The 60,948-nt window shown below is 43.3% G+C and overlaps 3 protein-coding genes across 4 annotated transcripts; 1 reads left to right on the top strand and 2 right to left on the bottom strand.

Annotated features, from left to right (window-relative positions):
• The first annotated feature begins 2,283 nt into the window (after positions 1-2,283).
• Positions 2,284-6,359, top strand: LOC139549380 (serpin H1-like). Of its 2 annotated transcripts, XM_071359830.1 has the most exons (6): positions 2,284-2,421; positions 3,220-3,263; positions 3,928-4,547; positions 4,694-4,792; positions 4,900-5,132; positions 5,300-6,359. In XM_071359830.1, exons 3-6 carry the CDS (start codon positions 3,965-3,967, stop codon positions 5,600-5,602), a joined length of 1,218 nt encoding a protein of 405 aa, XP_071215931.1. In that variant the 5' UTR covers positions 2,284-2,421; positions 3,220-3,263; positions 3,928-3,964; the 3' UTR covers positions 5,603-6,359. The 2 variants fall into 2 exon arrangements, with proteins under 2 accessions (XP_071215931.1, XP_071215932.1); XM_071359831.1 differs by lacking the exon at positions 3,220-3,263 and having other exon boundaries at positions 2,311-2,421.
• Positions 6,360-7,162: 803 nt separating this feature from the next.
• Positions 7,163-33,806, bottom strand: LOC139549379 (retinal guanylyl cyclase 2-like). The gene is made up of 18 exons (XM_071359829.1): positions 33,059-33,806; positions 32,010-32,311; positions 30,867-31,221; positions 30,531-30,615; positions 30,294-30,390; positions 30,073-30,207; positions 29,866-29,946; positions 29,417-29,593; positions 29,120-29,276; positions 28,399-28,548; positions 27,918-28,066; positions 14,738-14,901; positions 14,328-14,520; positions 13,967-14,141; positions 12,881-12,979; positions 12,171-12,265; positions 11,988-12,073; positions 7,163-11,014 (listed from the first exon to the last, which is right to left on the bottom strand). The coding sequence occupies exons 1-18, from the start codon at positions 33,804-33,806 to the stop codon at positions 10,930-10,932; spliced, it is 3,333 nt and encodes a 1,110-aa protein (XP_071215930.1). The 3' UTR covers positions 7,163-10,929.
• A 6,127-nt stretch (positions 33,807-39,933) lies between these two features.
• On the bottom strand, positions 39,934-50,302 carry LOC139549378 (sialate:O-sulfotransferase 1-like). The gene is made up of 9 exons (XM_071359828.1): positions 49,905-50,302; positions 45,751-46,557; positions 45,404-45,518; positions 44,412-44,596; positions 43,769-43,890; positions 43,432-43,606; positions 43,033-43,197; positions 42,577-42,777; positions 39,934-42,368 (listed from the first exon to the last, which is right to left on the bottom strand). The coding sequence occupies exons 2-9, from the start codon at positions 46,184-46,186 to the stop codon at positions 42,016-42,018; spliced, it is 1,752 nt and encodes a 583-aa protein (XP_071215929.1). The 5' UTR covers positions 46,187-46,557; positions 49,905-50,302; the 3' UTR covers positions 39,934-42,015.
• Between the last annotated feature and the right edge of the window lie 10,646 nt (positions 50,303-60,948).

Genomic DNA, 60,948 nt, shown 5'->3' with positions numbered 1-60,948 from the left:
GTAAGTGATTTTCACTGTTAATTGTATCATGTGTTGCTGTAATATCATTGATTTATGTGAATTTTTTTCTATGACACTAATACTAATTACTGATAGTAATCTCTTTTGTCAAAAGGTCACTGTCCTTTCCGGCAGTATATGCCCAGCAAGTCAGCAAAGTATGGCATAGTCAGCAAAGTATGGCATCAAGATATGGGTGGTCTGTGACGCACAATCCAGCTACGTTTGGAAGATGGAAGTCTACACAGGGAAACCGACCAGTGGAGAACCAGGGGACCAGGGTTGTGCTTGATGTGACAGATGGACCACCACTCTAGTTTCTTACCTCCCAAAGAGGAACAAGAATGTGGTCCTCCTGAGCGCACTGCACAAAACGGCTGAGATCAGTGATCATGAGGACAGGAAGCCAGCCATCATCCTGGACGACAACCACAACAAAGGAGGCGTGGACAACCTGGACAAGGTGATTGGAATTTACAGCTGCAGGAGGATGACTGCCCGCTGGCCCCTGGTTATCTTCCATAACATCATTGATGTGTCCTCATAACATGCCTTCATGATATGGAACAAGATCAACCCTACCTGGATGCCTGATAAGTAGAACAAGAGGAGGGTGTTCCTGGAGCAGCTGGCAAAGGCACTTGTCACGCCACACATTCAAAGAAGGGAGCACCTCCACCGCACAGCAACCTCTGCAGCGCTTGTGAAAGCTGTTCAGGGGGCTGAATCTTGTCCTGATCCTCCTGAGGCTGCACCTGGGGCAGGCAAGAGGAGAAGATATCAATTCTGACCCCTAAAGAAGGACTGTAAAACAAATTCTATATGCTGCACATGTGAGAATACATCTTCAAAGTCCATGCACACACACTTGCATATTGTCCCACATGTTAGAGTTAATTGATTTTTGTTCTTCACGTTTTTGTTTTGTATCTATTATCTTATTTTATTCTTATTTATTGTTGTTATTTATACACCTTGTGGGTGGGGGCAATGGTTTAAAAAATGGGAGAAGACTAGTATTTTGTAGTTGAATTCCTCATTGTACGGTATATAATAATATATCACTATGTTGCCAAAAAAGTTCAAGACTGTTATTGTTTCCCTTCAATAAAATTCAAAATGACTTTCTGCACATTTCTGCTACTTCCTTAGGCTATACAAGTGCTATCTCTTGCTAAAAAGTTCATGTTTACAACTATGCAGTATCTTTAGCAATAATAATAATAATAATAATAATAAACCTTTACTTTAGTAAAGAAAACAATTATGACAGGTGTGTTGTAATAGAAACGAGTGGTATCCACTGATTAAATGCAGTCTTTCTGCATTGTGAAGAGGGAAAACCCAGATATTCACAAAGTTTGTGATGAATTACAGGTTGTTTCTTCATGCAAAATATATTTGGGGTTTAAAATTCAATTAAGCTGCTTTATTTTAGGGGTTTAGTGAAGGCGGGTAATTTTTTACAGAATGTTAAGACTACACAAGAGTTAAGACAGGGCTGCAAAAAGAGGAGGGGGAAATATGTTACATCCACAGTGGAATGATGTGATTTGGACATCGAACTGATGGCATCAGAACTACATTTCACTATACCTATTTAAGAGACGTACCACATGGTACCAGTAGAATTTCACATTGTAATTCAATAAAAGGTTACTTTTAGTTGAAATTATGTAAAAAAGTGGTTGCAGTTGCTTGTATTGAGACTGGTGAGGACGTGTTTATGTCAGAGCTTGATTTCTAGCTGGTTTACAGCACTGTTGCTATAGCTCCTGCTCCACAACCCCCATGCTGAACAAGCCTGCAATCAGCCTGGGAAGACGTGGCAGTATGGGGGAGGGGGGAGTGATGAGGAGGCTGAAACGAATTACTTTGACAAACTTCTAGTAACTACGGTTACAACTACTGTTATAAAAGTCGTGTGGAATCCCTTCCATAATCATTGCTTTTGAACAGGATTATTGAAAATACAAATCATGCATACAGTATGAGCATTGTGACCAATGTACTCATTCACAATTACAAGAGGAAGCCAAAGGGATGTCATCATCACTGACATGCACATATCCACTGTTGAAAAATACACACTATTGTACTTTACCCATATATATTGTGCTGGTGAATGAAAGTTAGAAAATGGGTGAAAGTTTTATATGATGAAAGCTGTGTGCGGGATTGATTCAGCCTGCAGCATTAGGACCATGCAGAGGACTCCAGCAAATGGATCCAGGGGGAGGTCTGATGTCTAGGCTTCCTAAGGAGAGCCAGAGGTTTTCATTTGCATACCCCATTCCCAACTTCCAGAAGTTTCTTTTCTGTGGGATATATAGGCCAGAGTAAAAAATAATAGGAACATTAATCGACAGAGGAGCTAACCCAAAGAGTGATATCTGGAAGAGTCGTGCTAAACTGTGCCAGGTAAGGACTGGTAGAATGCTCAGTTTTAACGATGTTTTGGGGGGGAAGCTGTTGTTTTGTTTTAATGGTTTAAAGTAAAAGTAGTGCATGCATTTAGGTTCTGAAACTATTTTCAACATAACTTTGTAGAATTTGGTATGTATTCTGATTCAGGCACTCTTGCAATATCTTTACGTTTAATCAAACGGCACATATTTGCTATTATCTCAACTGTTTGGTGAGAACTGGAGTAGCTGATAGGATGCCGCATTGATGTTCATGCAATTTATCTATAAAGGGTATTAGATACGGCAGTTATAACTGTATTTTGAGATAATATCGTTGCTTGATGATGCATGTTGATTATTGGGTTACAGTTATTCAATAAATGAAGAGAGAAAATTACAAATCATTGCATTAACTTCATAGAGTTGTGGGTAATTGCACATACAAACAAGCAGAATTGTTAGTTACATTGCATATATGATTTTGGGAGTGGTGGGACGTTCATAGCGGTGGGAAGTCATTTGGGGTGGGTGCTGCGAAACCCTTTTTTATTTTTATGGAGCAAAGACTTTTGCTGCGCTGCAGACGGCTATACCTATGGGTCATGCACTGACCAATGAGAAGTTTTACATGTGTGTATGCACGATATACCTAGCTATGAATCATTATTCAAGAAAATATCAAATACAAAATGTTTTCAACAATGACCCTTATATTCAAAGAAATTTTATTTAAAAAAAGCTCCATGTGGGTTTGACTAATGCTTTATCACCTGCTGTATGGAGATTACCCCATGCACCTCTTTTCTTTCAGAATGAAAAACGAAAACCTTGACATCAGTATGAAAACATTTCAAGGTATCCCAAGATGATGCAAAAATGTACAAAGTGAAAAATGCTAAATTAGGGAAAACCAGCTCTATGGCCATGTTTTTGAAGGCAGAGAAGCAATTTACAAGTAGTCGAAAATCAAAGGATTAATAAGAAGCCACTCCTTGTTGTTAGATGTATCCTGAGGCTGAACATTTGGTCCTTTTATTTGAACAAGCCTGTGCGCTTCTGTTCACGGGAAAAAAGTACCTGCATATGTTCTATGTGGAAATTCACAACAAGGTGCATTAATGATACCTCGGGGAACTTCTGAATATCATATTTTCTTTTAGAAATTGTGAATTTATACGTTTTTTGTTCTACAATGAATAAGAACACAGAGGTATCAAAATACACCTTCAGTCAGAGCCCAGCACACTAGGGTGCTGCTATAGCTCAAGTGTTCTTCAGCTGCTGACGTGGCTAGAAACATGGCTGCCTGAAATTGGAACCCATTCATTTGTGCAGCCAACCCTGCCCTCTTCTGGGTTCAACATTGTAATTTGTGGTGACTATTGTAATTTAACTGCTGAATAAGTGTCCTCCGTCTAAAACTACACTTATTTGCTACACAAACATAGACCCTTTAAAACAGTGGCCTCAAATACCAACACAAGATTTCCTACATTCTTGTATTTTTGTCTGCTTTCAGGCTTCTATAGCTGCTCAAGAACCAGAAGAAAGACAGGATGTGGGTGACCGTCGTAGCTCTGTGCCTGCTGGCCGTTGCGGCCTCCGGAGAAGATAAGAAGAAGCTGAGCAGCCACGCCACCACCATGGCTGACCAGAGCACCAACCTGGCCTTCAGACTCTACCACACGGTGGCCAAGGAGAAGGGCCTTGACAACATCCTGATATCCCCTGTGGTGGTGGCCTCCTCCCTGGGCATGGTGGCCCTCGGGGGCAAGGCTTCCACCGCCTCCCAGGTCAAGTCTGTCCTCAGCGCTGACGCCCTGAAGGATGAGCACCTGCACACAGGCCTGTCAGAGCTCCTGAATGAGGTCAGCGACCCCAAGACCCGTAACGTCACATGGAAGATCAGCAACCGCCTCTACGGCCCCAGCTTGGTCACCTTTGCCGATGACTTTGTGAAGAGCAGCAAGAAGCACTACAACTATGACCATTCAAAGATCAACCTCAGGGACAAGCGGAGCGCAGTGAACTCCATCAACGAATGGGCGGCCAAGTCAACAAACGGCAAGCTGCTTGAGATCACCAAGGATGTGCAGAATGCTGATGGAGCCATGATCGCCAATGCTATGTTCTTCAAGCGTAAGTAGAGTTCTTCAAAAACACTCTGTAGCCTAGTAGTTTGTACCTTCCACTACTGCTATTACTGTTGATATTGGGGAGTATTAAACAGTGAGCTTGTGAGATGTGAATATCTTTAGAAAACAAACATTATCCTCTGTCTACAGCTCACTGGGATGAGAAGTTCCATGAGAAGATGGTAGACAACCGTGGCTTCCTGGTGACCCGTTCATTCACAGTCTCTGTTCCCATGATGCATCGCACTGGTAGGTTTCATTAACCTTTTGAATAGAGACATACCATACTATAAGCCTTAATATAAGACATTATCAAGATCAGTTGACTAATCTATTCTCATGACTGTTTTCCACAGGTCTCTATAAGTTCCATGATGACACAGAGAACATGTTGTTTGTGCTGGACATGCCCCTGGGCCAGAAGCAGTCCAGCCTGGTGTTCATCATGCCCTACCACCTGGAGCCCCTGGACAGGCTGGAGAAGCTGCTGACCCGCAAGCAGCTGGAAACCTGGATGGGCAAGATGGAGGAGAGGGCCGTGGCCATCTCTCTGCCCAAAGTCAGTGTAGAAGTTAGCCACAACCTCCAGGTAAAGACATCATTGCGACTATATTGTTTGCAATAGATTTAAAGGTTGTTAATGACTTATCTCATAAACTACGAGTTAGCTCGCAAGCTTGACTATGAAAGAACATATTTGACCTACATATAAACCATTTCTCCATGTTTCACTCTCTATTGTACTCTTCTCTCCAGAAAACTCTTGGTGAGCTTGGTCTGACTGAAGCTGTGGACAAAACCAAGGCTGATCTGTCCAACATCTCTGGCAAGAAGGACCTGTACCTCTCCAATGTGTTCCACGCCTCTGCCATGGAGTGGGACATTGAGGGGAACCCTTTCGACACCAGCATCTTCGGAAGCGAGAAGCTGAGGAACCCCAAGTTATTCTACGCTGACCATCCCTTCATCTTCCTGGTGAAGGACAACAAGACCAACTCCATCCTCTTCATCGGCAGAATGGTGCGACCCAAAGGAGACAAGATGCGTGATGAGTTATAATAGTTAATGGATGTGAGTTACGGTTTACTGCTTGAATCATGCCAGGAAATGGTATGTGTACAGTATGTGTATTATGGTATAACTGTTACCTCAATAACACATTCCAACAGGTAACCTGTGGACTGAATAGCTAGGCCTACTAATGTATCACAGACACATTAAGCACTCCCAGGGAACAGGAGTGTATACGTTTGAATGAATGCTGTTTGGCCTTGCAATGTGCCATAATGAATAACATTGTTAGTCTGCATTTCAACACATTTCGGGAAATAGCCAAACACCATAAGTGCCTGTATAGAGTACCTGAACATTGAATAGCAGACGACCTGACAGCATGCTTATATTAATTAGCTATGATCTCTCAGATTTCTGCCTTCCATAAAATCAGACATATTCCACCATTATTTTCACCAGTATAGGTTTGGCTTCTCTCTTATTTTGAGTTTGTGATCTGTGTGGTTACTTGCATTATCTTTGTTTAAAGAGAAATATTGTTGCACAAGCAAATTTCATGACATACTATCTTCCACTTTCCAACCAGCAAAGTACATTTATCATGCTTTCAGTTGTTTTTGCTTTCCAGCTGCACTGAAACTGTTCCTCTGTACACTTTGTTTTAACTGAATTATCTATGCCATTTGCCAATCAAACTGTGACTTTAGGTTGTAGGCATTTACCACAAAACCTTGGAATGTTGCCATAATGCAATGTTGTGTCCTTTTTGACTATTTTTCAATAAAAAGAAACACAAAATTAACTTGGTTTGTGATTAACATTCAAAATTGATAAGTGTAAGAATCTGCTCAGTTTCGTCTAAGCATACTGATACATCATGATTAAGAAAAGGTTAGATTTAACTTAAGGGGCCATAATCAGGATATAAGCCTCTGAAATTAACTAAATTGTGCAGTGAGTATGCAATTGTGTATCTAACTGTCTGTGTTCAGTGAGGAAAATGATAACAATCGTTCCAGTCGGCCTGAGGGCGAACATTCCTCTGTCTCCAGAATGGAATGTGGAGATTCTTTCCTCGGGGACCTTACATAGGCTAAGTTTTAAACCTGCAAAAGGCACACGATTCCCAGGCCTTACCCACTTTTAACACATTAGTTAGTACTGCCAGAGCTTAATATAGAGATCATTAAGTTAGGAAATCCCCATTAAAACTAATCAACCTAGCTGGGTGAGGTTGTAGTGCAGGGTCAGCATGGTGAAACAGGGAGAAGATCTACTCAACAAGGAAGTAAAACGTATGACACATCTCCATTGTCAATTGAGACCTTAGACACAAAACTGATTCAGGAAATGTTCATCAACCATCCTAAATAATTATGAAAAACAGACATTTTGTAGAATATGGGGTGTTAGAAACAAAGTAGTCTTTCATCACATTCCCATGAACAAACAATTTAGAGAGTAATGGACAAAGATAACGGAGAGGACAGAAAGATCAAGAGATGTGATCTCATCGCCATCTTCTGGCGAATAGAGCAACCACTTGGATAATACTTTCCCTTTCTTTTTGTCTAGAAGAGCCATAGAAATTATTGTAACCCAGTGTCATATGCATACGTATAAATAAAACCACAGTGATTTATTTAATTAAATATATAATATTTACATGAGTCTTTGTGTCTCATAAATATCCAAGACAAATAACATATAATGAATGCATCTTTACGTTTCTGATTACGGATTACATTACTGACTACTTTATTTTTCATGTAACTGTAATCAGTAACAGATTACATTTTTCAACACTGTGCATCTTAAAAATGTATGTTGCATACTGTACATTATTTTAATTAATTGTTGTCTTAGTCTATTAAATAGATGAATTAATATACATAAGACACTAAAAGCTTACCAATATACTGTATATCATCAAACAACCATCTGCATATATCATTGCTCATGTTATTTGATAATGATCTATTCATGTTTTTCACTGCATAGGTAACCCTAAAGTATGAGCTCATAGTGCTTGTCATGGACGCTCATTCATTGTCATTCATACAAGTCATACCTTCAACCAAACAAGAGATAGTACGCTTGTCAATGAAGTCATCGACATTGGACATGACTATTCTTTACTTGTCTTGTCTATTGAGAATCACTATACTCCGTGTCTCCAAATGCCTTGCTTAAAAATGGCAAGACTTTGTTACAGAAATATTACATAGACAATCTATAACAAGCGGATACAGCATGCATATAAACATTTTTGAATTTCCAGAGGTCAATGTAACACAGAAATCCACAGTTCAAATTAAAAAGGGAATATATGTGTCTGTCCTGTCCTTTTTGTATTGTATCATTGTCCCCAAATAACACTCTTTTTTTCTCATACAAACAAAAACATGATTAATATAGGGAATTATTTATCTATATGCCAATCTACTGACAATACATTAGATATATATACACTACCGTTCAGAAGTTTGGGGTCACTTAGAAATATCCTTGATTTTGAAACAAAAGCACATTTTTTGTACGTTAAAATAACATCAAATTAATCAGAAATACAGTGGAGACATTGTTAATGTTGTAAATTACATTGTAGCTGGAAACGGCTGATTTTTTATGGAATATCTACATAGACGTACAGAGGCCCTGACACACTCGTTGATGGAATGATCGGACCAAGGTGCAGCGTGGTAGGCGAACATCATACTTTTATTAAAATGAACACCGAAAAACAACAAAATGCAAAACTAACGTAAAGTTCTGCAGGCTACACAGCAACTATACAAAATCAAGATCCCACAAACTAAAGGTAGAAAAGGCTGCCTAAATATGATCCCCAATCAGAGACAACGATAGACAGCTGCCTCTGATTGGGAACCATACCCGGCCAACAAAGAAATAGAAAAACTAGAATGTTCACCCAAATCACACCCTGACCTAACCACATAGAGAAATAAAAAGGCTCTCTAAGGTCAGGGCGTGACAGTACCCCCCCCAAAGGTGCGGACTCCGGCCGCAAAACCTGACTCTATGGGGGAGGGTCCGGGTGGGCATCTAGCCTCGGTGGCGGATCCAGTTCGGGACGTAAACCCCGCTCCGCTCGCTGATCCCTCCACTTCCGTGGAACCGGACTGTGGATCATCGCCGTAGGCTCCGGACCGTGGATCGTCGCCGGAGGAACCGGACCGTAGATCATCGCCGGAGGCTACGGACCGTGTATCGTCGCCGGAGGCTCCGGACCGTGTATCGTCGCCGGAGGTTCCGGACCGTGGATCGTCACTGGAGGCTCCGGGCCATGGATCGTCACTGGAGGCTCCGAGCCATGGATCGTCACTGGAGGCTTCGGGCCATGGATCGTCACTGGAGGCTTCGGGCCATGGATCGTCACTGGAGGCTTCGGGCCATGGATCGTCACTGGAGGCTTCGGACTGGGAACCCTCACAGGAGGCACCGGACTGCGGAGGCGCACTGGAGGCCGGGTGCGTGGAGCAGGCACAGGGCGTACCAGGCTGGAGAGACGCACTGGAAGCCGGGTGCGTGGAGCAGGCACAGGGCATACCAGGCTGGAGAGACGCACTGGAGGCCGGGTGCGTGGAGCTGGCACAGGGTATACTGGTCCGTGGAGGCGCAATGGAGGTCTGGAGCGTAGAGCTGGCACAACCCGTCCTGGCTGGATACTCACTTTAGCCCAGCAAGTGCGGGGCGCTGGCACAGGACGCACTGGGCTGTGAAGGCGCACTGAAAACACAGTGCGTAGAGCCGGCGCAGGGTATCCTGGTCCGAGGAGGCGTACTGGAGACCAGGAGCACTGAGCCGGCACAACCCGTCCTGGTTGGATGCTCATTTTCGCACGGCAAGTGCGGGGAGCTGGCACCGAGCGCACCGGGCTGTGAATGTGCACTGGAGACACAGTGCGTATCACCGCATAACATGGTGCCTGAACGGTCACACGCTCCTTAAAGCGAGTGCGAGGAGTTGGCTCTGGTCTGAAACCTGGCTCCGCCAATCACCCCGTGTGCCTCTCGTGCTGCGTCGCATGGAATAGCCTTCATTTATCAGAATAAGAATAGACTGACGAGTTTCAGAAGAAAGGTCATTTTTCTGGCCATTTTGAGCCTGTAATCGAACCCACAAATGCTGATCCTCCAGATACTCAACTAGTCTAAAGGCCAGTTTTATTGCTTCTTTAAACACCACAACAGTTTTTAGCTGTGCTAAAATATTTGCAAAAGGGTTTTCTAATGATCAATTAGCCTTTTAAAAGGATAAACTTGGATTAGCTAACACAACGTGCCATTGGAACACAGGAGTGATGGTTGCTGATAATGGGCCTCTGTACGCCTATGTAGATATTCTATAAAAAATCTGCCGTTTCCAGCTACAATAGTCATTTACAACATTAACAATGTCTACACTGTATTTCTGATCAATTTTATATTATTTTAATGGACGATAAATTGGATTTTCTTTCAAAAACAAGGACATTTCTAAGTGACCCCAAACTTTTGAACGGTGGAGTATATCCGATTTCCTCTCACAACTTTGGAATGCTAACCTTACATTCTTACAAAGGTTTTTGGCCATAACTTAAAAATGGAATTTCATATTTTCCCATAACTAACTAAAATGAACTCTCTTCAGGTGGAGATAAGTGCTCCTTTCAAAATGTTTAGAAGAGTGATGAAACAATAACAAAAATAGAAAATAATTTCCATTATGCATGTGATTAAAAGCTACAGTACAGTATGGGAGTGGAGAGATACAGTAGATCATTCTGTTGAGGTCTGGGACTTCAACTCCACTTGGCCATGTCCAGATGGGTTACAGTTTATGTCAAACTGATGTCAAAAGTTGAATGTTTAGCATTTTAGCTAACTTTAAACCTAACCCTTTTACTAACCTTAATTAAACTTAATTCTCCTAAGTTACTACATTCATTCTCCTAACTTGCTGCGTAAATTCTCCTAACCCGCTACGATAACTTAGTTTTGACATAAACTGTATACCATCTAGACAAAACCACTCCACTGACACGAAGCCACTTAGTGGCCAATGGGAGACCAGAGAAATAAGTGCATGGTTCATTAAGAAGACATGCACTATCCCTGTCGCAGGACGCTAATACAACAACCTTCATTTCATTAGTGTTCTCCCTTTCTGCTGTGCTGGCCACAAGCAGATTACAAAGACAGCAGCCAGGCAAATCCTATTAAAGGAGACCACGTAAGCCGCAGTGAGTAGGCCGGTCCATGCCCTCTGTCCTCCAGTCCTTCATCATCCTTTTCTCTTCCTCTCTCTCTCTTTGGATGTGACCTCCTCCTCTCCCCATTTTTGCCTCTCTCTCTCTCTGTCTCATCTGCTCAGATTTTAGGCTTGTCCACCTCCCGGTTGGCCTTGCGAAATATCGTCTTGATCTCATCTGTCACCATCTCTTGCCAGTTGTCCCTGAGAATGGAAGATCCAAAAACATTTCAACTCTACGTGCTTCCACTTCAAACAATAGAAGGACTATCAGATTATTGCAAACATGGCAATTGGTGAAACAAGACGAGACAAGATGACATGGCAGAAGAAGCAGAATGTTAATTGTCTTAGAGGATAGGAGGCTGGTGATTGGAGGACGGCTCATATTAATGGTTGGAATGGAGTGAATTACGTGGTATCAAACACATGGCAACCATGTATTTGATGTGCACCATTCCATTTATTCCATTCCAGCCATTACTATGAGCCCATCCACCCCACCTGTGTCTTAGAGGTGCTGCCTCAAATGAGAAGGTGAAAAGAAAGGAAGGACGGTAATGATGGTGAACCACTCGATTAACCAAAATGAATAGAGCTTTTCTGGGATGGTCAAGCTCTGCTGTGCTTTTAACGATATTGAAGGTGATAAGATTAGAAGATTAGAGAAGAGATCAGATCAAGAGACTTTGGATGGACAGTATAGGGGGTGGGGGTAGTAGAGGGGGCTCAACAAAATCCCAGAGATTGTGAAAGCCACAAACCACATGCAACAGAAGACACCACACAACAACTAGATTTTCACCATGACACAACAGAGCACGGCATGCAAATTGCTAGCTACCTCCTCGATTTTGACTCAGAGAATCAAGCTTTTTTCTCTGCTTTTTTTCTCTTGTACGCAGCTATATCCTCTGGGTTCAGTCCATGATTGTCATCCCTAAAGTAGACAACACATGTACTGTAACACCACCATAACAGCCTCAATCACATCCTGGTACTCATTGGGACTCCATTTTGCTCATGCAGTGAATGATGAGAAAATGAGTGAAATTATTACACATAAACTGCTGTATAATCAATTAACAAATATTCACTGAATGAAATGTAGACGTGTTAAGATTAACTTAGTTCTCGGCAGGGTCTCAACATAAGGTACGGTATTGTGAGGTCTTACCCTGGTTTAATCTCTGGAGGCTTCGGTAAAGGCTTTGTGAAGTTTTCTTTCCCAACCAGCCAGTATGTCTCTTCAATGCCTTTACCCTGTAGGAACACATCGTTATTCATGATTTATTTATAAACAGTTGAAAGAAATCCTACAGGTGAACACAGAGGATAATGTATTGTGAGGTGTTTATACCTTCAGCTCTGTCATGCCCCTGATGTCTATCTTGTAGCCCTCGTTGAGGGAGCGCAGGATCTTCACAGTGCTCATGTTTACATGAATTCTATAAGCTGAAAGGAAATAACACTGTCACTACAAACCATACCAGCAAAATAATGCAGACATCCTGAGCAGAAATACACTGAATGTACAAAACATTAACAATACCTGCTCTTTCTATGACATAGACTGACCAGGTGAATCCAGGTGAAAGCTATGATCCCTTATTGATGTCACTTGTTAAATCCACTTCAATCATTGTAGATGAAGGGGGAGGAGACAGATTAAAAATGATTTTTAAGCCTTGAGACAATTGAGACATGGATTGTGTATGTGTGCCATTCAGAGGCTGAATGGGCAAGACAAAAGATTGAAGTGCTTTTGAACGGGGTATGGTAGAAGGTGCCAGCCCAGGCAAACCGGTTTGTGTCAAGAACTGCAACGCTGCTGGGTTTTTCACACTCAACAGTTTCCCGTGTGTATCAAGAATGTTCCACCCAAAGGACATCCAGCCAACTTGACGCAACTGTGGGAAGCATTGGAGTCGACATGGGACAGCATCCCTGTGGAACGCTTTCGACACCTTGTAGAGTTCATGCCCTGACGAATTGAGGCTGTTCCAACTCAATATTAGGAAGGTGTTCTTAATGTTTTGTAAATCAACACCAAGAACCTCTGATACTCACGCAGCCCAGTGGATTCCATACGAGAGGCGGTGTTGACTGTGTCTCCGAAAAGGCAGTACCGAGGCATGGTCAGACCCACCACCCCAGCAACACATGACCCTGTACACACACAACACATGAGCATCACATCTCAGACATCACATTGAGAAACCAAACCCTGGCCTGCTACTGTTTCAGCCGTACTCATTATGACTGATGGATCCCCACATACAGACAGTTAGAAAAGGAAATAGAATCAAAGTGATTGATTGTGATATGAAGAGCTTATTTCCAAAACACTATATCCACACATTTTTCACATTTGTGTTTTTTCACAAAACCTTATTGCTTATGGGTAGCTTCATATTCGTGTTAAACATTTCTTTTCCAATTCATCGATTTTAAGTGTGTATTAAAATGTAGTTATTTTTTGCAAAACCCTATACAGTATATGCATTGTTTAGCTAGAATGGAATGTTCGCACACTGTATATTTGACTGTGATATGTGGTTGTCTCAACTAGCTACCTTAAGATGAATGCACTCATTGTAAGTCGCTCTGGTTAAGAACATCCGCTAAATGACTAAAATGTCAAATGTAAATGTTTTACATACAGATCTCATATAACTGTATTGATAAAACATTTTTACATTTAAATATATCACAAATGTATCATTTGTACAGTTCTTTATTAAAAATGTAGTTATTCGTTACATTTGAATGTGTAAAACCTAGCAATAGTACTTAATTCACGAAGAGTAAGGTGGATATATAGTGTTTTGCAAAAAAAACGGATTATTTGTCTCTCTGAAATGAAATGATCAAGTGATAGATTTTAAACAAATACATGTCTGTCATTGAACAAACCCATGCCATGATTGGATATTGAAAAAAACACTCCAATCTCTTTCATAAGTTCTTTAAACAATATAAGCTCATTTACCAACATTTCAGAAAATGGATATATGGTGTTTTAGAAAGAAACTCTTCATATTTATAAACACCTTACTTTGGCATACAACCATTGAGCAAGATTGATTATCTAGCTAATCAGCCTAACTTCAGAGTGTGTCTGCCAGGCAGGGACAACCCAATGCCCACTCTCACCTGAGTGTATCCCTATTCGTATCCTGACGGGCACGCTGGGCATGTGGCGCATCTGGAAGGTGCCCACAGAGCTCAGGATGTTCAGGGACATGTTGGCTATTTCCGCTGCGTGTTTGTTGCCATTCCTCTTGGGTAGACCTGATGCCACCATGTAGGCATCACCAATGGTCTCCACCTATACAATGAAAACAAGCAGGCATACAGTGAAACATTGGCACGTTGATACAAAAAAAATCATCACGTCACTTGATCTGTTGTGAAGCTCCCCTGGCACGGCACCCCAACCCGTTTCCAGCAACTATGATGCCTCGGCTCAGCTCATTTCGGTTCAACTCAGTAGTGTGAAAATAGTATAACTGACCTTGTATACGTCGTGGTTGCTGAGCACAGCGTCGAACAGCGTGTACAGGTCATTGAGCAGGTCCACCACTTCGATGGGATCACTGAGGGAAGAGATGGTGGTGAAGCCTACTATGTCACTGAAGTAGATGGTAACCTGGTCAAAATACTCTGGCTCCACCGTCGCACCCGTCTTCAGAGCCTCTGCCACAGAACTGTAATGTGACAGGGGACATTTTGTGTTAGTGGTAACGTGTTAATGGTAACGTGACACAGAGCAACAAACAATCATTCAAAGTTAAAAGTAAAGTACTATATAATGTAATAAAATGATAATACCCTTGGCATCATACAAGAAGGGTATCTTATAATAACAAGATGCCCATTGTCTTATTTAGTTGTCTCTGTGTTATAACATGATGCTTGACTCACGGAGGTAGCATCTCAGAGAGCAGTTTCTCTGTCCTCTGTTTCTCCACTTCTAGCTCCTCTGTCCTCTCTCTGATCAGGTCTTCCAGGTTAGATGAGTACTGCTCCAGCATCCGCAACATGGAGTCAATTATGTTGGTCTTCTTGCCCTTGTTGATCAGCTTGAACTGTGACACACACCATCATCATCGGTTTACCACTACATTATGTAATATCAGGTATGAGTTATGATCTCTGTAAAAATCCATAAAGCTATGAGACAAGACTTTGTCCGTGTCTTAATACCCATACTAGCGTTCTAAATAGTATGCATTTTAGGTACAGTACCAATCAAAAGGTTGGACTCACCGACTCCTTCAAGGGTTTTTCTTTATTTTTTACTCTTTTCTACATTGTAGAATAATAGTGAAGACATCAAAACTATGACATAACACACATGGAATCATGTAGTAACCAAAAAAGTGTTAAAAAAATCTATATATTTTCTATTTGAGATTCTTCAAAGTAGCCACCTTTGGCCTTGATGACAGCTTTGCACACTCTTGACATTCTCTCAACCAGCTTCATCAGGTAGTCACCTGGAATGCATTTCAATTAACAAGTGTGCCTTGTTAAAAGTTAATTTTGTCATGTTTTGTCTTTGATCATCATGTCTTGTCCCTGTGCTTCCCTCTGCTGGTCTTATTAGGTTCTTTCCCTCTTTCTATCCCTCTCCTCCTCCCTCTCTCCTTCTCCCGCTCTCTCTCTCTATCGTTCCGTTCCTGCTCCCAGCTGTTTCTCATTCTCCTAACGACCTCATTTACTCTTTCACACCTGTCCCCTATTTTGCCCTCTGATTAGAGTCCCTATTTCTCCCTCTGTTTTCCGCTTCTGTCCTTGTCGGATTCTTGTTTGATGTTTGCTGTTCTGTGTCCTTGTTCCGCCCTGTCGTGTTTTTGCCTTCTTCAGATGCTGCGTGTGAGCAGGTGTCTATGTCAGCTACGGCCTGTGCCTTCCTGAAGCGACCTGCAGTCTGTGGTCGCGTCTCCAGTCGTTCCTCTCTACTGACGAAAGGATTTCAGTTTCCTGTTTTGGATTTACCTTTGATAATATCCAGGAGAATCATTGTTTGTTTAATACTGGAATAAAGACTCGGTTTCTATTACGTCGCTTTTGGGTCCTCATTCACCAGCATAACAGAAGAATCCGACCAAGAATGGACCCAGCGACTACGGATTCTCGCAACACTGCCGTCGAGATCCAGGGAGCAATGCTCGGCAGACACGAGCAGGAATTGTCTGCTGCTCGTCATGCCGTTGAGACCCTGGCCGCTCACGTCTCCGATCTCTCAGGACAGTTTCAGAGTCTTCGTCTCGTGCCACCAGCTACTTCCTGGTCTTCCGAGTCTCCGGAACCTAGGGTTAATAACCCACCATGTTACTCTGGGCAGCCCACTGAGTGTCGCTCCTTTCTCACCCAGTGTGATATTGTGTTCTCTCTCCAGCCCAACACATACTCAAGAGAGAGAGCTCGGATCGCTTACGTCATATCACTCCTTACTGGTCGGGCTCGGGAGTGGGGCACAGCTATCTGGGAGGCAAGGGCTGAGTGTTCTAACGTTTATCAGAACTTTAAAGAGGAGATGATACGGGTTTTTGATCGTTCAGTTTTTGGGAAGGAGGCTTCCAGGGCCCTGGCTTCCCTATGTCAAGGTGATCGATCCATAACGGATTACTCTATAGAGTTTCGCACTCTTGCTGCATCCAGTGACTGGAACGAGCCGGCGTTGCTCGCTCGTTTTCTGGAGGGACTCCACGCTGAGGTTAAGGATGAGATTCTCTCCCGGGAGGTTCCTTCCAGCGTGGACTCTTTGATTGCACTCGCCATCCGCATAGAACGACGGGTAGATCTTCGTCACCGAGCTCGTGGAAGAGAGCTCGCGTTAACGGTGTTTCCCCTCTCCGCATCTCAACCATCTCCTCCCATCGGCTCAGAGACTGAGCCCATGCAGCTGGGAGGTATTCGCATCTCGACTAAGGAGAGGGAACGGAGAATCACCAACCGCCTTTGCCTCTATTGCGGTTCTGCTGGACATTTTGTCATGTCATGTCCAGTAAAAGCCAGAGCTCATCAGTAAGCGGAGGGCTACTGGTGAGCGCTACTACTCAGGTCTCTCCATCAAGATCCTGTACTACCTTGTCGGTCCATCTACGCTGGACCGGTTCGGCTGCTTCCTGCAGTGCCTTGATAGACTCTGGGGCTGAGGGTTGTTTTATGGACGAAGCATGGGCTCGGAAACATGACATTCCTCTCAGACAGTTAGGGAAGCCCACGCCCATGTTCGCCTTAGATGGTAGTCCTCTCCCCAGTATCAGATGTGAGACACTACCTTTAACCCTCACAGTATCTGGTAACCACAGTGAGACCATTTCCTTTTTGATTTTTCGTTCACCTTTTACACCTGTTGTTTTGGGTCATCCCTGGCTAGTATGTCATAATCCTTCTATTAATTGGTCTAGTAATTCTATCCTATCCTGGAACGTTTCTTGTCATGTGAAGTGTTTAATGTCTGCTATCCCTCCTGTTTCTTCTGTCCCCTCTACTCAGGAGGAACCTGGTGATTTGACAGGAGTGCCGGAGGAATATCATGATCTACGCACGGTCTTCAGTCGGTCCAGAGCCAACTCTCTTCCTCCTCACCGGTCGTATGATTGTTGTATTGATCTCCTTCCGGGGACCACTCCCCCTCGGGGTAGACTATACTCTCTGTCGGCTCCCGAACGTAAGGCTCTCGAGGATTATCTGTCTGTTTCTCTCGACGCCGGTACCGTGGTGCCTTCTTCCTCTCCCGCCGGAGCGGGGTTTTTCTTTGTTAAGAAGAAGGACGGTACTCTGCGCCCCTGCGTGGATTATCGAGGGCTGAATGACATAACGGTTAAGAATCGTTATCCGCTTCCCCTTATGTCGTCAGCCTTCGAGATTCTGCAGGGAGCCAGGTTCTTTACTAAGTTGGACCTTCGTAACGCTTACCATCTCGTACGCATCAGAGAGGGGGACGAGTGGAAAACGGCGTTTAACACTCCGTTAGGGCATTTTGAATACCGGGTTCTGCCGTTCGGTCTCGCTAATGCTCCAGCTGTCTTTCAGGCATTAGTTAATGATGTACTGAGAGACATGCTGAACATCTTTGTTTTCGTTTACCTTGACGATATCCTGATTTTTTCACCGTCACTCGAGATTCATGTTCAGCACGTTCGACGTGTACTCCAGCGCCTTTTAGAGAATTGTCTCTACGTGAAGGCTGAGAAGTGCGCCTTTCATGTCTCCTCTGTCACATTTCTCGGTTCTGTTATTTCCGCTGAAGGCATTCAGATGGATCCCGCTAAGGTCCAGGCTGTCAGCGATTGGCCCGTTCCTAAGTCACGTGTCGAGTTGCAGCGCTTTCTCGGTTTCGCTAATTTCTATCGGCGTTTCATTCGTAATTTCGGTCAAGTGGCTGCCCCTCTCACAGCTCTGACTTCTGTCAAGACTTGCTTTAAGTGGTCCGGTTCCGCCCAGGGAGCTTTTGATCTCCTCAAGAAGCGTTTTACATCCGCCCCTATCCTTGTTACTCCTGACGTCACTAAACAATTCATTGTCGAGGTTGACGCTTCAGAGGTGGGCGTGGGAGCCATTCTGTCCCAGCGCTTCCAGTCTGACGATAAGGTCCATCCTTGCGCTTACTTTTCTCATCGCCTGTCGCCATCGGAACGCAACTATGATGTGGGTAACCGCGAACTGCTCGCCATCCGCTTAGCCATAGGCGAATGGCGACAGTGGTTGGAGGGGGCGACCGTCCCTTTTGTCGTTTGGACTGACCATAAGAACCTTGAGTACATCCGTTCTGCCAAACGACTTAATGCACGTCAAGCTCGTTGGGCGTTGTTTTTCGCTCGTTTCGAGTTCGTGATTTCCTATCGCCCGGGAAATAAGAACACCAAGCCTGATGCCTTATCCCGTCTCTTTAGTTCTTCTGTGGCTTCTACCGACCCCGAGGGGATTCTCCCTGAAGGGCGTGTTGTCGGGTTGACTGTCTGGGGAATTGAGAGACAGGTAAAGCAAGCACTCACTCACACTGCGTCGCCGCGCGCTTGTCTTAGTAACCTTCTGTTCGTTCCTGTCTCTACTCGTCTGGCTGTTCTTCAGTGGGCTCATTCTGCCAAGTTAGCTGGCCACCCCGGCGTTCGGGGTACGCTTGCTTCTATTCGCCAGCGGTTTTGGTGGCCTACTCAGGAGCGGGACACGCGCCGTTTCGTGGCTGCTTGTTCGGACTGCGCGCAGACTAAGTCAGGTAACTCTCCTCCTGCCGGTCGTCTCAGACCGCTTCCCATTCCTTCTCGACCTTGGTCTCACATCGCCTTAGACTTTATTACCGGTCTGCCTTCGTCTGCGGGGAAGACTGTGATTCTTACGGTTATCGATAGGTTCTCTAAGGCGGCACATTTCATTCCCCTCGCTAAGCTTCCTTCCGCTAAGGAGACGGCACAAATCATCATTGAGAATGTGTTCAGAATTCATGGTCTCCCGTTAGACGCCGTTTCAGACAGAGGCCCGCAATTCACGTCACAGTTTTGGAGGGAGTTCTGTCGTTTGATTGGTGCTTCCGTCAGTCTCTCTTCCGGGTTTCATCCCCAGTCTAACGGTCAAGCAGAAAGGGCCAATCAGTCGATTGGTCGCATATTACGCAGCCTTTCGTTTCGAAACCCTGCGTCTTGGGCAGAACAGCTTCCCTGGGCTGAGTACGCTCACAACTCGCTTCCTTCGTCTGCTACCGGGCTATCTCCATTTCAGAGTAGTCTTGGGTACCAGCCTCCTCTGTTCTCGTCCCAGCTCGCCGAGTCCAGCGTTCCCTCCGCTCAGGCTTTTGTCCAACGTTGTGAGCGCACCTGGAGGAGGGTCAGGTCTGCACTTTGCCGTTACAGGGCGCAGACTGTGAGAGCCGCCAATAAACGTAGGATTAAGAGTCCTAGGTATTGTCGCGGTCAGAGAGTGTGGCTTTCCACTCGTAACCTTCCCCTTACGACAGCTTCTCGCAAGTTGACTCCGCGGTTCATTGGTCCGTTCCGTGTCTCTCAGGTCGTCAATCCTGTCGCTGTGCGACTGCTTCTTCCGCGACATCTTCGTCGCGTCCACCCTGTCTTCCATGTCTCTTGTGTCAAGCCTTTTCTTCGCGCCCCCGTTCGTCTTCCCTCCCCCCCCCCCGTCCTTGTCGAGGGCGCACCTATTTACAAGGTACGGAAGATCATGGACATGCGTTCTCGGGGACGTGGTCACCAGTACTTAGTGGATTGGGAGGGTTACGGTCCTGAGGAGAGGAGTTGGGTTCCATCTCGGGACGTGCTGGACCGTTCGTTGATTGATGATTTCCTTCGTTGCCGCCAGGGTTCCTCCTCGAGTGCGCCAGGAGGCGCTCGGTGAGTGGGGGGGTACTGTCATGTTTTGTCTTTGATCATCATGTCTTGTCCCTGTGCTTCCCTCTGCTGGTCTTATTAGGTTCTTTCCCTCTTTCTATCCCTCTCCTCCTCCCTCTCTCCTTCTCCCGCTCTCTCTCTCTATCGTTCCGTTCCTGCTCCCAGCTGTTTCTCATTCTCCTAACGACCTCATTTACTCTTTCACACCTGTCCCCTATTTTGCCCTCTGATTAGAGTCCCTATTTCTCCCTCTGTTTTCCGCTTCTGTCCTTGTCGGATTCTTGTTTGATGTTTGCTGTTCTGTGTCCTTGTTCCGCCCTGTCGTGTTTTTGCCTTCTTCAGATGCTGCGTGTGAGCAGGTGTCTATGTCAGCTACGGCCTGTGCCTTCCTGAAGCGACCTGCAGTCTGTGGTCGCGTCTCCAGTCGTTCCTCTCTACTGACGAGAGGATTTCAGTTTCCTGTTTTGGATTTACCTTTGATAATATCCAGGAGAATCATTGTTTGTTTAATACTGGAATAAAGACTCGGTTTCTATTACGTCGCTTTTGGGTCCTCATTCACCAGCATAACAAATTTGGGGAATTTCCTTCCTTCTTAATGCGTTTGAGCCAATCAGTTGTGTTGTGACAAGGTAGGGGTGAAAAATAGAAGATAGCCCTATTTGGTAAAAAACCAAGTCCATATTATGGCAAGAACAGCTCAAATAAGCAAAGACAAACGACAGTCCATCATTACTTTAAGACATGAAGGCCAGTCAATACGGAACATTTCTAGAACTTTTAAAGTTTCATCAAGTGCAGTGGCAAAAACCATCAAGTGCTATGATGAAACTTGCGCTCATGAGGATAAGTTCATTAGAGTTAACTGCACCTCAGATTGCAGCCCAAATAAATGCTTCACAGAATTCAAGTAACAGACACATCTCAACATCAACTGTTCAGAGGAGACTGCGTGAATCAGGCCATCTTGGTCAAATTGCTGGGAAAAAAACACTACTAAAGGACACCAATAAGAAGAAGAGAATTGCTTTGGCCAAAAAACACGAGCAATGGACATTAGACCGTTGGAAATCTGTCCTTTGGTCTGATGAGTCCAAATTTGAGATTTTTGGTTCCAACTGCCGTGTCTTCGTGAGACTCAAAGTAGGTGAAAGGATGATCACCGCATGTGTAGTTCCCACTGTGAAGCATGGAGTAGGAGGTGTGATGGTGTGGGGTTTCTTTGCTGGTGACAATGTCAGTGATTTATATGATTTATATGATATGCAACTTTTCAGGGAAGTTAGGAACCAATATACACAGGCAGTTAGGAAAGCTAAGGCTAGCTTTTTCAAACAGAAATTTGCATCCTGTAGCACAAACTCAAAAAAGTTCTGGGACACTGTAAGGTCTATGGAGAATAAGAGCACCTCCTCCCAGTTGCCCACTGCACTGAGGCTAGGAAACATTGTCACCACCGATAAATCCATTATAATTGAGAATTTCAATAAGCATTTTTCTACGGCCGGCGCCATCCTTTCCACCTGGCTACCCCTACCCCCGGTCAACTGCCCTGCACCCCCTACAGCAACTCGCCCAAGCCTCCCTCACTACTCCTTCACCCAAATCCAGATAGCTGACGTTCTGAAAGAGCTGCAAAATCTGGACCACTACAAATCATCCGGGCTAGACAATCTGGACCCTCTCTTTCTAAAATTATTTGCCGAAATTGTTGCAACCCCTATTACTAGCCTGTTCAACCTCTTTTTCGTATTGTCTGAGATTCCCAAAGATTGGAAAGCTGCCGCGATCATCCCCCTCTTCAAATGGGGAGACACTCTAGACCCAAACTGGTAGAGACCTATATCTATCCTACCCTGCCTTTCTAAGGTCTTTGAACGGCAATTTAACAAACAGATTACGGACCATTTTGAATCCCACCATACCTTCTCCGCTATGCAATCTGGTTTCAGAGCTGGTCATGGGTGCACCTCAGCCACGCTCAAGGTCCTAAACAATATCATAACCGCCATCGATAAGAGACATTACTGTGCAGCCGTATTCATCGACCTGGCCAAGGCTTTCGATTCTGTCAATCACTGCATGCTTATCGGCAGACTCAACAGTCTTGGTTTCTCAAATGACTGCCTCGCCTGGTTCACTACTTCTCTGATAGAGTTCAGTGTGTAAAATCGGAGGGCCTGTTGTCCGGATCTCTGGCAGTTTTACAACAAGTTTATCTTTAAAATGGTGTAAAATACTTGTATGTTTGAGGAATTTTAATTATGAGATTTCTGTTGTTTGAATTTGGCGCCCTGCACTTTCACTGTCTGTTGTCATGTCGATCCCGTTAACGGGATCTCAGCCATAAGAAGTTTTTAAGCATCTCCAATCCAAAATTAAATCTAGAATCAGCTTCCTATTTCGCAACAAAGGATCTTTCACTCATGCTGCCAAACATACCCTCGTAAAACTGACCATCCTACCGATCCTCGACTTCGGCGATGTCATCTACAAAATAGCCTCCAACACTCTACTCAACAAATTGGATGCAGTCTATCACAGTGGCATCTGTTTTGTCACCAAAGCCCCATATACTACCCACCACTGCGACCTGTACGCTCTCGTTGGCTGGCCCTCGCTTCATACCCGTCGCCAAACCCACTGGCTCCAGGTCATCTACAAGTCTTTGCTAGGTAAAGCCCTGCCTTATCTCAGCTCACTGGTCACCATAGCAGCACCCACCCGTAGCACGCGCTCCAGCAGGTATATCTTACTGGTCACCCCTAAAGCCAATTCCTCCTTTGGCCGCCTTTCCTTCCAGTTCTCTGCTGCCAATGACTGAAACGAACTGCAAAAATTACCAAAGCTGGAGACTCATATCTCCCTCACTAGCTTTAAGCACCAGCTGTCAGAGCAGCTCACAGATCACTGCACCTGTACATAGCTCATCTGTAAATAGCCCATCCAATCTACCTCATCCCCATAGTGTATTTATTTATTTATCTTGCTCCTCTGCACCTCAGTATCTCTACTTGCACATTCATCTTCTGCACATCTCTCACTCCAGTGTTTAATTCGTATATTGTAATTACTTCACCACCATGGCCTATTTATTGCCTTACCTCCCTTATCTTACCTCATTTGCACACACAGTAAATATACTTTTTCTGATGTACTATTGACTGTATGTTTGTTTATTCCATGTGTACTCTGTGTTGTTGTATGTGTCGAACTGCTTTGCTTTATTTTGGCCAGGTCGCAGTTGTAAATAAGAACTTGTTCTCAACTAGCCTACCTGGTTAAATAAAGGTGAAATAAATGTATTTAGAATTCAAGACACACTTAACCAGCATGGCTACCACAGCATTCTGCAGCGATACGCCATCCCATCTGGTTTGTGTAAGGGAAATTTAACCAAGAAGGAGAGTGATGGAGTGCTACATCAGATGATCTGGCCTCCACAATTACTTGACCTCAACTCAAATGAGATGGTTTGGGATGAGTTGGACCGCAGAGTGAAGGAAAAGCAGCCAACAAGTGCTCAACATATGTGGGAACTCCTTCAAAACTGTTGCAAAATCATTCCAGGTGAAGCTGGTTGAGAGAATGGCAAGAGTGTGCAAAGCTGTCATCAAGGCAAAGGGTGGCTACTTTGAAGAATCTAAAATATATTTTTGGTTACTACATGATTCCATATGTGTTATTTCATAGTTTTGATGTCTTCATTGTTATTCTACAATGTAGAAAATAGTAAAAAATAAAGAAAAACCCTTCAATGAGTAGATGTGTCCAAACTTTTGACTGGTACTATATGCGAAAAAGAACGTTTCATAGTAAGTGAAATTTCAAAACTCAAGTATGCTTTAAATTGAGCATTATTGGATGACACATTCTCAGGATGGGTGAGCCGAGTATGTTGATAGTTGTTGCGTACTGCATTTGTTTTTACTAAACTGTACGTTCTAAATAGTGTGTAATACAATTAGTACACAGTATCTCGTTTTATTAAGTAGGAGGCAAGACTGATTTCGGACCCGGCCCATGAGTGCTGACAGACCAATTTCTGCTGTCTTCAGCCTATAATTACCCAGACATATTCCCTGCATTACCCTGCTATGACACTGACAGCAGGTAACTGTAAGAATATTTACAAGATAAATACACAACGCAGAGGACGAGAGGTCAATAGAGTACAAAAGCTCAAGAGGACTAAAAGTCAATAGAGTACAAACGATCAATGGAAATAGTGTTTTTTCTGTAATAGGGAATTAATGATCAATGGGTCAGAGACATGGGAGGAATTTCAGTCTGGGACTCATAGCTACATGGCAAGTTCTCATTGGTCCAAATTGATTCCTGAAATAGGATACTTGTTATTTAGCCATTGGCCCAGTTTTATTGCAAGGAATTCCAATTGTTCAACCACAGGCTAGGGCTGGGTTCCAAAGTACATCCTGTCCCTTTGTTCTGACGAGACAATCACAGGAGAGAATCACAGGAGAGAATCACTGAAGAGAATCACTGAGGACACGGGAGAATGAACATCTACAGTTGAAGTCAGAAGTTTACATACACTTAGGTTGGAGTCATTAAAACTCGTTTTTCAACCACTCCACAAATTTCTTGTTAACAAACTATAGTTTTGGCAAGTCGGTTAGGACATCTACTTTGTGCATGACACAAGTCATTTTTCCAACAATTGTTTACAGACAGATTATTTCACTTATAATTCACTGTATCACAATTCCAGTGGGTCAGAATTTTACATACACTAAGTTGACTGTGCCTTTAAACAGCTTGGAAAATTCCAGAAAATTATGTCATGGCTTTAGACGCTTCTGATAGGCTAATTTACATAATTTGAGTCAAATGATGGATGTATTTCAAGGCCTACCTTCAAACTCAGTGCCTCTTTGCTTGACATCATGGGGAAATTTAAAAAATCAGCCAAGACCTCAGAAAAAATTTTGAACACCTCCACAAGTCTGGTTCATCCTTGGGAGCAATTTCCAAATGCCTGAAGGTACCACGTTCATCTGTACAAACAATAGTACGCAAGTATGAACACCATGGGACCACTCAGCCGACATACCACTCAGGAAGGAGACGCGTTCTGTCTCCTAGAGATGAACGTACTTTGGTGCGAAAAGTGCAAATCAATCCCAGAACAACAGTGTCATGACGTTGCCCTCTTTGGGTACAGCGAGCACCATCCCCCTCTCTCAGCCTCCTACAACCAGGCTTCTGTGGTCAGATAGGTCATAAATTCCTAGGGAAGATCCTGCCTCATGGCCACACAGTATAGAGACAGAGTGAAGTTTCATAGAGAACAAAGGAATTTCTTCCACCTCACAGAACTTGAGGTCCGAACAACATTTATGTTCCGGAGAAGGTATAAAAGATCGGTGAAGAATCCAGCTACGAACTGGTCCGTTTGGTAATCTTGGTGAAGCTCATGGGAGACGGTGCGGCCACATTACCATAACGCTGTTTATATAATAGCCTCAGATATGAGGTTTACATCTAATTGTTGTATAAAATTAATGAGTGAGGATGATACTGTTTGTAAAATTGTGTAATGTGATTTTGGACTGTTTAATGAAGGAAACTCCAATTCCCTTTTGAGTTGAACTAAATCAGAGGACCGCCCATGAGCACAGTTATGGTCGGGCATCCTGGGACAGGCCCTTTTCTGCCCTTCCGAATAAAACCCCCACTCCGGTTTTCTATCACCAGACCATGTTTCTCTCAATCACGAGAGGACAAAGGTTGCAGACCAGCTTACCTCGATAACGAGAGGGCCAAGGTTTGAGACCAGATTGCTGAATCTTTTAACCATCCCACATGGTTAAACTCTTAGACTATCGATACCGACAGAATAAGAACAAGTCTTTGATATTAATTACTAGTCTGCAGCTAGGAATTCGGTATCATTGAACGCGAAGACCGACAACCGCCGAAACACCTATCCATAACGACATGAATGAATGTCACTCTGAACTATCCATTCTAACCACGACAGAGAGAGAGAGAGAGAGAGAGAGAGAGAGAGAGAGACGGACAATTCCACAAAATAAACAAACTTTTCAACAGCGATCAAGACGACACACTGAGCGTAAATATATATATTGATTGCAATTGTTCCCGAATGCGTGAACGTTCATGTGCAAAGTATTAGCATTTCAATTGTTATAATTATCAACTCTGTAGTGACTTCTCAGCTGACCCCCACTCCCCTTTTGTCTAACAAGCCGCCATGCCAGTTTAGCCCACTAGGGCACATTCCCCTATCATTTCTTGAAACCATATTTACTTTGTTTGTTTGTGTGTGCACTTCTGTGATTGTTTAGTTAGTTAATAAATAAATGATTTAAGACAATTGATGTATGGATATAGTGAAGACTGGGTTCGTGCAGATAACCAATAATTTACGACGTTTGGAATGAGACTAACGTGAGGTAAAGTAAATAATTAATTAATTAAGAAGAGTAATTGATCAGATATGAAAATATCTGAAAAGTTATATTAAGAAAATTATAACTTTGTAATCTGAATATTTTCCTTGGTGCCCCGACTTCCTAGTTAATTAAAGTTACATGATTAATCAGTTTAATCGCGTAATAATAATTACAGAGAGTTATTTGATAAATAAGTCTTCAGTTTAATGATGCCAAAGACACAACAACAGCAAAGGACCTTGTGAAGATGCTGGAGGAAACAGGTAGAAAAGTATATATATCCACAGTAAAACAAGTCCTATATCAACATAACCTGAAAGGCCACTGCTCTAAAGCAAGGAATAAGCCACTGCTCTAAAACCGCCATAAAAAGCCAGACTACAGTTTGCAACTGCACATGGGGACAAAGATCGTACTTTTTGGAGAAATGTCCTCTGGTCTGATGAAACAAAAATAGAACTGTTTGGCCATAATGACCATTGTTATGTTAGGAGGAAAAGGGGTTAGGCTTGCAAGCCGAAGAACACCATCCCAACCGTGAAGCACGGGGGTGGCAGCATCATGTTGTGGGGGTGCTTTGCTGCAGGAGGGTTTGGTGCACTTCACAAAATAGATGGCATCATGAGGCAGGAAATGTATGTGGATATATTGAAGCAACATCTCAAGACATCAGTCAGGAAGTTAAAGCTTGGTCGCAAATGGGTCTTCGAAATGGACAATGACCTCAAGCATACTGGGACAACAAAGTCAAGGTATTGGAGTGGCCATCACAAAGCCCTGACCTCAATCCTATAGACAATGTGTGGGCAGAACTGAAAAAGCGTGTGTGAGCAAGGAGGCCTACAAACCTGACTCGGTTACACCAGCTCTGTCAGGAGGAATGGACCAAAATTCACCCAACATATTGTGGGAAGCTTGTGGAAGGCTACCCGAAACGTTTGACCCAAGTTAAACAATTTAAAGGCAATGCTACCAAATACTAATTGAGTGTATGTAAACTACTGACCCATTGGGAATGTGATGAAAGAAATAATTCTTAAAATTCTTAAATTTTCTTAAAATAAAGTGGTGATCCTAACTGACCTAAGACAGGGAATTTTTACTAGGATTAAATGTCAGGAATTGTGAAAAACTGAGTTTAAATGTATTTGGCTAAGTTGTATGTAAACTTTTGACTTCAACTGTACCTCTCAGTATAACATCTCTTCTTTGAATAAACCTATTTTTCTCCCCCTGATTTGCTTTGGGGTCTGTTTTATTGAAGAGTAACGTCAACTGCTAACATAACCATGGAGACAGATGAGTGTTGCTGACCCGGTCAAAGATCTCATCGAAGGCTGGTCTCCGGTCAGGCTGTTCGCTCCAGCACTGTTTCATCAGCTGAATACACTCCAGAGGAGCCTGATCTGGGGCCACCGTAGGCCTGCACATGGGAGGAGGCTTCTTCACCTTACGGATGATCTCTGATTGGGAGGGAGAGAGAAAGAGAGGTGAGAGGTTATATAGCAACAGCACTAGAGCATAACAACTCATTACACAGCTTATTGGCAGCTGGTACTAGACAGTTTGTCAAAGCAAAGCAGAAATGCTGTACAATATGTAGCTACATTATACACTGTAGATAGGGAAATTATTGTGATTTACAACTCTGACATTATTTGATAGATATCAGTATAACTAATCAATCAATTGATGTTGATTCACAAAATGCAAAAAATGACCTCAAGGTAAAACAAAACATTTCCTCTCAGAGTGGATTGTATGGTTTTGCCTGTTTTGTATCCCCCAGACCTACCCGCAGGAGTCAGACCCAGCATGCAATACGGAAGTCCTCGGACAACCACCTCTTGGAGTATAATGGCAAAACTGTACACATCTCCTTTATAGGTCCCCTTCCGAGAGTTCTCCACGTCTCGGAGGAACTCTGGAGCTGTCCAAAACTGATCTGAGATAAAGACGCACAGGGTCATGATTTTGGCATGGTACTTCAATGCAGCACATTTAAATGACATAGATGTATGCTCACAAACTAGAAATACAAATTATTGTGTGTGAAGTCCATCTTTAAAGGTCCAATGCAGCCATTTTGATTTCAATATCAAATCATTTCTGGCTAACAATTAAGTACCTTACAAAAATAGCTTCTTAGTAAAATGACATTTCTCAAGCAAGAATTTTGCTAGGACTGTCTGGGAGTGGTCTGAGAGAGGGGCCTAACTGGAGGAGCCTAGTGGGAGGGATGTGTAACCTGAAAACTGTTATTTGCAGAGAGGAGGGAAAACTCTCTTTGTTATGATGTCACCAGGTGGTCCAACACACCACCCATGCAAAACAAGCTGAAATTTAAGGCAGTATTTTCAAACAACTCTTACACTAAAAGGGCACTAACATAAATTTCAAAATTTCACAGGGTTATTTCAACCTCATAGTGTGGAAATATATATCACATTTTTGACTGCACTGTCAAAAGTGACATTTTTTCCCAAAAAACGTGTAGATCTAGGCATAGATGTTACCTTCAGGTGGAACTAGATTTTGGGGGGATTTCTGGGATTCCAGCAGCTCGTTAAAGCCATAGTCTGTGATCTTGAGGACAAAGCGACCGTCCACCACACAGTTCCGTGACTTCAGCCGGCCGTGAGGGAACTCTCGATGGTGCAGATACTTCATACCCTGAGAGGCCAATATGATCAACACTGGTAAACCATTGGTGTTACTTATGACAAAGTACCAGAAAAACATTTTAAATTAACATGATCTGCTGGCCGAAACAGGTTTTAGAAGATATAGAAGATACGTCAAACATGTCATACCTTGATTAGATCCAGCAACAGAGAAGACTTGAACATCCAGTCCAGCTTGACGTCGTCGTTCCTCAGGAGGTCCTGCAGGCTGCCACGGGAACAATGCTCCGTCACCACAGCAAACATGTCACAGTCTGTGAAGAACCCCAGGAACGGATTGATGTTCTCATTTCGCAGATCCTTCATCTGGACACATTCACACAAAATGAAGACCCCAAAGTTAGCAAAAACAAACTCACATCCCAGACAAGATTCTATACATTATGTTATTTCTCATGTTTTCTTAATAGTATAATACTAATAAAAAAATATATATGAAATAAAATATATAGATTTATATTTAAAAAAGTATTAGTTATACTATTTTAGATATTTATTTCTGCACTGTTCGGTAGAGGTCGCAAGCATTTCACTGACCTTGTGCTTGAACTTGCTGTTGTTGTTATGTTTTATTGTACCTTTGTAAAGATCTTGGTCGTGCTCTGCTTGACTTCCTTGAAATGGCCTTCTTCAAACTTTTTCAGCCACACCCAGTCACCCTGTGAAGCCATGGACAAAAATATGTGGTTTTATCCTGGCTCCATTCTCTACAAGTCACGTTGAAATCTTTTGTGATAGGAATGAAAAGTCGACTTGTGGTTCAGCGGTCAACGTCGTCAACTTACCTCATAGACAGCTACATTTGTGGTCTCATGTGTTGCTGTTGTGATGCTGTTCACAGAGTGGTGCGGGTCTCCTGAATGCATACTGTTGTTGTCTATCGCACTTTTAGAGTCACCCAGGTCCTCTAGAGTGATTTTCTATGAGGTATAAAATATATGAATGAACATACAGTATACCAGATAGAGGTAATGTTGTAGAGAATCACATGGGAAAATATATTTACCCTCTTGCTAAGCTGAGGGTTGATGAATGTGAGGTCTTCTAGAGTCAGTAGGATCCGATTGGGCCCCTTCACCAACTGGATCTGCTGGATTCTCCTCCTGCCAGCCAATCAGAGAGCATGTCAGCCAAGATCACAGCACAGCAATACCAACTATCTCTGTCTGGGTTTATAGACTCTATGTATCTGAACAGCATAAAAATACAGTAAGAAACAGAACAGCACAGTGAGAAGAGTTACCTTACGAACAGACTTAGACCAAGTCCTCCCACGATCATAACGAAGAGGATCACAAACATCACTATGACGTAGGTTATCTCCACACCTGAGACACAGGTAAGAGATGGAGACTAAAGACATAGTTTGGTTGTGTGATGGAAGAATGAAAGACACAAACTAACAACTTTATGTTTTACTTTAATTTATTTAGTAAATATTTCCTTAACTCTATTTTTTTAACTGCATTGTTGGTTAAGGGCTTGTAAGTAAGCATTTCACGGTAAGGTCTACCTACACCTGTTGTATTCGGCGCATGTGACAAATAAAATATGATTTGATTTGAAACAGATTCTCTACCTCCAGTGCAGATTGTGTTTGGTTCAAACCAACAGCTGGAGTCTGAGGGAGGAGGGGAACCCCCGGGGAAGTTAATGGACTTGCCCGCGAAGCGGACCATGTCAGCGCTCAAGTCCACCATATAGGAGCGGTACAGCTGACCCTCCCATCCGTCGGAGTCCAAGATGACATAGTTAGTCTGGCTCTCCCCTTCAGTGTCTATCTGGATCTTCTGGTTGAAGCCAGAGAACGTCATGTTCCTGGTGAAATAAGCTAGGTTGGTCCCAGAGAGCCACTTGCCAGCTCTTCTGGCATTGTGCATGGCTTTGGCAAGGAGGTAAATACCGTTGTAGATGGTTCCAAACAGGGGGTTGACCTGGAATGCAAGGAGGCAATTGATAAATTGTTTATTTGGCTAAAGTGATTAGCTTTTCCAAAACTGAGAGTGATACATTGACCTAAAACAAAAAAAATAATCAAATGACCTGAAGACTATGGTGTTTCTCCACATAACCAATATTCAATAAATGCAATCAATGGCATATTTATAATACTATTGTAATAACAATGTGATAACATAACAATCAATTGAAATTCAGATGGAATCCACTCACATCGCAAAAGTGAAAATATCCAAAAAGCACCCTCCTCACTGTCAGGTTTTGGCCAAGACTGTTCGGGTTTTGGTCACTAGATGTCCCCATTGCACCTTTTTTGTACCTTTTGTTTTTCTTGCTCTAATTATTGTTTGCACCTGTAGGTCATTCCCTTGTTAGTATTTAAACCCTGTGTGTTCCTCAGTTCCTTGCTCAGTGTTTGTAAGTTAGCACCCAGCCCCAGCCCAAGCCTTGTTTTATTCAGATATTTCTCTTGTTGGATTTTCCAGAGGTTCTCTGGTTTAGTTCTTGTGTATTATTTGAGTAGTCTTTTGAGGTTTGTTTTTCCCTGCTGTTTTTTACCACTTTGTGGAGTTTCTTTTGTATTTTGGAGGATTTCCATTTTGTGCCTTTTGGCTTTATTTTTGGACATTGTGGATTTAGTTTCTTTGCCTGAAGATTTTGTTCTTTAATTAAACCACCATCTCTAGTACTGCTGTGTCTGCCTCATCTTCTGGGTTCTGACGATTATTAGTGACTGTTTCTCGCACCGGGTCCTGACACTCACCTGCTGTGGGACCAGTGATATGGTGAGTTCCTCAAACCTCTTGGCCATGTTGAACGCCTCATTGAATGACATTAGATCTGAGGACACAGTGATGGTGAGCACGGCGTCGTAGGCCTGCCGCAGCTTGGTGTTGTTTTGCAGGGGGAAGTAGGATGTGTTGGCGTATGGCAGGCTGTAGAGCAGGGTGTCGTAGGGGACAAACACGTAGCGGCCCTTCGTCAGACCCATCTCATGGGCCTTCAGCAGGAAGGCTGTCTGCTGCTCCCCACCAATCAGAGCAGAGTGCATGCACATGATGATCACTGGAACACACAGGACAGAGACAGTGAGGGGTCGCCACCTGGAATGACCATGTGCATGAAGGAATTGCATCTCTGTGCATGTTGCTGAATCATCCTACTGTAAAAACAAATTATTAATTCATGATAGCATTGATTCACACTTGAGAGACAACCTGATAACCCCTAATCAAGTTGAAAATAACTTAATCAACACTTGTGGAGGTAACATTCATCATTGGCCAACATGACCCTACCTTAAAGGGTCAATCTGCAGTTGCTGCATAACATTTGGGACTTATAAATTAATGATATATACCCATTGATTCTAGAAGAATATAACTTGTAAATGTCTCATTAGCTTAGTCCAACTGTCGTATCCCATCAGAACCCGAAATTAGAGCTCATTGTACTCCAATGTTTGTAAACAAAGTAAATGTAAACAAACACTTTATAGTCTCTAACATGGTTAAAACTATAATGTTGATATCATGGATGGTTAGTAATTGTATCCATAGCTCTATCTATGAATTTGAAAGGGGTTACATTTCTCCTACCCCATCCCTCAGTTTATTACCGAAACCAGGGCAGGGAAATACTTTGTTATTGTTTCAGCTGCGGATTACCCTTTTAAACTGATCAATCACATATTTGTGTAGGCCTACTGTCTTGTGAGGCTTGATAGCATAGCCTGCACTTACTTCACTCGTATCTCTTCAGTAACTAAAACTTCAGCAAAGAGACGGTAAAGAAGTTGTTAAAAACACTCGCCTTTGATCTCCCCCGCAGCCTGGATTCTGCTCAGTGTACTTTCCATCTCCGTCTCGTTCATTCCCACCGACGCTACTATGCCAACGGGAAGTCCCTGGCTCCGCAGGGAGTTGGCCACTTTACCCGCGGTGTCCATCCAGATATCCTCATTGGAAGACACGATGCCGATGTTGGCCCAACAGAAATGCTTCAACACCGTGAACAACACCCGTGTGGGTGACGGCAGTGTCCGTGCGAAAGTTGGGTAACTCTTGATTCGATCCAACTCATAGTTAATACAAGCCCAGGAAAAGATAGCTTTATCCCAATTTTTGCTCAAAAGTGAGGCTGCGTCACAGTATCCTGGATTCGTGGGGCCGACGAAACCGTCCACCATTTTCTCGTAGTACACAAATGTGGTCAACGCTTTAGACGTTTCACATGCTTCTTGCAAGATCACAAAGTCCAATTTGCTTCCCAAATCTAAACTGAAATCCTCGTTTATTCTGCCCACGGCCAGTTTAGCGGCCAGCGCAGGTAGGGCCTTGGAGTAGACCGGGTCGCAGTTCCAGGGCCCAAGGACCCCAACTTTGAAGATTAAACACTGGACACAGCATGGAAACGTCAAAACCCCGAGCAGGACCCATAGCAGAAAGTTATAGAATGGCAGCGTTGTAAGGCTTTGTCTGCTCTTGAAGATGGTGGGGCTGTATGGATAGTTGGATAAGTCCCATAGCACACCTCCAACATTTAGAGGAATATGTTGCATTATCCTGCTTGAGTATCCGTATTGGTGAACTGTGATCCTACATCAGAGCATTATAAACCAAACCAAAGACACCTGCAAAAGAAAGTTTCGAGTAGCCTATTTATTTTAACATCATTTCTAATTAGGGTTAGGCTACTTCAAAGTTTATTGAACTGCATAGCGTTAAAACAAAGTAGGCTATGTGAAAGTGAGATCACTGTATTTGATAGCATGTTTTCCCAAAGATACACTCGTGAAATAGCATAGTTTGAAGCATAATAGGTTGCACTTACCATTGCTTTTCTTGGCCTTCTTGAAAGCTGAGAAGCCTGAAGAGTTTTTTAACACTCCTGTTTTTCCCCCCAGTAATCCTCACCTCACCATTTCAGTATTCTCTATATTTTCACTCATGTAAAATGTCATACCGTTTCCCAGTTGAAGACACAACACCTCATTATCTTTCTGGTCTGTATGATAGAGTGAGGCAGAGGCAGGAGCTCCGTTGTGTCTGTCAACTTCAGCACCCTAGAGAGCGCCTTACATCCCGCTGTTCGCGCTTCACACGGCTAGCGCGCCCTACACAGGTACACTCCACACACAAGTTACATTTTTCTCACCTTATAATATTAGCTCATTAGATTCAAACAGAATAACATTATGTATTATTGTAAGGTATCCTTGGAAAGTCAAGGTTACCTGATGCTCAACAGGTTGCAGAAACTTAGATTACTAAAACATTCAAAATAAAGCGATATTTTCTTCAATGTCAAACTTATTTATATTGAATTTCTAACGAATATATACTGTACATTATAGCAGGCCAAGACCAACCACGCCAATTCAAGCAAAGCCCTTTCAAAGTGACCTGTAGGCAAAACGGGTGCTGCACCCGGACCTAATCCATATTCGGTAAGGCATACTATAAGAGGATTGTCAACGCACGTTGGAGTCTCTGAAACACATTACCGTCCCACAAAGCCTTGTCAAGATAGTAGCCTTATATTCTATAGAATATCACATTTTGATTTACAGAGAGGGCTCTAAAGAAATATAATTAGACATTTTCTATTTGGCACTAATAACAGTGATGAAGATGAAAAACTGAAAGTATTTTTTCTAGGATAATTTAACTTATTTGTTTCCTTTGCCATGGAGACAGCTTGTTGCATGAACAATATGCACCGAGTAATAATTGGTCTGATGCGTTTATGTGACAATGATAGGCCTCACACTTAAATTGAATTTGCTCTCAGGTGTTGAGGGAATAATTAACGTTAACGAAGGGTTTTCCCTGCGCGTGTATCCCCTGAGCTCCTCAATATTTGTCTGCGTCAGTCATTTCAGCTGTTTTGACGACGCATTTCAGGAAACCAGTACCAATTTAGACATAAAAAATATATATTATACCCCTATCCGAGGTCGAACAAAACACAACCATATTTTTTCACATCTTTAATGCCTCCCATTTATTAAATGGTTGGTTGTGAAAAAATATTTTACTCAAAAACTAAACTCAAAACGTGCTGAATAATGCTTGGCTGGGGGGGGGATGGGTCACATAAACTCATGTAACCCAATATTGCAAGCGCTGATATTGCTCAAATTTGGAATACAAATAGTCAGTTGTCTGCCTGACATACACAAATAAACCGCATTAGGATATCTTAATGCATCTAGGAAATATAGACCTGTATACACAGAGATACAATAGGCAGAAATATCAACTATTAACATTTATGATGAATATGAATATGTATGATGAATGTAACCTAAAATGTTTGGTAGCTGATTGATAGACAACTCTCTGAGTCAAATTTGCGCTCATTCAGTGCTGTATGGTCCTGCCTGACAAAAATACATACAGTTACATATCTTTTGATGTTGTGGCTATTGCAACTGTGTCTAAGAAAAAACAAATGGGCTCAGCTATTGAAATGAAATGTTTTGGGGTCCAAGGTTCCTGCACATCCCAATGTGCATCACAAATGCAGGGAGCCAGAGGGAGTTCATGTTGGATTCAGGCTGCCTGATTGGACTAACAATGAATCAAACCTTACTTCTAAATAATAAGGAAGTGACTTAAGAGCCCAATCCTGGAGGCACAAGTTATACCACAGTTAGTATACCACAAGTTGTAGACATATGCAGAGGGTGTCCAGGGTTCTCTTTCCTTTTGTTGGAGCCTCCGAGTTCCCTCATTGATCCTCAAAGAGGCTTGTGACTTGGAATACTTGGTGTTGCCATGCCAAGCAGTCTGCTGCCTTTTCTATATCCAGACAATGGCGTTTGAGTGTAATTATGGCAGGCCTATTGGATTCCCAACATAGTTGTAATTAAACAAAAATAATATGGAGTACAGGTCATAAGTACAGTACACAAATCTGAAAGATGTCTGTCATTTAAAACATGTATATACAGGTGATTAAACCAGTTGTTTTAAGAAGGTCATACCAAGGATCATTTTGCTGTTTGATTTGGAATTTTAAGACCCCTTGAGGTATCAAACAAAAATATTAAAACATTATCTGATGAAAAAAGATTTTTGGCCTTACTGCTATTAGCCCATACAAATGCATTGAATAACAGATTCACTACACGGAGCAATAGCTGTCCCCCCAAAAAAGATGAGACTCATGAGAGTCAATGGTACTGTGGCAGCCATATTGGATTTTGGACTACATTATGGATTTGGAGTCAAATCTAGGGGGGCATCCTAACGTAATTGCAAGATGCTGAACATATAAAATCCATAGAGGAATCTTTGACTGAAAATAAATGACAGTTTTATTTTTTACCCTGTTTTCGTGGTATCCAATTGGTGGTTACAGTCTTGTCTCATCGCTGCAACTCCGGTACGGACTTGGGAGAGGCGAAGGTCGAGAGCCGTGCATCCTCCGAAACACAACCCAACCAAGCAGCACTGCTTCTTGACACAATCCCCACTTAACCCGGAAGCCAGCTGCACCAATGTGTCGGAGGAAACACGGTACAACTGGCGACCGTGTCAGCGTGCACTGCTACCGGCCCGCCACAGGAATCGGTAGGTCGCGATGGGACAAGAACATCCCTGCCAAACCCTCCCCTAACCCAGACAACGCTGGGCAAATTGTGTGCCGCCCCATGGGTCTCCTGGTCGCGCTGGATATCTAGTGGCACAGCTAGCACTGCGATGTAGTGCCTTAGACCACAACGCCACTCGGGAGGCCCCACAAATGACCATTTTCATTGTCTCAGCCCACTTGTTTTCCTTAGAGCCAGTTACAATAGCTACAACACAAAAAAACTTGTAACTGTATGTATTTTTGTCAGGCAGAGCCATACAGCACTGAATTAGAACAAATTTGACTTGGAAAGTTATCTTTCAAAGATATTCTCTGGTACTTTGTATGCTTTTTCGCCAGTAGTTCTGAAAGTAACACCCATGACCCAGAAGTGGTCGCCGAAAATTGCGTACTACATTACGTCCCATGTGCAGATATGTGCACAACATCATTGCTCTGTCTCTCGCTCTGCTGTGTGTGGATCTTGCTAGCTGTCACTCAAATGGCTAGGGGCTAAAGCTCATTGATTTGAACTCGAATTTCTAGGGGGCTGGCCCACATGAGGGAAAATGTTTACCTTCCAGTAAACAATCACTTCCCAACTAGGGATTTTGTGGCTAAAACAGTAATTCTGCTCATAGATTATGCATGTATAAACTTCAAACCCCCACCCCCTCCAGCCAACCATTATTCTACACTTACTGAGTTTAGGAGGTGTTTTCCTTAGAGCCAATTGCAATAGCCACAACATCAAAACATGTGTAACTGTATGTATTTTTGTCAGGCAGAACAATACAGCACTGAATGAGAGCAAATTTGACAGCTACAAAACATTTCATAAACGGGAGACATTAGAGATGTGAATATGTGTTAGAAGCACAGTGGCTAGGAAAAACTCCCTAGAAAGGCCAGAACCTAGGAAGAAACGTAGAGAGGAACCAGGCTATGAGGGGTGGCCAGTCCTCATGGCCAAGATGTACAAATGTTCATAGATGACCAGCAGAGTCAAATACTAATAAACACAGTGGTTGCCGAGGGTGCAACAGGTCAGCACCTCAGGAGTAAATGTCAGTTGGCTTTTCATAGCCGATCTTTCAGAGTATCTCTACCGCTCCTGCGGTCTCTAGAGAGTTGAAAACAGCAGGTCTGGGACAGGTAGCACGTCCGGTGAACAGGTCAGGGTTCCATAGCTGCAGGCAGAACAGTTGAAACTGGAGCAGCAGCACGGCCAGGTGGACTGGGGACAGCAAGGAGTCATCAAGCCAGGTAGTCCTGAGGCATGGTCCTCCGAGAGAGAGAAAGAAAGAGAGAAAAAGAGAGAAAGAGAGAGAGAATTAGAGAGAGCATAATTAAATTCACACAGGACACCGGATAAGACAGGAGAAATACTCCAGATATAACAGACTGACCCTAGCCCCCCGACACATAAACTACTGCAGCATAAATACTGGAGGCTGAGACAGGAGGGGTCGGGAGACACTGGTCCCGTCCGACGATACCCCCAGACAGGGCCAAAACGGCAGGATAAAACCCTACCCACTTTGCCAAAGCACAGCCCCGACACCACTAGAGGGATATCTTTAACCACCAACTTACCATCCTGAGACAAGGCCGAGTATAGCCCACAAAGACACTGACCTTTATTTCCTTTGTGTTGCGTCGGGGTACTGTCCAGTGGGGCCCTTTATTAGGGTTCCCAGGCCAAGGTCGGCGCCGAGGTTCGCCGCTCAAAGGACGCTAAGAAAGCGGACAAAGACAATGGTGGAGTGGGGTCCACGTCCAGCGCCAGCACCGCGGACAGATGCCCACCCAGACCCTCCCCTATAGGTTCAGGTTTTGCGGCCGGAGTCTGCACCTTGGGGGGGGGGGGGGGGTACTGTCACGTTCTGACCTTTATTTCCTTTGTTTTGTCTTTATTTAGTATGGTCAGGGCGTGAGTTGGGGTGGGCAGTCTATGTTTGTATTTCTATGTTTTGCTGTTTCTGTGTTTGGCCTGATATGGTTCTCAATCAGAGGCAGGTGTTTTGTGTTGTCTCTGATTGGGAACCATATTTAGGTAGCCTGTTTTGTGTTGGGTTTTGTGGGTGGTTGTCTTCACTCTTTGTGTGTGTCTGCACCAGACATAACTGTTTCGGTTTTTCACATTTGTTGTTTTTTTGTAATTTGTAGTGTTCAGTTTTTTGAGTGTCATTAAATTAAGATGAACACTAATCACGCTGCGCTTTGGTCCTCTCCTCCTTCCACAGAAGAAAACCGTTACACAGACCTACTATATTTGAATATGGACAGACCTACTAAATATCAGGGATTATCTCCTATGACTAGATAGGCCTTTATTGATTAATTTGAATCCTGGGTGGTAGGCTATGGCAGTGTGTGTGTGTGTGCATGTGTGCGTGAGAGAGAGACACACAGAGAGAGAGAGTGTGCTGGGAGGTGGGTCGAAAAGCAACTCCACCTTTGCTGACCCATATCCCGAATAAGCTGATGAGCCTCTTAAATGTAACACCTTGACACCTCTCTCCTGCTGCCAGAAATAGGGGAGAAAAATGACGCCTCAGCGGAATACACCATTACATTTAAGTCATTTAGCAGACGCTCTTATCCAGAGCGACTTACAAATTGGAAAGTTCATACATATTCATCCTGGTCCCCCCGTGGGGAATGAACCCACAACCCTGGCGTTGCAAGCGCCATGCTCTACCAACTGAGCCACACGGGACCGTGTGGCTCACCATGCAACTAAACATACAAAATCACCACACACAAATCATACTAATGAAATGAATGTGTACACATGCTTTCTATCGTGCAGTTTTGTCAAAAACTTGTCCATGGATAAAAATAATATTTATTGTTGTCATATCTGGACGATATGCTTATGGAATGGCTGTAGCGTGCATTACTTGTCCTGTTAGGATGCTCTATAGGTCTTACCCTGACACCATCTGGTGGATTTTATATTACAATGCCTGATAAAGAAAAGACAATGTGAACTGGTGATTTAGGTATGATGTGGACAGCATTAAGGTATATGTACATCACAGTGTACTTTATCAGTGTTGAGGTAAATTGCAGGTTCAGACACAATACGTTTTAGTAACCTCTTGATTGAATGTTTGTTTATTCTTCCATAGTTGCAGTAGTGGTATGGCGATGGTGAATCGACTACAGCCAAAGTAAATTGAAAATAGTATATATTGAGGGAACTATACCTTTACCCATAATCCCAAAATGTGACTTAATGTCCACATGATGACACCAAGTGTACATTAGACTGGAAAAACAATAGACTGGCACATACCAATACCAACCTCCAATCTGTATTGTAGCATTCACTTTCACCAAGTGGCACTGGATATTAATAACAACTCTACTTCAGCCACCAATAGAAGAATGAGCTCAGCATGTATTCCCCATTTCCCAGAATCCCACGTCAACATTGCATACCCATGGTCTCTGCTCAAATATACCTTTTTATTTTCAGGATATACACGCTTTATGTGTATTTGTGTAATAAGGCCTAATAGGAATACAAGATGTAGTTTGGTATTTTGATATATCACAGCTGTTTTCCCAAAAACATTTATCAAATATTTTCCATGAGTGTATTCGATGCTGCAGACAGGGAGGGAGAGATAGAGACCGAGACAGAGAGAGAACGAGGCAGAGAGAGAAAGAGAGAGTACCATATTATACAATTGTAAATCCAGACACTTTGGTCCAAAGTGCATCGCCCACACAACCAGTGCTGCTGCTCTTATCAGCTCAGTACAAATTAGTAGAGGACTAGTGACTTGCCCCTCTTCCCTGGGCTAAACATGCAGGCTGGGACTGTCTGTCTGGCCTGGTCCAGCGCTGCTCTCTTGACCTGGGACAGATCATTCTGTCATGGGCCTACACACTATCCCTCTCCTCTCTGGCAGTGGTGTAAAGTACTTAAGTAAAAATACTTTAAAGTACTACTTAAGCAGTTTTTTGGGGTATCTGTACTTTCCTATTTATATTTTTGACAAGTTTTACTCCACTACATTCCTGAAGAAAATAATGTACTTTTTACTCCATACATTTTCCCTGACACCCAAAAGTACTCGATATCTTTTTGAAATGGGGAAAATGGTCTACTTCACGCACTTATCAAGAGAATATCCCTGGTCATCCCTACTGCCTCTGATCTGGCAGACTCAATAAACACAAATGCTTCGTTTGTAAATTATGTCTGATTGTTGAAGTATGTCGCTGGCTATCCGTAAATTTAAAAAACAAGAAAATCATGCCATCTGGGTTGCTTAATATAAGGAATTTGAAATAATTTTTGATACTTAAGTATATTTAAAACCAAATACTTTTAGACTTTTACTCAAGTAGTGTTTTACTGGGTGACTTTCACTTGAGTCAATTCCCTTTAATGTACCTTTACTTTTACTCAAGTATGACAATCGGATACTTTTTCCACCACTCCTCTCTGGGGATGTAGCACTCAAAATACCTGACAGATTTGTTCCACTTCCCTTGGCTGTAGTGTAGTTGATCCCGAAAAATATTTTTTGGATAGAGGTATATTTTGGTTACTTCGGTAATTTGATGGTCTAATTATATTTTGTCAGTATTACCATAGGAACCCATTAATTCTGTATATGCCTAAAACACCACCTTACAAACACTCCAATGTTAACTCATATAACAACAGTATCCCTCTTCTGAAGACGTTGCCTGCATTAGATATTTGAAATGTCACTTTATTATGTTATAATCCAATATATTGAGTTTTTATATTTTGATCACAAAAACAAAACTCAAAAGTGGATTGTACCACAGGATGTAGCCTATAGTTTTTATAGGAGGTACAGTTTATTTAGAGTTGATTTAAAACAGAGGAAACTGTTTCCATTGTTTGGTACACTTATCAGTTCACCTCCAATAAGGCAATGTCCCAAAAACCAAAACACATCTAAAACAGAAAAACAGCACTTTAATAAACCAGCGCTTCTAAAGCATAAAAAGTGCTTTGTGAGAATAGCCTCTATGTTTCCTTTGCAGGGCACATTCCTGATTTGAAACGCTTTCTCTTGAGTTGGATTGGAGGTATCCATCCATCCGTGCCACCACAGCTTTAAGGCAGTGAAAACTGAGGAGGGACAGGGTGGTGGACAAGGTAGAGATCAGGGTTATCAGAGTTCAGCGGTCCATCATCTGGGCAGATACTCCAGTGGAAGGCCTGTGTGGTTTCTGTCACGGAGAGCCTGGTCCACAGCACGGATCAGCCCGTCTATCAGTCCTCTCATGTCGGGTGTGAAGGGGTCGAAGGTGGTCTGTCGGGCCCCGGAGCGTTTAAAGTGTCCATCCTGGTTGCTCTCGGCACACAGCAGTCTGTCCTCGGTCACTGTGGTGTTGAGGAAGGAGGCGATGGATCGTAGCCGGGGCACCAGCGCTGTCTGGAGTTCCTCGAAGTGGACCACTAGGACCCGTTGGCCGAACCGCAGCCAGTCCAGTACGTGGGATGCCCACCAGGAGGCGTAGCTGCTCACAAACTCAGGCCACTCTACGAGAAGTGTGGGGGTGGGCATGTTATTGTGCAGTGCTTTTCAGAAAGAACATCAACTCACACAATGCAGACAGACACACAGACCCTCCCCCCTGTAATAAAAAACAAAACACGGTCCCAGAAGGACTCCCACTGGCTGGTGTACTATACTGTACATGATTAATACAAGCCACAATAAAACCCAGATTCCAGGCTGGCCCTGTACCTTTGGTCTTCCAGTGCTGATCAGAGGCGTATCCCAGATGTCCTGCACACTTCCTGTTGAACTCAGCCATGAGGGAACGGTATGGGCTCCTGATCAGCAGGATGACAGAATCATACATCTCTATCTCTCTCCTCCCACTCTCATGTGTTTTCACACAGATGGTCCGACCACTCTTCCAGTAATCCTTCTCACCTTTGAAGCCTACACAACACCAAGACACAGATGCACAAACCATATGGGAAATATTTTGCTTTTATCTTTGGCCATATAAACCAAGCAAGACAGAGGGGTATGGATGATAACTTTAAAAAAATAATCTTGAATTCATTATGGACTGAGACAAATAGCTGGATCTGCACAACAGATGGCCAAGGACAAAAATGGTTTCCTAAAGTGTGGGTGGCCTCTTTCCTATCCTGTGTAAACATACAGTGGCTGTACAGTATAGGAGCTGACCTCTGTTGTAAAGGGTTCCATCGAAGTAGTAGCTGCCTGTGTAGTATCCTGTGGCCAACTCTATGAGGTGTCTGACCCAGGTGTTGCCTGCTCCTGGGAAGCTGGAGAGCGCTACCAATGAACTGGACTTCTCTGGTAGGAACTTCTTCTCTGTGCATCTGGAGTCTGGGAGAAAGGAATGTAACATTTTAAGTTAGGATGGGATTTGTACATAGTCTGCTCAGAAGCATACCGAATTGCAGAAGACAAAGTCCAACACAATTTGAGTGATTGATTTGAATTTCCGTGGTGCAAAGTGGAGTTTGGTGTCAAGCCAAAGTGGTGCTTAAAATTATTTCACAAGGTTGGCAGTCCTGGATTTGAAGGAAGAATGCTTTTGTGGTTGTCTGACCGTGTTACCTTGGACAGGTGTCTGGTAGACCTGGTAGAAGCGCTGGAGGGTTGATGGTAAGGAGGCCTCAGTGGTGTTGCTCTGTGAACAGTGCTCCTCCTCAGCCGGCTCATGGAGAGTGAAGTCAGGAGTAGCGTAACCACAGAAACAGTCCGGACTCCTCAGCATAGCCAGCGGAAACTCCTAGGCCAGGCAAATTCGGTCACACTTTAAACAAACTAAAACGTATAATGGGTTTATAGGGCATTTAAAAAGTCTTCATAGGCACATAGTAAATGCTTCACAATGTATGTATAAGCAACGTCATACTGCAAAATCCTGGCAATGGTACCCTAGGGGTCCAACCTTGTTCATGCAGGCCTCTATGCAGGACTGGGAGGTGAGGTTGAGCTGGAGCACATGGACCAGAGATGTAGAGGAGCTGTTCTCAGGCTCCCTGAAGCAGCCGCGGTAACGCACGTTCCTGTCTGCAAACACAGGAGAGTCTCAAGTGAATGCAATGCGTTATCAACTTGACCCAATCTCCTGCTGTTCCCCAGCTCTCAAGATTGGACCAGGTCCCTGATACTCACATCTCCTGCTGTTCCCCAGCTCTCAAGATTGGAACAGGTCCATGATACTCACATCTCCTGCTGTTCCCCAGCTCTCAAGATTGGAACAGGTCCCTGATACTCACATCTCCTGCTGTTCCCCAGCTCTCAAGATTGGACCAGGTCCATGATACTCACATCTCCTGCTGTTCCCCAGCTCTCAAGATTGGACCAGGTCCATGATACTCACATCTCCTGCTGTTCCCCAGCTCTCAAGATTGGAACAGGTCCCTGATACTCACATCTCCTGCTGTTCCCCAGCTCTCAAGATTGGACCAGGTCCATGATACTCACATCTCCTGCTGTTCCCCAGCTCTCAAGATTGGACCAGGTCCATGATACTCACATCTCCTGTTTTTCCCCAGCTCTCAAGATTGGAACAGGTCCCTGATACTCACATCTCCTCTGGCCTGGAAGCACATCCTCCACCGTGAACACTGACAGGCGCCCAACACCGCCACACATTGAGCCTTTCTCCCCTTTACAGTCCAAGTTACATTCCTTGTCTCTCACACGCAGGCTGGTGATGTGGTTGCCACAGTAACACTCCGACCCATACTCCAGACCAGCAAACTGGTAGCCACTGTAATAAATGACATTCAGATAGATATGAACATCAATTCAAAGTATTCACAACACATCCGTAATCTCTAAACAATCTGGTTATTCATAAGAAACGTATTTAATATATTGATTGCCTAAAGAGTCTTCTTTTTCAAGAGTAATGTTTTTTCTATAACTATGCTGAACCAGGCATATAACATGAGAACATACAGTATGTTAATAATGAATTCAACAGCAATGTAAATGCAGCACGCTACTCTACCCTAGGGGTTAATTAGGGGAGTACCATATGTCTCGCTCCCTTTGCTCTGCTGCACAATTAATACTGACAGAAACTGAAGCAGTCTGCCTGCCTGTCGCTCCCTAGTCCCTCACTGCAGATCACTCCATCTCTCCAACCACCCCCCCCCCCCCAACATCTACCCTGAGACTACAAAACTCCTCACCTCCTCTGCTCACACGTCCTTAATTCGGAAGCTTCAAATTCTCAGCCTGGGACAAGCCAGCTAGAGCTCTGCTCCCGCAACTGTAGGTCTGTGCTTACACTCTTTCCCCCAAACCCTCTTCCATTACTAGTTCATACAAGTCAAGTATCATGGAGCTCCTCGGGGTGAGCATATACATATGCTATGCTAATTCTATAGTCTGCCTACCTGTGAGTGCATTCCAGATACACAGATTCTGTACAGTTTAATCTGCAGAGATTATAGAATGGGAATGGGGGTTGTATAATGTTGATGATATGCTCCTCCTGAGATGTGAAATATTTCCTATGTTCTGAAAGATCTGATAATAGTGTGTTGAAGCAGGATGGAGATATATTTACCTCGTTGAGCAGGTATCCTGGCACATGGTGCTGGTCATTTTGCGGAAATCCGTAAATACAAACCCCCTTAAAGCCCGCTCCTTGGAATTATCCAGAAAGCAGCCTATGTAAGAACCTTGACATGAGACCAAACAAACAAAACATACATAAATCAGCAAAGCATTAGTTACAGGTTAAGTAGTCTGTCATTGTGTTACTTCATTTTGTCAACCACTTTCTCAGGTAGCATCTCCAAAACTTGAGGAGTTGCCACATAGCTAATTTATAGAATACAATACCCCTTCAGAACCTCCACTCTAAATGGCAGAGAATAATTTTCCTAATTTCTGGGATAGGTCGGTAGGTACCTTTGTGAGGCACATTCCTCCTGGGGGTGCTCCTCTCCACCTGTGACATATCCTTCTCCGTCATCAGGCTGTGGAACCAGCGCCGCCGCAGGTGTCGGATCTCCAGATTCCTCGACATGAGCCAGCGTGCTCCAGTCCTGTTGTCCAACAGGCTCCCAGGCTGGTACCCCTGCCCCCTGGCCATGATCCGTGAGCTCCTGCTCCCGTAGCCTCCTACCCTCACGGGTGGTATCCCTAGCTCCAGGGCCCGGGGTGGTGATGGTATGGAGGGCAGGGAGGGCAGTGGAGGGCTGGTGGCCCCTCGTTGGGTCACCACCAGGCTGGCCCGTTGGAGCAGCAGGACGCTCCCGGCCATGATGTAGGCCACACCCAGGAAGAGCAGGAACAGCTGGGCCCTCCGGAGGAAACGCTGCAGTCTGTAGAGGGGCTTGGCCATCGATCCCCTCTTTATCTCAGCCTGCCGCTGGCTCCAAACATATACAGAGCATTCTATCCCAGTAACATACCCCCTTGTCTACTCATCTCAGCAAAACGATTCTTGTGATCTACAATAATTCTCAGAACGAGAAGAACAGGAATCACGAGTTGGTAGACCTTACTGGTCAAATGTCCTTAGATGTACCTCGACCTTGAGCCGTTTGAGCAAGAGGTTCCACTCCATAGCTTGTTGATGTACGTATCTCGACAGTAATGCATAGACAGAACCTCTCGAGTCAGGATGATTCAGCCCACCTCCTCCAGAGCCAATGGAAGGCAGTCTGAATGAGGTCAAGGCTCAGCTTTCTCGTCTTATCCCCAGAGATGAAACTACAGATAGGAGACACAGGAGAAATATTGTATTATTGAGGCAGAGTGATTATGGTTGTATACGTCTCTATTATAAAGGACAGGAGGTGAGCCTAAGTCAGCCACCATTTCCTCCTCTACAAGATGGCAAACTATACGTTCTATGTCTACAATATGTAGTTGGCATGCATGACACAAAACCAATTGCCTGAATGGTCTCAAAACTAGATCCTGCTCTTGTCAGAGTAACCTCTGACCTTCATCTCAGACTCAGCTTTGGAACATGGCCCAGTTCTAGACAAAGGCTTGAGATGTGACGGCGTTCTTTCTTGCCAACACCAAGCGAGACCAGAGTGGAATGAAAATAAGCTTAGAGAAAGAGTTTATAGAATAATTATCAGATGCAAGTTTTCCTTCACAAAAATGACAGCTTCAGTATCGTTAGCTAGTGATTAAATTACAGTTTTTAACCACAATGAGAGATTCATTGTGTCATCATCTAATTCGTCAGTTTCTGACAGGAACCAACAGTGTGAGGTCAACACATCTTGCTCAGTCAGCCTTTTAACCCCCTCCCTTTCAGCAATAACATACTTGTTTTTGCAGAAAGCAGATTGCACTTGTCAATCTCAACTGGGCAGTACAAGACAGAGGTAATGCCAGTATTTCTCATCACCCACTGAGTTGTGGGTAGGCTCTTCCCTTTTGAAGATATATCAAAAATAGGACTCCTACTGTTATGAAGCTGAGCTTTTCACTAATGAATGTAGATCATTGCTCAAACAACACACAGTTTAACCAGGACTGTGTGTATGGCATTAACAATTTTGGGTTATGCTAGTACAGATATCAGATGATTAAAGGCATTAAACACATGCAAAATAGGCTACTTTTAAATGGAGAATAAACATTAGAGACCAGCTTCAAGAATTATGGGAAGGCTGGCAATAAAGCACTGCCGTGACTAAGAGAGCCTGTACAAACAGATACATTTATCTGTCCAAAAACCTGCCAAATCTCTTAAGTTTCAGGACAAGACAAATCTCTTGCAGAGTCAGATAAATCTCTTGAATATTCATCCAAATTCATATCCTGATATGCCAGACAGAGCTCCCTCTTACACGTTTTCTGTGTTTGTGAGTTTTGCCTCAGAACAACTACCTTGCCCCAGGCAAGCACCTAGGTACTTCTTTAGTTGTTGTCCTTTGTTTTTCTTTTCATGTTGCTCCTTACTTCCTGGAACCCAAGGACTGTCTTCAGGTGCAGTACAGACAAGTTGATGATCATAAACATAGTTAAGCTCTAGAGTAAGCTCCCTTTCATATGCTTTAGCCTACCTTCACATCTTAGACTATCTTGTACATTTTGCCAGTTTTAATCATTTGTTTTTCCAATATAAAAACCTTACTGTGGCATTTCTGCACATTTTTTGTTGTTGTGACCAAATGTGTATTATATTTTGGGTTTTTATAAGGCAGGAGTATGAGTCCAAGAGTAGGAGTTATTTATATGTATACATTTCTGTAAATTCTGACCCAGATTTTAGGGTGTGAGCTGAGAGTATGCTCAGCCAAGGACAGCCTCTCCATGCGTGACCTGTGTGGAATACACTCAGCCACTCCTGAGAGTGGTCCAGGGCCGGCACTTACCAGTACTTTAAGAGCCAGCCAGCAAGGGATATATATATATATGGAGCGCTGCATTAATATTTTGTTAGGGAATGGACCTGTCTTGGGTTATTTACACTTTGTGTTGCATTTCCATTGGCCAAGCCATAAACAAGCCACAGTCACTAAAAACCGCTCAATAAATGGCTGCTAAAATGATCACAAAAGCCAGATCCTGGACAGTATTTTATTGACAACTGAAATAAAATGGATGCATGTGTAAAGATTGAGGAGCTGCACCAAGCTCTGCTGCTGCAAGACTGTATTTATTGAAGAAAATCTGGTTATGCCTACAGTGTGTTTAGCCAGTGATTTGCAGAAAGTTTTTAACTGCAGTTACGGAATGTTTTGTTGTAATATTCTTCTTAAATCTCTCTGTAGCTGAAAATGTATGGTATGGGGCCTCCTGAGAGGCGCAGTGGTCTAAGGCCCTGCATTGCCATGCTTGAGGAGTCACTATAAACCCGGGTTCAATCCCAGGCTGTGTCACAACCGGCCGTGACTGGGAGTCCCATAGGGCGGTGCATAATTGGCACAGCGTTGTCCGGGTTAGGGGAGGGTTTGGCTGGGGGGGGCGCCTGCAGGCTGACTTTGGTTGTCAGTTGAAAGTTGTTTCCTCCGACACAGTGGTGTGGCTGGGTTAAGCAGGCGTGGTTTGGCGGGTCGTGTTTCGGAGGACGCATGACTCGACTTTCGCCTCTCCTGAGCCCATTGGGGACTTGCAGTGATGAGACAAGATTGTAAATGGATATCATGAAATTGGGGAGAAAAAGGGTTGTAAATAAAATGTGACTGGTGGCATACTGGCATCATATCTTTCATTTTCACCTCCATTTTCCTAACCCAGACAACAAGCCTCCAACCATTCCCCCTTCTTCTACCACTGCTGGACCCAAATGCTAGAGCCCAGGAGGCCGACAGTGGCTTGTGATCTAACACAAACAGGCCACTGAATACCCCATTCAATACTAGATTGGAGGGAAATGTGTGTGTGTGTAAGAGAGAGAGGGGGGTCTTTATCTTGGGCTCTCTGACTGAAAGGATGTGTGGGAAGAAAACAGAGTGAGATATTCACCACTGAGGCCTGTGTAATGCACCTGCTTTGTCTGGGCATCAATGTAGCATCAATAAGGACACCTACTTGACACGTGCTTCTACATCTGCATTGTTTGCTGTTTGGGGTTTTAGGCTGGGTTTCTGTACAGCACTTTGTGACATCAGCTGATGTAAAAATGGCTTTATAAATACATTTGATTGATTGACACTTCGATGATGTACCATATTTAAGATGGTTTTGAATTAGGACTATACATGCTCTATAACGCCTTTATACTTTGGGAAAAAGTGGGATCCTTTATATGAGGAAGGATTTGCTAATAAATCATAGGTTAGATTTCAACTGATCAAAAATAATCTAGTATCTTCTCCAAGTATTCCACTTGTTTGCATCATGTAGTTTTTCGCATGGCCTCAATGCATCATTTATGCATCACTTCAATTTACTATAACCTACAACAACCCTTTTTAATCACCAAAGTCACATTTGAGGTTGCTTTCAACTGCTGTTCAGTGGCCTATACAAGTCCACGGGATAGTCCATGCACAAATGACAATTGAACAGTTTAAAAAATCAACAATCAACATACGAACACTTTCTAAATATATATGGCTCCACAATTACAAACATACTGTAGGTCTTACCATAACGCCAGTTTTTCGATGGTAGTCTAGGCTAAAACAAACCAACGAAAAACAAATCGTTAACAAAAGCTCCATATGTTAATGAAATTCTGCATCTCCTTCATAAATGGCAATCCCGAGTGTTCAGTCCTTGCGTGTTTGAGTCGAATTGGCGCTCATCATTTCATGTGGCGATGTGGATGTCTCGTCTTCGTAGGCCTCATCTCATCCTTTTTATTTTCTTATGTAATGCCTTCTAAAGCGAAGGCATTAGAAAAGCAATAATCCCAATATTTTTTATCCTAGCCATGTCGCCTCTGTCACACACACAGCAGAGCAGAATCACGTTTGTCTCTCTCCGTGCAGAGACCCAGCTGTTTAACCGGATAGAGACAGGAATACAGCGCGCATGCTCTTCAAGGATGCTCCAAACAGCTCACTGGGGTTTCGATGTGCACTGTGCACGTTTTACACATTGTCTACCTAACATAAACCTTCATTCGATTACATTCGATTGTATTTAAATTATTTGTAAGAATCATATAAAATATATAAGTCTTTACATTTACTTTCTATCATCACATTCATTGCGATATATCAATTAGGCTCCATCATGGAACATTCTTGTAATGAATTTGTTTAAATACTGTCATTCTAGATAGGTGCCCCTGGTCTTACAGGCACCTATTAGTGTCTGTGAGATAGAGGTTGGCTATTGGTCTTTTTTATGTAGACTGAAATTGTCAGATGGCAGGGGAATATCTGTGGCTTGAATTTGAAATATCAGACTCCAACAGCTGCATCGGTGTCATGACCTGGATGGATGGATCAATGGGATCCGTATTGGCCTGAAATTACAAACAGAGTGGAAGGGATGATAGAAAGGGGTGCAGCTGTGGAGGAATAGACCAAATGCTACATTGTCAGTTTGTAGTGTCAGTCAATTAAACTGTGTTCAGCCCAATTCTGATATTTTTTTTACTAATTGGTCTTTTGGCCAATCAGATCAGCTCTGAAAAAAGAGCCGATGTGAAAAGATTGGATGTGATTGGTCAAAATACCAAATAGTGGGAAAAACATCAGAATTGGGCTGCGATGTAAATGCAACCTTATACTGACCTGTTATAAGGCTGGTTAGAACATAGGACCTGAAAAACAGAGGAGAAAAAAATATTGTTATTTTTCTCTCTACACACACAGTCTTGCACAGTTAACCTTGTGGGGACACAATTCAGTCCCATTCAAAATGATTTTTTCCCTAACATCTAACCCTAACCTTAACCCTAACCCTAATTCTAACCCAAACACTAATTCTAACCTTAACCCTAAACACCCTAGAAATAGCATTTGACCTTGTGGGGACCAACAAAATGTCCCAGGTTAGTCAAATCTTTGTTGGTTTACTATTCTTGTGGGGACTTCCGGTCCCCACAATAATTGTTAAACACACACACACACACACACACACACACACACACACACACACACACACACACACACACACACACACACACACACACACACACACACACACACACACACACACACACACACACACACACACACACACACACACACACACACACACCAGATGATTGTTTAACTGAATTCTCCTGTGGGCTGCTAATCAATAGGCTTGGTTTTACTGTTGATGGAGAGTATAGTGGTTGGAGATGGAACAGGTCTTCTGGTGCAATTAGTAATGGATAGTCACAGCACAAAGTTAGCGGAAGGCAGCGCAGGCCATCATTGTCGGTCTCCCCTGCTAGATTGAAATAGTCCATCCCTGTGTGGTTGCGTCTTAATGAACACACTGATTGCTGTTGCTAATGAGAAACAGAAACATGGAAATGGTCTCTGTATAGAACAGAAGGTAAAACATCTCCTCCATCACAGTTCTTCACTGCAGTGCAGACTCCCACACACACTCCCATGGGTATATGAGCTTCATGCTATCTTGAGCCTTTGGAGAAGCTCTCATATTCACACTTACATTTCACTCCTGTACAGTCAGTCTCCTATCAACACGAAAGCTCATTTATTACCCAGAGTGCCAATGTGCACAACACCATGCAAACTACAAGTAATGTAATTACAGCTGACGCTGCCTGACGCCGACTACAGACTTGACAGAGGTATACAACCTACTTAATACCAATTAAACAGATGCTAATGGTTGCCACCGCTTTGCCCTTGATGCAGATGACAAACCCTGTAACCGTCTCAGGGACAGAGAACTAGCATCGATCCTGACGTACCCCAGGCAGGGATGAGCTCTCCAGAACTCTAAAGTTCTAATTAAATCAAGTGGCAGAGATCTGTTCCCAATTTTTCAAAAGTTATCTGGATTTCGCCTGTCGGATAGGATTAAATGCATAGAAATAGAATGAATAGAACAGGGTTCCCCATTCAAGTAAATGATTTGTCCGTTCTATTCATTCTATTTCTATGCATTTAATCCTATCCGATAGGTGAAATCCAGATAGATTAAAAAAAATTAAACTGGGCCCAGAGGATATAGATGACTAATGTTAGGAGTCCCCTGTAAAGTAGGCTACACCTCCTATACATTACAGGTTACCATCCATGCATGAAGGCTGCATATATAACACGGACATAAGATACAAAGCCTTATAGCATGAAATCCCTGTGTCCTTTCCTTGCCTTTATATTACCCTCTATAAGCAAGTGGAGGACAATGCGTCTGACTCTAGTCTGTACACAGACTGTCTGCCAGTGACTGATATGTTCATCAGCTTGCGGTGCAGTAATGTCCAAGATAATGTGTTTGTCATCCGGTCCGGGTGTACAAATCAGCTTATCCTCAGGGACTAAACTGAATGCAGCAATGCATATTAGTAACGAATGAATCCAGGGCTGACTCAGTTCAACATTGACCTCCTTTACTCTGTGAAATGTCAGGAGTTGGTCTGCTCCCCCCCCCCCATCCTCCTCCCTCCTCCATGTTTGTTAGCATCCATCAGCTATTTCTCCCTGCCCTTTCCCCTTTCTTTGTTTTCTTGCAGTCAGAGTACATTCACGTGTCAGGAACGAGAGGGAGGGAGGGAGGGATTTTTGCCCTCTTTCATTTCCTGCAGGGATGGACTGAAACAGCCCCGCTTGAGTTGGCCTTTCATCATACAATGAACCGAGAGCGATCTGTCTGTCTGTCTGTTGGTGCCGAGGGCGAAGGGGGAACTGAACTTTAAAGTCTGCTTTCCACACTCACTTGACCATAGAGCAGTCACTTGGATGGAGCTGAGGGATTGGATTCTTGAAAAATGCAGCCTCAGTCCATGCTCTACTTTTGCCATTTAGACTCTTCTCCTTCTCAGACTCCGTTTCAGCACTGCCTGCCTGGCCTGCACTCTTAATGTACTGTTTTGTCTCAAATGGATGCGTTGCAATTGATGTTTTTTTTGTTGCTTGATGACTATCATTTGTAAACTCTGGCATGCGGACCAAAGATGCAATTTGTTTTATGGTGCCTTGTTACTTAGTTTTACATGTTTTGCTGGTAAACAAATTAGTTGTAATGAGATTAAATGACAGGGCTATAAATTGCTATTACGGGTGCCTCTCAGTAGTGGGGGGGGGAGATGTATGCTGCTTTTAGTGTAGCTAGCTTAGTCTGATACATAGATGTTGTTGTTCCAGCATTAATGAAGTTATTAGTTTGGACACTGGTGCTGCTGGCTTATTTCTATTGTGACATAATGGATTTAAGCCTCTGGATAAAAAACTATAACGAATCTGATTCTGTCACATTTACAGTATCTTGATGAAGAAATGCTAAGATAATGAGGACATCATTCAGCTCCCTGAAATCCCTCAGAGCTTAGTTCAAATACTCATCCATCTTTCAACCCCCAAATTGCTTTGATTATAGATGATAAATATGGAGAGTAGGCTGAGTAGGACGTCTTTTAGAGACTTATAGTTATAGGTATATTCAGAAAGAGCCCTTTCTTAGACCGGCTGACTCATAGAGAGAGGAAGGAGAGCTGTCAGGATGTGAGGGTTGTGCTTGGTTAGGGAGAAGCCTGAGCTGTCACCTCCTCCACTGACATGGCCTCAGAGCAGCAGGACAGGACTCAGACCTGGCTGACTGGCTCAGAGCTCAACACTCTCTGACAGCTGACACGCTCACTTCACTGGAGCACTCAAGCAGAGAGAGAGAGAGAGAGAGAGAGAGAGAGAGAGAGAGAGAGAGAGAGAGAGAGAGAGAGAGAGAGAGAGAGAGAGAGAGAGAGAGAGAGAGAGAGAGAGAGAGAGAGAGAGAGAGAGAGAGAGAGAGAGAGAGAGAGAGAGAGAGAGAGAGAGAGAGAGAGAGAGAGAGAGAGAGAGAGAGAGAGAGAGAGAGAGAGAGAGAGAGAGAGAGAGAGAGAGAGAGAGAGAGAGAGAGAGAGAGAGAGAGAGAGAGAGAGAGAGAGCTCTGTCGCACGCTGGGTATGTACATAGTCAATGGTAGGCTTCGAGGGGACTCCTATGGTAGGTTCACCTATAGCTCATCTCTTGGCAGTAGCACTGTAGACTACTTTATCACTGACCTCAACCCAGAGTCTCTCAGAGCGTTCACAGTCAGCCCACTGACACCCCTATCAGACCACAGCAAAATCACAGTCTACTTGAACAGAGCAATACTCAATCATGAGGCATCAAAGCCAAAGGAACTGAGTAACATTAAGAAATGCTATAGATGGAAGGAATGCAGTTTGGAAACCTACCAAAAAACAATTAGGCAACAGCAAATTCAATCCCTTTTAGACAACTTCCTGGGTAAAATGTTCCACTGCAATAGTGAAGGTGTAAACTTGGCAGTAGAAAATCTTAACAGTATATTTGACCTCTCAGCTTCCCTATCAAATCTAAAAATCTCAAATAGAAAACCGAAGAAAATGAACAACAATGACAAATGGTTTGATAAAGAATGCAAAAATCTAAGAAATAAATTGAGGAACCTGTCCAACCAAAAACATAGAGACCCGGAAAACCTGAGTCTACGCCTTCACTATGGCGAATCACTAAAACAATACAGAAATACACTACGGAAAAAGAAGGAACAGCACGTCAGAAATCAGCTCAATGTAATTGAAGACTCCATAGACTCTAACCAATTCTGGGAAAATTGGAAAACACTAAACAAACAACAACACGAAGAATTATCTATCCAAAATGGAGATGTATGGGTAAACCACTTCTCCAATCTTTTTGGCTCTATAACAAAGAATAAAGAACAAAAACATATACATGATCAAATACAAATCCTAGAATCAACTATTAAAGACTACCAGAACCCATTGGATTCTCCAATTACCTTGAATGAGTTACAGGACAAAATAAAAACCCTCAAACCCAAAAAGGCCTGTGGTGTTGATGGTATCCTTAATGAAATGATCAAATATACAGACAACAAATTCCAATTGGCTATACTAAAACTCTTTAACATCGTCCTTAGCTCTGGCATCTTCCCCAATATTTGGAACCAAGGACTGATCACCCCAATCCACAAAAGTGGAGACAAATTTGACCCCAATAACTACCGTGGAATATGCGTCAACAGTAACCTTGGGAAAATACTCTGCATTATCATTAACAGCAGACTCGTACATTTCCTCAATGAAAACAATGTACTGAGCAAATGTCAAATTGGCTTTTTACCAAATTACCGTACAACAGACCATGTATTCACCCTACACACCCTAATTGACAACCAAACAAACCAAAACAAAGGCAAAGTCTTCTCATGCTTTGTTGATTTCAAAAAAGCCTTCGACTCAATTTGGCATGAGGGTCTGCTATACAAATTGATGGAAAGTGGTGTTGGGGGTAAAACATACGACATCATAAAATCCATGTACACAAACAACAAGTGTGCGGTTAAAATTGGCAAAAAACACACACATTTCTTCACACAGGGTCGTGGGGTGAGACAGGGATGCAGCTTAAGCCCCACCCTCTTCAACATATATATCAACGAATTGGCGCGGGCACTAGAACAGTCTGCAGCACCCGGTCTCACCCTACTAGAATCCGAAGTCAAATGTCTACTGTTTGCTGATGATCTGGTGCTTCTGTCACCAACCAAGGAGGGCCTACAGCAGCACCTAGATCTTCTGCACAGATTCTGTCAGACCTGGGCCCTGACAGTAAATCTCAGTAAGACCAAAATAATGGTGTTCCAAAAAAGGTCCAGTCGCCAGGACCACAAATTCCATCTAGACACCGTTGCCCTAGAGCACACAAAAAACTATACATACCTCGGCCTAAACATCAGCACCACAGGTAGCTTCCACAGAGCTGTGAACGATCTGAGAGACAAGGCAAGAAGGGCATTCTATGCCATCAAAAGGAACATAAATTTCAACATACCAATTAGGATCTGGCTAAAAATACTTGAATCAGTCATAGAGCCCATTGCCCTTTATGGTTGTGAGGTCTGGGGTCCGCTCACCAACCAAGATTTCACAAAATGGGACAAACACCAAATTGAGACTCTGCATGCAGAATTCTGCAAAAATATCCTCCGTGTACAACGTAGAACACCAAATAATGCATGCAGAGCAGAATTAGGCCGATACCCACTAATTATCAAAATCCAGAAAAGAGCCGTTAAATTCTACAACCACCTAAAAGGAAGCGATTCCCAAACCTTCCATAACAAAGCCATCACCTACAGAGAGATGAACCTGGAGAAGAGTCCCCTAAGCAAGCTGGTCCTAGGGCTCTGTTCACAAACACAAACACACCCCACAGAGCCCCAGGACAACAGCACAATTAGACCCAACCAAATCATGAGAAAACAAAAAGATAATTACTTGACACATTGGAAAGAATTAACAAAAAAACAGAGCAAACTAGAATGCTATTTGGCCCTAAACAGAGAGTATACAGTGGCAGAATACCTGACCACTGTGACTGACCCAAACTTAAGGAAAGCTTTGACTATGTACAGACTCAGTGAGCATAGCCTTGCTATTGAGAAAGGCCGCCGTAGGCAGACATGGCTCTCAAGAGAAGACAGGCTATGTGTTCACTGCCCACAAAATGAGGTGGAAACTGAGCTGCACTTCCTAACCTCCTGCCCAATGTATGACCATATTAGAGAGACATATTTCCCTCAGATTACACAGATCCACAAAGAATTCGAAAACAAATCCAATTTTGATAAACTCCCATATCTACTGGGTGAAATTCCACAGTGTGCCATCACAGCAGCAAGATTTGTGACCTGTTGCCACAAGAAAAGGGCAACCAGTGAAGAACAAACACCATTGTAAATACAACCCATATTTATGTTTATTTATTTTAACTTGTGTGCTTTAACCATTTGTACATTGTTACAACACTGCATATATATAATATGACATTTGTCATGTCTTTATTGTTTTGAAACTTCTGTATGTGTAATGTTTACTGTTCATTTTTATTGTTTATTTCACTTTTGTATATTATCTACCTCACTTGCTTTGGCAATGTTAACACATGTTTCCCATGCCAATAAAGCCCCTTGAATTGAATTGAATTGAGAGAGAGAGAGAGAGAGAGAGAGAGAGAGAGAGAGAGAGAGAGAGAGAGAGAGAGAGAGAGATGTGTTAGGAGATCTATCTATTTCACAGTGAGTGTCCTTACTGAGCAAATGTCAAATTTACTTTTTACCAAATTACCGTACCTATCCTATCCTATCGTTCTGACTTGGTGTACAGGGAGCATACTGTAAGAACGGCCCATGTTCTGAATTCTGGCGCTGTACATTTCAAAAGTGCTGAACAAATAGTTATATTGATTACGTCTGTCCTAGCTCGCTCATTAATGTCTTAATCGAAATTACGGAGTGCCCCTTATCCGCTCGACGTCCCCTTATGCCATACTTTGTACATCTCAATTGTCAGTAGAAACCACATTTGTTAAAGCAAGTCAGCCATATCAGCCATGTTTTTTTAAAGGCAGTAAATGAGGCTGAATGAACTGTTTCGCTGCCAGACAAGGCTCCACTGATAGCCAGGTGTAGCAGTGGCAAGGTGTTGGGACTGATATTGGGACTCTGCTGTTGGGACAGCTTTATGTAGGCCCTAACAGTTTGTGAGCACCGCTTGTCACAGTTATAGTGCAATTAATGTTTTGTGTTGTGTAGTGACTTTGCTGGCATGCATCTGAAACATTTTTGGGGGGATTGCCCCACCAAGATTTACATGCTGAGATCGCCACTGTGTATATTTATATTAGGTTCAGTATGAGCTGACAGCACTACTAATGCTGTGTGAGGTGAGGCTGTGAGAGGGGGCATGGCATGGAATTATGGTTCTGGCTAAGGGCTAATGAGTTCAATGGGCGGCCACAACTTTGTGCTGTCATTTTATCACAGGTGAAGGATTCAGAACGGGAGAGAAGGAGTGGGTGGCCGTCAGGCAGGCAGGGAGGAGCTGCAGTGCACAGTGAAAAATCACCTCCTGTCTCCCACCTGTAATGACTGGACTAGCGAGTCAGGGAGAGCGGGCAATGGTTGAAGAGAGAATGAGACAATTGTCTGGAACGGGCATTTTTCTGCACTTGCCGCTGTGTAACTGCCACACTCCACAGCATTAATCAAGGCTGGGGGTGACAGTGACAAGAAGCCAGCCAGCACAACTGCTGATCTGTTACTGCAGAGAGGCAAATGATGGCAGTGACTTTGAGTATGCTGCAGGAAGGACAGATACAGTCCGACACCACCAGTCTACTGTCAAGAAGTCAAGAAGCAGTGCGGGGTTGGGTTGTGTTTCGGAGGACGTATGGCTCTCGACCTTCGCCTCTCCCGAGTCCGTACGGGAGTTGCAGCGATGGGACAAGACTGTAACTCCCAATTGAATACCACGAAATTGGGGAGAAAAAGGGGTAAAAACTAAAAAATTGTGTTTCTCAGCCTGGAATTCACATCAAGTAACATTCACATTTGCCCAAATGTGGAGTATTTCAAATGTAGTTAGTTTCATTTTTAAATATTTCAGTTTGAAATCTTAAATGAAATATTTCCCTTTGTTTGCCTTTGTTTTCCTCAGGAGTGATAATCAACAATAGCACTATCTGTCCTTGTCTGAGTATCATCATTGTTTGGGAAAAGCCAGTGTCACTCATTTGTCTGCTCAAGTACCTAATCCTGTGGTGACAAATGTATTCTTTTAAAACTGACAGGAACAGCCTGAGGGCGTCTTGTCTTTGTTCCAGTCTTTGTTTTTACTAGACCCACCCATCTGTCTGATATGTTCTGGTCAGAGGATTTTGTAGTTAGCTTTTCCCAAGATTGTCCATAGTCGTGAACTCCTCATTGCTTAAGCATGCATGCTGTCACAAGGTACAAGGAGGCACATGACTGATTCACAGGTGTCTACCATCTTAATCCCCATTAAACACTTGGCCAGGTATTTTCCCTGTGGCACTGTTGTGTCTGGCTTCTAACCTGAGGTGCGTTCAACAATGGAAATAGTTCGCTAAAGTTAGCTAACATATTCCATTTGTTTTGTGTTAGCCACAACCGTTCGCTAACAGTCTGAGAAGATAGTGTGCGGCGAAAGTAAGTGTACTATTCTACTAGTTCTACTATTTTAAGTAGGAATAGCTAAGTCGTTTTCAGTCTGAATATTGTCGCTAAAAAGCCACAGTAATCCTTACAAAAAGTAGCTGTTAGATGTTTCACTGTAACATTTTGGAATGTTCATTCAAATCATTCAACTGAAATTGTTACTCTGGCAACATGTTTGCTGTAACGTCTGCTTCCAACTCACACTCTCAAACACGTAGATCCCCTGAACGCAGCTCACTCTCCAGATCCCAATCACCTGAATTCTGATCACCTGTTCACACACCTGTATGTCATTATCACACGCTATTTAGTTCAGTTCTTTGCACACCATCATTGTGAGGTATTGTTTGTTTTGTGACACACTTCTATTTGGAGCTCTGTTTTGCACTGTAATTTACACCTCCTTTGTATGATAGTGTTTGCCTATTCCTTGCCTGTACTTTAGCCTATCGGATTTCCTGTTATCAACATATTGCCTGATCTCCCGGATGACGTTCCTAGCTTTTTCCCTGCCTGTACTGTTGCCTTTTTGGAACCCCTGTGTATGACCTTCTGCCTGCTCCTGGACCCAGGTACATGCCTCCTATTGTGGTCCTTTACAATAAACACCTGCTGCGCCCTGTGCTTGAAACCAGCTGTCTCCCATCGTGTTTATTACATTTGTTGCAAACAGAAGCCTTGTTGAACTCGACTCTGGTGGTTTTTTGTTGCAAAATATCAGTAGGTATGAGTGTTTCTTTAAATTCTAATGGCAGAGAAGCCGGTGTTTGGAGGATATAATGGCACAGGTGTTGTTAGGCCCGAGACAAAGTTTTACCCAATCAGCATTTAGGATTAGACCCACCCGTTGTATAAAGCCTTACAGGTATGGGGGTTTCTGGGGCAACAGTAGTCTTGTGAGCCACCCTTCCAAATCTTGTGGTGTTGATATGAGTGAAGCCTGGGTGGGTGGCTGAGGATAGGGCAACAGCAATGCAGAACTGTAAAAGTAAACCAACTGACCAGATTACTCATAATCACCACTGTAATATTAAGTGAGACCTCACCCTCCATATCTGTATCTAACACTACACAACATTTTCAGGATTCAGACTTATACATACTGTACATGTGTCTTCCAAGTAGAAGGTATAAATGATGTGACTGCCCTCTGGAGGACACTAACAGTAAAAACAAAATGGTTGATAAGGTTTTTAACTAGAGATGATGTAAGTATCTAATATGCTTGTCAAGTCATGTTATGGAGACATATTTAATTACAGCTCATATGTAAAAGGGCATACAAGTTCACAGTTTAAGTCTGTCTGTCTCTCTGTCTGGAAAATACTGTGTTTCACATCCATAGGAAACGGGGGGAACTACAGTAGTAAGGGAGAACGGTCCTTGACTCTAGTAGACTAAAGCCCTTAACCTCTGTTCCTCCTCCTTTATCAGCTTCCTGATCTGTCTTGCTTTTACTGGAATCAGTTTGCTATGATCCTGACTACAACCTACTGTATACCTGCC

The sequence above is a fragment of the Salvelinus alpinus genome, chromosome 22 (genome assembly GCF_045679555.1).
Source record: "Salvelinus alpinus chromosome 22, SLU_Salpinus.1, whole genome shotgun sequence".
NCBI classification, from domain to species: Eukaryota; Metazoa; Chordata; class Actinopteri; order Salmoniformes; family Salmonidae; genus Salvelinus; species Salvelinus alpinus.
Note: the sequence above shows the minus strand (reverse complement) of the source record. Positions and strands in the feature narration are given on the sequence as shown.

Excerpts from the sequence above, each read along its gene's own strand:
- LOC139549378 (XM_071359828.1), bottom strand. The coding sequence starts at position 46,186 with ATGGCCAAGCCCCTCTACAGACTGCAGCGTTTCCTCCGGAGGGCCCAG. Across the intron at positions 44,597-45,403 it reads CAGGATACCTGCTCAACGAG|TGGCTACCAGTTTGCTGGTC; the intron begins GTAAATATATCT and ends CATTTATTACAG. Across the intron at positions 43,198-43,431 it reads CTACCAGACACCTGTCCAAG|ACTCCAGATGCACAGAGAAG; the intron begins GTAACACGGTCA and ends CCTTTCTCCCAG.
- LOC139549379 (XM_071359829.1), bottom strand. The coding sequence starts at position 33,806 with ATGCAACATATTCCTCTAAATGTTGGAGGTGTGCTATGGGACTTATCC. Across the intron at positions 30,616-30,866 it reads AAACACAATCTGCACTGGAG|GTGTGGAGATAACCTACGTC; the intron begins GTAGAGAATCTG and ends CCTGTGTCTCAG. Across the intron at positions 12,074-12,170 it reads GGGGCATGACAGAGCTGAAG|GGTAAAGGCATTGAAGAGAC; the intron begins GTATAAACACCT and ends GTGTTCCTACAG.
- LOC139549380 (XM_071359830.1), top strand. The coding sequence starts at position 3,965 with ATGTGGGTGACCGTCGTAGCTCTGTGCCTGCTGGCCGTTGCGGCCTCC. Across the intron at positions 4,793-4,899 it reads TCCCATGATGCATCGCACTG|GTCTCTATAAGTTCCATGAT; the intron begins GTAGGTTTCATT and ends TGTTTTCCACAG. Across the intron at positions 5,133-5,299 it reads AAGTTAGCCACAACCTCCAG|AAAACTCTTGGTGAGCTTGG; the intron begins GTAAAGACATCA and ends TCTTCTCTCCAG.